This window comes from Corvus kubaryi, unplaced genomic scaffold (assembly GCF_017639235.1).
Source record: "Corvus kubaryi isolate FWS band 111438036 unplaced genomic scaffold, C.kubaryi_AGA036_p1.0 71, whole genome shotgun sequence".
In the NCBI taxonomy this organism is placed as follows: domain Eukaryota; kingdom Metazoa; phylum Chordata; class Aves; order Passeriformes; family Corvidae; genus Corvus; species Corvus kubaryi.
The window spans coordinates 7,365,908-7,437,358 of NW_024582059.1; the positions used below are offsets into that span (position 1 = coordinate 7,365,908).

A 71,451-nucleotide genomic window follows, 5' to 3' on the forward strand; every position below is an offset into this window, starting at 1 on the left:
AGCTGCCTGTTATTCCAACAAACTGATGCAGATTTGAAGCAATCTCTTTAGGATGGCAAAGGGTTCACCCTTACAGGCCAGGAATAAACACACAAGAGCTTCCCACTACAAGGGTTGCATTCTACATAAAGCTGGCCTTTGCCATCTGCTTGCCACTGCTGAATCCAGACCTTAGTGGTCTCTCTAAAATCTGAAGGGGAGTTCCAGAAAGCTTGATAAAATACATCCCAGGCTGGATTTAATACTCCTTGGATATAATATCTCCCTTGACTACTATATTGAATTTTCACATAAAATGTATGAGATTATCTACATTATCAACATTTCTCACACAATAATAGATCACAACCTGCAATCAGATCCAGTAGTCAAATTCTATGTGTGTAGAAGAGCGAAGGGAAAAAAGACACAGGTGCGAGAAAACAAAATGGGACCAAATCCTGTTATCTGATGTGTTTGTCTGAACTGCAGATGATACTGAAAGTATGCAATGACCAAACACATTTGCAGGAGCTCCAAATCCAGATAATCTTCATCTGGATGTAGTCTCTTAAATCAGGGATGTGAGTGCAGTATTATACAAGTTATTCTGTATCTATAGGATATGATATCCTAGCACTTACTATGCTTACCAATCAATCTCTCTCTAAGCTTTGAAGCTCTGAAAAGAAAGAACTGGCTGCGAGCAAGCAAAACAAAACCATTACAACCATATCTTAAAACACAGAAGTCTCCAAGCAGAGGATTGCTCTGAATTAGCTCTTCCCAGATTTCCCTTCAGTGACGTCAGTTAGCTGATGTTAACATTGGCCAGCACTGTGCACAGCACTAGTGGTGCCAGCGAGCCAAAATACAGTAGTTGAACATTAAAAGTCTGTTAACAGAATTCAAGCTGCAAACAAGATGCAAATAGCAAGAATGATTGCAATGGCATGCCATGGGATAGGATGCATTTTCTGTCACTTGCAGTCTTTAAATCAAGGTTAGACAGCTAACAGACATGTTCTATTTCAGCCACAAATGACAGGGCTTTAGGCAGGAATTACCAAGTAAAATGAAGTCAGGCTAAACGATTAGGCTGTTCCTTTCTGGCTTTCACATCTATGAAAATCCAGCTTCCCAGGGCAGCTGCCCTGATCGCAGAAGAGCAGCCCACACAGTGTGCTTGAGACTGGAAGCCTGCTGCTATCACTTCATCAGCTGAAGTCCCTGCTGAGGACTCAAGCTTGTGGCACTCAGAGGAGGGAGGGTCTACACATAAAGCTGTATCTTAATATGCTAAGCCACTCTGCCAGCTGATTCCCTTGCTGCATTGAGCTAAGTAATTATTTTAAATAGCTGTAAATCAGAAAAGAGCTTTGCTTGTAAAAGTGAAATATACCATAATCCACATGTGAATTAATGCCCCGGCTATTTTCTCTCTCTCACGTGCACAAACACTAAAAGCAATGAATTCACCAGCAATTTTTGAGCCTTTGTATTCCTTTTCCAGATGATAATTTCATAAAGAGTTTTGATGCCTGAGTTTTGGCTGCTGTGCTACAACTGACACTACTACAATTACAGTCCTAAAAGGTTCATGTGTTTTCTTAAACAGTCTATTAAGCAAAGCTATAAATACACAAGAACAAAGCAATCCTCCTTCTCCCAGTGTAAGTGCCCTGACCTGCTGATTTTCAGGGCACACAGTGTTATGCAGAACTACGTATTTCTTTGGGGAGGTGACAGCTGGAGCTGTGTCTGCATGGGGTGAAGACCCCCCAGCAGCCATAGGGGAGCAGATGTTTGTGTTCCCTCCTGTAGCAGGTTTGTTTTTATTGGCAGCTGTCAGTAAACTGTTGCTGGGTAATTCTGCTCATGTCATTTTGGTCCATGGTAGTGGAGCACCTAGTACCTTCTCGACAGGCACCCATTTTTACTAGATGTGAAAACACATTTGTACAAATCCTAATTAATGGATCTTATTTGATTGAAAGTAAGCCAAACTGAGTGCTGGAGGCAGAAGTTGATTGCCTATTTTAATTTAGGTCATATAAGCTGCATCTAAAAGCAGTTCTGACAGCTTCCTCCAGCCTCTTCATGTCAGCAGGGGGAAATCCTACTTTTATGGTGCTGTCACTGAATTATCCAAGATCTCATCTTTTTTTATATAGAGTTTATCACTACAGAACCTTTACAGAGCTGAGAAGGCTCATAATCACCATTCCACAGAGGACTGCAGACAGATACTAAGTTATGTCTCCGTAGGACACATTCACCCTGCAATGGACAGAGAGCCCTAAGGTAAAATTGACCCTACTCTTCAGCTGGAGGTGTCATAGCACCACCCTCAGGGGCCCCAGCCTGAAATAACAGACCCAAGGCGGGGTTATTTGCCAGAAAAGCCCCAGCTATCTCACCATCACAGTTTCTAGTGCCAAACAGTCTTTGCAGTGTGCAAAGACAGCGTTCACACACAGTGAGTGCATTGGGGTGGGGAGCTCCCTGTGCAGCACTCGCTGCAGGTGCGCAGTCACAGAGGGCATCAGCAATGCAATCTACACTTCCTGCATCCCAAGGCAGTGGCTTTGGGCTTGTTCTTCCTCGCTTGCTTTTCCCAGCCTGTTGTATTTCACTGCTGACCTTTTTTTTTTGTGTGTGTGTCTATGTTCAAGAATAAAATATCACAGGCTTTTACCAATTTTAGCTATGTATCTTCTCCTCTGGTGGCTGGAACGTCAGCTATGAGATGCTTGAGATCACAGCATCACAGCAGTGGTTTTAAAGTTTCAAACATGGACATCAAACTGTTCCCCAGCACAAAATAGTCAACAAAAACACCTTTCTAAATGTTTTTTTTCATCACTCCCAGTACATTTATGAATAGTCACATCTTTGACTATGTTACCTTTAACATAACCCTGGCTATGGTTTGCAATGCTTGCATGTATCATACTGCAGTAAATACAGAAATCAGTGTGTTTCAGAGTGAACTCAGCCAACAAGGATAGAATGGAGAAGCTTCTTAAGCCTTTAAGTAAGGCATAAAATAAACTTCTGTAATGTATTTAGAGGAAAAATAAAAACTGCTAGACATCTGTAAAAGGAATGCAGGACTTCTAAACCCATGTACATTCATGCACTAGAATATGACTACAGGAACAAGAAGATATCATAGGAATACTAAATTCCTACAGCTAATTTTAGGCAAGAACTGTCTGTAGGCCTAGCTTACTATTTCAATTACACTTGGCATGTGCTCATGCCTGACTTGACCACATGGTTTCTGAATTCCTGCATCAAAGCGTTTATGACTGCTTCTTTCAAAATAACACAAAATGCATCCCCTTCTCTGAACTGCACTAAAAAATGCCATCAGGAAAATGAAGCGGGATTCCTAAACATGTTCATCAGAGTAGGTGCCTTGGGTACAGCACAGCTGGGGTGGCCTCTCCCAGTGCCACCAGCCTCAGTCATACTCTAAAACTGGGTGCCAGCACTTTGGGGATTAGAAGAGTGCATCTATTTTCAAATACATTTTTTTCCTAACAAGAGTTACTAGCCTTTTTTTAGGTGACCAAGGAAAAGAATTAATGCTATGCTTTTCAGACTTTACCAAGAAGAAAGATAAGATGCTCTTAAAAGGAATTGTGAAGTAATTAGGTCTAGAATAGGATGTGCAACAGGTAACACTCTGCTGGAAGTAGACCTCAGGCAGAGGGAGGTGTAACTCCCTGGAAGGGGCAGTTTAGACCAGAAATCTCAGTGTTGCTCACATCTAGCAGAAACAAACCAGCACTGAGAAGAGCATAAAATATCCTAGTGAATTCAAATGACATCGTTCCTCTACTGCACAATAGTTACTTGGCTGAAAATTCAGAGAACAGAGAAACTGAGTGCTCTGCTGACTTTAGGCTGTGCCTAGAGCATCATTTTCCTTTCTCACAACCCAGAGATGGACCATATCTGCAGCCAGCCTCTAGGCTGGTCTCTAGGAGAGGACCTCCCTCAGGGCTGCCAGAGCTGCCCCACAGGCCCCACTCTGCATGGGAAGAGCTGCTGCTGGGATGATACAGATGGGCTCCCCACTGCCACACAGGGGCAGGGACACCAGGCTCCACACCATGCCTGCCTGACACGGGGACTCACTCTGCCTTTCAGCTTCCCAGCCCTGACCACCATGTCCTTGCCTCTGCCCACCACAAACCTACATCTGCCTACCACCTCTGAAATGAAAACAGGCAAAACTCTCAGACCACCACACAAACCCAAGTAATCATGCAGAGCAAAATGACATTGTCCCTTCAGTAAAACCTGCATGCTTTCTCTCTGACTCCATGTTCACTTTATGGCTGCGTGGTGGGGAGGGAAGGGGAGGAGACCATCGAACTCTCTGTGGCTGTAGGTATTTTTCTAGGTCTGGGAGCAGTTCACAAGTTCCTTGCTTATTCTAAAGAAAACAACATGCACGAAAGTGCTCCTGCAGGGCTGAATATGGAGTCTCTCTCAGGCTCAAATCTCAGTTTACACCCATAGAAAAAAACATATTGCCAGCATGAGCTCATGACAGGGTGAGCTCTCTCTGAATGCTCATTTTGGCTTATGCGCTTGGAACAGCTTGCTGTTTTCTCTGTAGCTCAGTCGTGCGATATTTCACCTCACTCTTCATCAAGAACCAGGAGGGGTCCCTAGTGCGATGGAATGAAAAAATAGCAGCAGTTTTAATTTAATGTGCATTTCTTTTATGAGAGGGCCTTTTGAAATGACAGACAAAATTTTTATTTTCATACACAAAGCCATTCTCTGCTAGGAGAAGAGTTCAGGTCTGCATTTTCTCTTTCTTTTTTCGTTCTGTCATGAATGAGCTGCTTTCAGTTGTTGACACAGGCTGTCAGAATTTCATTGCACTAAACAGATTGTTGGCAGCTGGTGGGAAGGTAAAATAAATTCATCTACATTGAAATAATAGTTTGTTCTTTAGAAAGTGGCATTCATTTACAAGCCCTCAAGCTCTCTACAGATGTGAATGAATGAAGCTTTATAGTGATCCTGTAGGAGGGGTAAGCAGAGCATGCACTTTTCAGTCCCAAGCACAGAAGGCACCTGACTTGTCCAAGGTCAGACTAAATGCACCTGAACCAAGATCTACTGAAATTAATAAAACATTTCCTTCAACTTCAAGGCATGCTGAGCTGAGACCTAAGCTAGTGACAGAAATAGAAAATAATTCATAACCCTCAAATATCTCTTCTAATTGCTATTTTAGGCTACTTTTCTTCCTTCTGTTTTAGAGCAAGCTTAAACCACAACATCAGCCAAACCACAAAAATTTATTACAAGACAATATCATACAAGAGAATTTGTGTTAAAGCTTTCCAGAAAAAAATCATATTGCAAGGACAAATAATAGTATTTTGTGGCCAAGATAATATCTAAAGGAAATCAGAATGAGTTGAAATATTCCCATAGGATTCTTTGCTCGAACGCTAAAGCACTTATCTGAAATTTTTATTTACTGCAACAACTTCATGTCATTATTGCCTAAGTTAATGGGACAGGGCTATAGCAGAAGTACCAGCTAGAATTCAGGACTCAGTAGTGCACCAGGGAAATGAAAAATCTGAACCACTCTGGACTGTGCACTTTTAGGCTGCTAAACAGATGCAAGTCTTTAGCAATGAGCACTTAAATAATCTTTTAATTTAAACCACACCTTTTTAATTGCACTAACAGCCATGTAGTCATAACTGTAGGATCCACTTGGAAATACAGACGTCTCTCAACTACATGGAAGCAAATTATCATGGCTGGGATTTAGTCATACCACAGCAACAGGGAGACACCCAAGTTGCTCTGAAAAAACAAGCTTATTTACTTGCACACAATACCATCTGAACCGCTCTACTTCTTTCACACCTGAACTGGGCAAAACCCATCCATCAATAAAGGTTTGGGACTTCTCTACTCTGCAGTCATCAGCATCACCAATATTTTTATCTTACCAATTCTTTGTAATATCTTCTCATGCTCTGATTTACATGTGCTTTATATTAGCTATGGTTTTATTTTCTCTACGTGGCCACTTCACTGCATATTTAAGCTAAATGCAGTTACAATAATGGAGGATTCCCCCAATTACCTGCTAACCACAGTCCTGCAACAGAAAATATCATGGCATTAACTTCATCCTCTTTCTCTCCTTCCCTAAGTTCCAAACCACTTATTCATGCCCTGGAGATGTTCTGACCAGGACAAGAAAGCAAGTTTCCAAGTCAAAGATTCGAACAGAAAATGGCTCTCCAGCTACCCCTTTTCTCTCTTACATTAGCAGCCTTCCAGGACAAGGGCCAGCACTAACTGGTGACTGAGCCAGGAAAGGACAAGCTCCTTCGGATTGCTGGAACTTCCCAGGCCAAAACTAACATATTCAAATCAAGGCAAGAGGTGGCCAAAGCAGACTGTGGAGCACAGGCATCATGCAATCACAGGGGATAAAACCAGCTCATAATGTCCATGGGTATCAGTTTCTTATTGGGTAGAAGATGCATCTTCATAAGGAGCGTGCTGAAGGAACCTGATGTGGGGAGGCAGAAGCCTGGCTGAAATGACAAGGTCTGTCTCCACAAGGATTCCTCACAATCTCCCCATGCCAGGTAACAAACAAACCTAAAAAAGTTGTCCTGGCTACTAATGATGTCTTGAGCATTTAGAAATCCAGCCAGAATGAAGTTGGAAGCCCAACTAGGCCTTTGGATCATAGACTTGGAACAACATAAGACAGACACCCTCAAAGGGCAAGATACTCTGCTTTCTCTGCTGATTACTACCCCCATCCAGACAACATCACCTCAGCCTCCTTCAGATCTGGTTTCAAACATTTCCTTCCCATCTGTGCTTCTTTCTCAGCTAACTCTGCGCAATGCTGCAGTTGATGGATTACGCAAAAGAGAGATACAAGATAAAGTATGTATTGTTAATGTAGGAAAGACTCTCCCATCCATATGTCTTTCCAAGGATCCCAATATAAATGAAGACTGCTCCCCCTAAGTCAGAGAAGAACAATCCTCATATATTCTCTACAGGACTATTTTAGTTCATTCACGAATTATCATAACATATAAAAACGTATGTAAAAAGTATCGGGTGAAACGCCTGCCTGACTGGAGTCCATGGCAAATCTCCCATTTACTCTAGAGGGACAAAATTTCATCCACTAAGTTCCAAAATGAACATTTTCTGCCTACATTTTCTTGGATATGTGTATTACGCAGATGCTCTGTGTTTGCTCAACAGCTAAAGAAAGTTATTTTTTTCATGCAAAATGCTGTCTTGTCTCCCCACTAGAAAATAGACTTTGAATAATTTCTTCAGAATATAATACCAAATTGTCAGGGTTTGTACCGTCTAATCTGGGTTTGGCATAACCAAGTGAGCTCGCTGGCTGCTAGCCCTGCCATTAATAGTAACAGCACAGTTTGGGACTTCTCCTTTGGTTTTCCACTCGTACATGTCTCTGTGTCCAATTTCAAACACAGTTAATCATGAAGCAGGGAATAAACGGCAAAGGGGAAAGGTTGAGGATGGGGAAATGCATTGAAACTCCTCTCAGAGAGTAAAAGGGCAACAACCTGAGCCCCAGGAAGATTAAACTGGGGCAGAAAAACATGTTCAGAGAGGATGCCTAGCCATCCTGGCAGCAGTGCACAACTTGCCTCTCACAGCTTTCTGCTGCTCCTCCCCATGGGTTGCTGCCCTGCAGCCACAGGACAAGATGCAGGCCAGCATTTCATCTGCTCCAGTTCACACTTCCATTAGTTAACCTCAATTGCCTCAATTTGCACCAATAAACTGGGCAGGGAATCACAACAGGTTAGGACATAGGCAGGCTCCTGCTAAGAGCTGCCTCTGGCCAGGGCATGGAGGCCAGGGGCGATTATCCAGGGATTGCAGCCAGTTCTCCCATGCGCTCAAGTCACGGACAGCAACATGCGATATGCAAGGACATCAAACTGCTGCAGATAACAGGTAAACAACTCCCCAAGAGGTGAAGATAATTGGGAAAGTAAGTATCTTTTGGGGGAGGACAAAGAATGTTAAAATTCTCTCTTGGGAGACTTTGATTTCCCACTAAACTGCTCCTCTGTGAACTCATGCCTGGCTTTCCCTCTGCCCATAAATTAATGTATTAAAAAGCCTCACCACAGTGCTGGGATATAAAATTCCCTCTTCAAAACCTACATCTAAAGCAGCCATTCAATGCAGGGAGTTTTTGTATGCCCAGGTTTAGAAGCCACTTCACATTTTTTGACCTCTCTGTTAGAGAGACAAAACTCTTAGGCTAATATCTCAGCCTGGGGATCTTTTCCCCTCTTTGAAAAAACCCAGAGAAAAGGCAAAGGCACATAATTGAGAAAATGGTTCAAACTGGAGTTTTAAACAGGTGTTTAGACAGAACAAATATTGATCCCTTGGTTCATCACTTTCTGAGGTGGGAAAGGACATGAAAGATAGAAGCAGTACATTAATGCAGTTAGAACACTTCCGAATTCATTTAAAAAACCCATCCCAGCATGCCCAGCTTACTCTCTCTTGACTGTCTCACCCCAATAAATATTTACTGATTGTAACTGATTATACTTTGAAATACAAAGCCCCTCAGTATGGTAGAAATCACCTCCCCTGTTACAACTAGTACAGATTCAAGGCACAAATGTAACTGCAGAATTTGCTGCAGAGGGCTTATGACCAAAAGTACTGGCAGAGAAAAGACATTTTAGAAAATGCAGCCATGAGGACAATGAAACTTTTAAATTTCTCTGCCAGTAGATGCTGGGTGGATTTATTTACCTTTGGTCTATGAGGCAAGACTTATCTGTTGGCTTAAATCTTTACTAAGGGAAAAGAGGAAAAATTAGGGGTTGATAGAGGAAGCTTTATAGTATGAAGTTTGGGAGGTTTGATCCTATGGCCCTACTTCTGTGGTGGGTTTATAGGACACAAAAGCACATGAAAAATCTTACATCAGTGTTACTTCCCAATATTTTTATTCTCTTGTGTACTTTTTATTTCTACTTCCTTCTATCAAAGGAGAAAAAGCCCAGAACAGATGTGGAAAATGTAGATAGATGGAAAGTGAGTCAACCAACCCGCCAAGACAGGTATTTAGAAAAACGTTAGTGCTTCTTAACCACACCTTGCTCTTTTCACCATCTTGTCCCTGGTAGCTCCAGTGTCCTGCTCCCAGCACACAGGTGAACTGGGCAGAGTCCATGGCAGACTTGGGCTTACACTGGGAAGTTCCATGTGCAGTACCACATACATGAAAACACATTAAACGATGTATGCATGAGCAAAGCTGGCTCAAAGAAACGAATCAAAGAGAAGAAGAAGGAAAATGAGTGAAAAGAAGATGAGGCAAAGACAGCAAATAACACCAGTTTATCAGACCACTGAACCAGTGCATTTTTTCATCTAAAATGCAGTATTTAAAAATAATAATAAAGAAACTCATCATATTAACTGAGGCAACTAATGGAAAACAAATGCATGGCTTCAGTGAGCCATATATGGAAAAAATGCCAAAGAAGAAATTTTGGCAAGACAAAGAAGACTTCAGAGCAGAGCAAATACAAGCAACACTTCCTCTCCCTCCTCCTGTTAGGGGATGCAACAGCAAGGATCACCACACAGAGTGCATATCACAACGTTCATGTCTTGATTTAAAAGGAGAAAAGAATGTGAAACAGGAACTGCAAATTTAGCTTCCCAAAATTTATTTCCTCAGGAATGTGCATATACTTTATTTTCCCCAGCTTGATATCCAGCATGAAAAGTAGATGCTTGTGTGGAGTTTGCATGGCCAGGTTGTGGTAGTGTGTGTTGGGGGAGATGGATGACCAGCCAGCAAACAGCCCAAAGAGCTGGGCATATTTCCAAATAGTTGACACTGCCCTGCTAAAGCTGCTGTCACTGCCACTAGTTCCTAGGAAAGGGTGGCAAGAAGTGGAACATGTATGGAGCAGCACAGGCTGGATCCACCTCAGTACCTGTGAGAAAACCTCCAAACTGGGCCATGGGCCCCAGGGCTGGTAGACTTACACCATCTTGAGCCCTGTAGGAAACATTTTGTTTTTTAGCAGCAAAAATGCTTCAATACTAACATCTTGGACCAATGGCCTGGATGCAAAACCATGCTAGCAACCACCAGAGATTTGAAAGAAACAAGCTTTGCAATTAACTACAGTCATCCAGCCCCTGAAAAGGAACTAAGCATAGAACCATGGGGCAGGATCCATTTCTCTGCTATGCTTCATTACTGCTCAGGCTGTGTATTTGTCAGGCACAATGATCATTGAAGGGAGGCAGTAAGCAAAGCAGCTACATTTTATATTGAGCTGTAGAATTTCTGTTCCCTAAACTGCATTGATCTTGCCAAACAAAATTTAGAAATCCAATGGAGTGAATCAATGATGCTTCTCAGGCCCACTTCAAATACAAAAAAACCCCAAAAAATAGATATAGATAGACAAAACTATTTGGAGGAAAATGTGAAGAATGCAACTCCATGCTCAGTGCTCATTGTGGTAAATTATAGATTACAACCATTATTTTTATCATTGCAATGCTTTCAGACAGGAGAAACAACAAAGTTGTCAGCAAAACAGCTTTAGACTCTACAAATTCCACAGTGAACTTTAGAAGACATGACCCTATAAACACAACTCCCGTGTTTCCAGCAGGTGATCCCTTTCTAATCTCTGTGCATCAAGGGGGAAAAAAAAAAAATTCTTCTTCCCCTGTAATACACTCGCTTCTCTGATGGTCGCTGGTGCACAGGAGGAAATCAACAGATTATTATTTTATTCTGCTCATGAGCCAACAGGAGATAAAGAGGCTTTTGGTAGGACTGGAAGAAGGGGCAGAGCTCTGGGTTGGCAGGACAGTGTTGGGGCTGTTCTGCCCACCACCTCCCTCCATTCTGGAAGGGGCAGCCTGGGAATGAGGCAGGACGTGGTGTGCACAGGAAGGAGAAAAGCAGCATCTCACTATGATGACCATTGTCCTAATCAGCCTCAGCACATGGGGAAATTACAGCAGCCTAAGGAAAACTAAGAACACTGAAAATGAATTAAAAAAACTGAGAATCAAATGCATTTTTGCAAGAGGCTTAGCTGACTGTAACTACTTATCAAAATGTGAGGCTAAGACTTTTTAATTTTTTCCAAGGTAAGGTTCTCAGGGAACATTACCTTTACTATCTCTTGCATAATATAAATTATGTTCCCCTTCTGCTGAGGGAGAGAAGTGACTTTACATGAACTGCATGTGAGAACATAAAGGAAAACCTTTCAACAAAAAACATGGGAGAGAGAAAATGAAGCAGGATGAGCAAAGTGTATTCTTTATACAGGAACATTTCTAAATTCAACCACATACTACTTTGGTCCTGTCTACACTAGAGAAAAGCACCATCTTAAAAAAAGTGAGAACTGACATGTCTTAAAGCAAGGAAAACTGTGTGAAAACAAAGTATTGCCCTGAGGTACAAGTGACAACAGATGTGTTATTTTAAAACATGCTGGCTCCTCGTGGTTAACTGTGAGGTGTGTCCTGCAGAAAATCACCAGTTTTGTTTTTCACATCCAACATGCCTCTCCACACAGATATCAGTTATCAGTTATCATTGAGTTGTTTCAAATGAACTGCCTTGGTATAAGCAGGGTGTAAGGCATTACAGAATAGCACACAGACACACCTCACCATCCCTTCAGTCTTCCCTTTGACCAGAGCAACAACATTTAGGTTTTTCTCTTCTTTTTGGAAGACGTATGGAGATACGATATTCTTCGGAGTAGAAAGTTCTCCCATTTCCTAATTGGGACCGTTATTGGTAATGGCTCTTTGTCTGTGATTCTTTCTTTTATTTCTCTATAGGTACCATGTTAACATGAGACTTATATACTCATGGAATATTCCTGAGTCCAAAATTTTAAGACAATTTAGAAGTTTGACCACAATTTAAAGGTCTGTATTACCTGCAATACTAGATCTGTTTACCACACTATTCACAGTAGCAACTATTTATGGAGTTTAAGAAATTAAGAAATTGTGAAACAGAAAAAAGCTAGACATTTTCTTACCACAAGGACAGCTTTTTACTCAGAGATTTTGGCATTCCTCCACCAGAATATCCCCTGTTCAGCTTTGTCAATACAGCATTTGCCAGGACAGTCAGGTGGGTTGGCCTGAATGTTTCCTATTGGAATGCTGAGGCTTACCAACTGTTTGTTACTGGGCACAGTGCTGAGCTGAACACGTTAAAAAAGAGAAAAAACCCAGAGACATGATTACTTGAAATCTTCCTCACTTTGGTTTAGGTATCCTTTGTGCGTGTCTCATTCAATCTCAGGCTTTACTGCTTGCCTATTTTCTGCCAACAATGTGAAAACTGTTGTCAGATTTTGCTATTAAAACCAGTGTGGAGCGTTGTTAACAACCACTGGTGCGTTTTATACACAGTAATACTATGAGTTCTCAAGAAAAATCAAGTAGGGTGAGATGAACTGGGAGGATGGAGGCAGAACAGTTATCTATCAACATCAGGTTGAGTATCAGGTTATCCAGTCAGTAATTTCTGTCTCCAAGAACAACTTCCCACCACAAAACCCTTCCACTGCGTAGTTCTGTCAGTGTTTGATGCAGTGAGGTTGAACCACACAGGGACCTGAAAGAGCAATTGATAGCACTGCACACTGCACCTGGACAACACAAAGCTCTCCAGAACAGCTGAGAATCTCACAGGCTCCTCAGGGATGTTGTTGATGGAAGAAGGCCAGGACAAGTTTGGGGAAAGAGAAAAAAAGAAAGGAGTTACCAGATCATAATTAATCAGGCTGGAGCTACAAGCTAGATATAGCTTCCAATTTCTTAGGAAACTTTAATAGTGAAAACACTGCTAAGAATGAAAACTGAGAAATTGAAACCTGTGAGAGAATACAAAACTAAAATTGCACTGCCACAGGGTTATGTTATGGAAAGCGTGTGGACCTTTTCTTCAGTGTGTGAATCTTTGAAACACACTGTGCCATTTTAAGCACAGTTCTTCTATTTCAATTACTACAGAAAAACAGCATCACTGGCTGGCAACTGCTTGGCAACTAAAACTGCAGAAACACCAGGAACAGTTTCTTCCTCTTACATAATTAAAAACCATTTACCACCTCACCTACAAATCAAAAAACAAACAACAAAATCTAACAAACAAACAAAAAAAAAATCACAAACCCAAAAATTATCAATCAGTTTTGCCCAGGAAGACAAATAAACTGCACTTCAGTACATTAATTTATGTCACCAGCAAGAAATTTTATCTATGCTTTCATTTAGCTACTGTGATTGATTACCAGTTACTTTTGAATTTCCTGTAAAAGTTTGATTTAGAGCAACACAAAACTCCTTCGTTGGAATTTTCAGTTCCAAATAGAACAAAGTCATTAAAGAATTAATAGATTCTGGTCAGTTTCCATTGCCAAGCTTTCTTTAAAAGAAACATGCTCATTAGCATGTTGCATGGGAAGAAAAGAAATTGAATGAGCAGGAAAGAATTAATATACTTACAGGACATGAGATTTGGCTCATCTGGCAGCTGAAGCCATGCTCAATTTTTTGTATGGAATTTTTATATTCATAATCTATACCGTTGCTTTATTGAGAGCAGATCTCTAGTTGTCAATGCAGGAAGTTTGCTTGTCAAGGGGATTTACTTGGAAATAGTTAAGTCATGTTATGATTCGTAGTGTCTTTTCCCAGTTAAAAAAAAAAAAAAAGGCACTTTTGGATGCAGCACAGAAGTTTTTCCAACTACACAAGCTACACTCTTTCTTATCACAGTAGTCTCCCAGCAGCAATGCATCCTGTCAGTATGATATTCTATGGCTATAAACTCACTTCTCATTCCTCAGCTCACCATTTACCTGTCAGAAAAAAACCAAACTCAGGGTTGTAAGGTAATCCCTACATTCAATCAGCTGTAAAAAAATTCACCTCACTATTTTTTTAAGATCGTCACCATGCAGACTTTGGCTTCAGTCTTCACACTTTACTTTTAAGCCTTGTTTAGAATTGTGCTTGCAAGCACTTCCTCTGTGAAAATCCCAGTTCAGCTGAAATCCTCTCCGGACTTACATTCTGCAGTGGTCCACAATTCTTCACTTGCCACTGAATTTTCCGTGGTATACTGAGTTATAACTTGGAGCATGAGGGCACTGGAATATGCAGATACATATGCAACGCCTGCACTTTTCAGAAATGCATTTATAGCTTGCTGTCAAGAGATCTATTTGCATCAAGGTGCCCACATTTTCATTTTCACCACTGGCTGCACCCACATTAACACACTATTGCTCCTCCATTCTTCTATTTATACTCATCTAATCCAGAAATGCCTCCTCTACTCCAGCCTGCCAGGTAAATCTAGCAAGTTTTCAAATATTTCCTTTCAGACATCATAGCTCTAGTCTCCTTTAGTCTTAATTCTTGTACTATCCTTTTCACCTCCCTGAGAGGTTTCGGTTAATTACAGTTTTCTTATCTGGTCTCTGGGAAGTCTTATTTTTCTCTATGTGTAGCCCTTGGTACTCGTCATTCATACTGATGCTGCATTGACTCTCCCTTGCTCTGAAGGACTTAACCCTTCATCCCTTCTCTTAGCGATGCATCAGCTGGAAAAAAAGACATTTGCAGCATCCAAAAACTCAAGAATTGTTATTGGAGCAGAAAGAGTAAAGGTGATGTTTTTGCAAAGACATGCTCTCCCTAAAAAATAAAGCAGAGGTTGCAAAAAAATGTCGGCAGAAATGAGCATTTCACACAATACCTGCACTTCTCAAACACAAGGGTAAGGCGGGCAGGTTTTTTGGGGGAAGAAAAAAACCCCAGCACAATACAAATTTATCAAGCATTTTCAACTACAGTTTTCTTGTCAGTGATTTCAACCTTCCCTGCAAGGAGAGAGACATTTAGCTCAATTATTTTACTGCTGAGGTCTAATTTGCAGCTGAGTGCCTCCAATTAATCCATGCTTTAGATAGAACTTTGGGGCTTCTGTACTCATTATATTCAAACAAAAACCCTAAAGAAAGGTTAACAAAACACTGGTGCTAACATACAGCTGAAAGAAGCTAACATGTGACTGACCTAAGTACACAGCTAAACATTACAAAGCCTATCCTACAAAGATTCAATACACGCAGCAATAGGAAGACAGTAACACCCAAGGGTAGATCCTGCAAATCCCTCAAGAAAAAAAAAATATTTTAAAGAGTTTCTAAACAACATTTGGAAAAAAACCCAAACAAGTCCACATCTAGAAACTCCACAGTTCCCATCTATAGCAAGTACTTAACAGAGTTTTAAATCTTTAAAACTACCTGGGCACTGCCTTACAGCACTTGGTAGACAGAATACATAAAGACAGCTTAAAGACAAATTAAAGACAAAATTCTCTTGGTTGGATTTGGTTATTTTGCTGGAAAACCTCTCAAGGTAATTTTGCAACATCAATATTTATGAATACTTATGCTGATATTTTTCAAGTTTCTGATGTATACTAGATGAGATTACAATACTGCATGACTGCTGATGAACTTTATTTTTCAAGATAAGCAAGCCTAGGAAAAAATCATGTGAAAAAAAGTGTTCACAGACGCAATTACATTCTGCTAGCCCTGCAGTTGGAGCTTACTTACAGATCCTTACTCAATATCAAAACAAGAAATGCAGATTCCCCTCTGTGCTTCAAAATTTTTGGATCATCTTCAGACAGGAATGGTCATTCATTTTTCATCCAACTTATTTTTGTCAGTTTTCAACCCATTTCAGTCCTAGTAAGCACAGAACTAAATTCACAAGACTTCAAGATATAAAAGCCAGTGAAGTGTTTCTTAGCTGCTGCCATTAAAGAAACCTCAGATGGGAATCTCCCAAAGTTACAAGCTCTGCCTAAATGACCACCAGTGAAATCTGCAGTTACTTGCCTGCCAAGTTGCAAAGGACCAAGTGAATCACCAACTCCATACTATGCTTATGCAACAGGTAGTTTCAAGTCCTGTTAATGCAGTGTTCACTTCATAGATCAAGAATGCAGGTTGACCCTTCTTTAGCTGATCAGGCTTACTGACACAGATTAATTTCCTAATATGTAATGTTTTCTTAGGTATGCTAATAAAAGTTTAGAAGGCTCATCTAAAAATGAATGATGCATCTTGAGTACAAAAAAGCACACCCTGTGCAGATATTTACATACATGACATGGCAGACTGATACTTCTTCCAACTCACTGGAAGGAAAGAAAACCACCAACCCCTTCTCCCCTGCCCCCAAAAACCATGACCAACCAACCAACAAAATCACACCCCACCAAGTGGAATCACCACTTCAAAATTTAGTGATAAACCCCCCATTGACTTCATTGTGACCAGATTTTCAGTAGCATGCCATGTAGAGAAACATCCCTTTAATTTGCTCCCATTAAGATATACCAAAATTAGTTTAAGCTTTCTTTCACCCACAAAGCTGTCATCCAGAACTTGTCCTAGAACTCATACTTAAACTCCAGAGGTGTTTGCATGTTTTTATAAAACACACTAGAGAAAATGCATGAACAAATCTGCATCTGTTTTGCTAATCCCTTCATGCAGACAGGAAGCTCTCCATAAAACAGCAATCAATAGTTTCTCTCTTCCCATTACAGCTGATGGCCCAAAAAGACTTGTGCTATGGGAAACAGCCCACTTCAATCCTAAATTACTTTCATTTTCAATACAGTGGTTTTTTTTCTTCTTACTATAAATCCATAATGGAAAAAAGACATGAATTCATATTGTATGGAAGGTTTTATTGATTGCTAAATTGCTGTCACTTACATCAGGTATAGCACTTCAATTCCAATCCAACAAAACTAAAAAGAAGCTGCTACTAAAGACTTGTTCCTGTAAGCCTTTCAGTTCCAAATACACACTGCTCTGCACATCTTTCACACTGCCAGCAAACAACAGTGTTTTAGCTGCACAGCTTACACTGTATGCTTCAGTATACAGCAAAGAGTAATCTGAAAATTCATCACTTTTACCAGTTACACTTTTTTATGTTACAAACAAAACCCATTTTCTTACTCCTCTGCAATTATATATACAGTATAAAACAAATCTCAGGATTTGTGGTAGAAATTATTTGATCCTATACAGAAGACAACATCAAATTTTATGAAATTGAGAACAATAATTATTCTCTGAAATTAGACTATTAAACTGGCATTGCAGTGTGACCCTTTCCAGAACCATGTAAAACACATCCAGTAGACCAGACCCTCCTCTTTTGCTTCACCTTATGACTCACATGGACAAATTTAATGTCACTGTGTATCCTACACAATCAGGCCTGTGTGTGTCACAACTGAGTATCCAGGCTTACTCTGCACTAGAGGAGCACTTTGATGCAATCTGATAATCTTGATGCATCATAAATAATACTTACAGAAGAACATGTGATGATTACTGTCAAGTGGAAGAAAAAACTGCTGGGAAGGAAATGAACAAGTAAATCAAATGCTCAAGAATATACTTTAAAAAAAAAAATCACACTTAGAACTGGGGCAGCCTATCCTAGAGCCAAAAAGGAAACATATTATCCCAAATAATAGTGCACGGCCTTTAATTTATAGACAAAATCTTTACCGAGGGCACAAAAAAGAAATGTTCTGACAACCACTGCCCCAAGACAGCAGATTCCTCCAGAAGTCCAGAGAAGAAACACAGGTTCTTACGGAGACTTTGTGATCTGTCTTCAAAACGATGAAGAGTGGAATAAATGCAGTTTCTAAAGTGAAGTGCCAGTACAGAAAAGACGTGCTAGAACTGTGGGCCATAGCTAGAGCTGTAATTTCTCCTTCCTCATTCCAAACTATCAAAAGAAACAGACACTTCTTAAAAAAAAAAGAAAACAAAACAAAACAAAAAAATTCTCAACAATCCCACCTCTTTTCAAGTAAGGTGTTTCTCTCTACTCTGGTTTCCTAAAGAGGATTTCACTGTGAGCAACAAAATTTTGTGTAACACCAATAATTCATTGATTTCTGGAATGAAGCATTAGTAGCAACATACAACATGCATAAGCCATAACCTGTATTTTTAATTGTTATATTAGTTAACATGGAAAGAACTGTAATCAAGATCCACAAAAATTCAAATTACCAGTGAAATAAAAGATGCTTAATCCAACTCCTAAATACGAAATATTCCCCTTCCTATTTTGTGAAGTTACTTCTGACAGTAGCTGTGAACTAAAATTCAGTTATTTATGCAGCATGGACTCCCTTGAAATGACATTGTCAAACATTCATATTATAAATACAAGACCTCCTATGCATCATAAAAAAGACAAAAATTGTCATAATATAAACAAGTCTTAGTTTTACTAGCTTTTTGTAAATTACATTGCAAATAACTCATTTGTCTAACATAAACCCTAGATTTGAAAGAAGTCAAACTGGTAGAGAATAGAAATAATTATTGTGAACTGCTTGATATCAATGCTTGATATCAGTGAGGCCACAGATTTATTCCAGCATCTAGCCAGCGTGACACTTGCCAATGCAACTATTAACACCGCTAGCAAAGTTGTCAGTAAGTGAATGGCCAGATGACAATGGTTTTCTCCACTGCCCTGTGAAGAGAAAGTGCTTTAGAGCAGCACGGACATCACAGATAAGCAGTAGCAAGGAGGCTTACATGTTTACTGCTTGTTACCTGACTATTTGTAGAGCCAATGAAAGATTTGTCCCTTCAGACGTACAAATCATCTTTCAGTAACAGTTTATTTTAAATTCCTTCCTAAGATCATGGGAAGACGCAATGTGTAGAATTAAGGCTTAAATGACTTAAGAGCTTTTCCTCGAGCTCAGCTGTGAAAGTTCACTGCACTCTACTGTGATATATGCTTTAGATAAATGGAAAAAACCAACAGTTCATCTACAAAGAAAGTCAACTGGTCCTAACCCTGCAGTGACTGTGAACAATATGATTTGACAGTGGTTCCTGCTACAGAAGGCCCACTCTGAAATAACATAAATGAAGATGAGTGCTTCCATATGAAAGCTTTCCTGGGGAAAGATACACTTTGAAAATCCATTTCATTCAATAACAGCACCAGCAATGCTCAGAGGCCATGTTTTTAAAGCAAACTACCTTATTGTGTCGTCTTGCTTGTTTCTAAATTACTCTGAAATTCTAATTTAGTATAGACTTAGCCTATGTATTGTAAACAGTATTGGTCTAAAATCTGAAAGCGTCCCCAAGGAATTTCCAGAAGATGACTTCTATGCATGAATTTGTAATTAACTTTTGAGGTCAAGCAAGGGTGTTTCAGACAACCTAGCTCATCAAAATATTTTTATAAGAATCTATCGAGCGTAAGTCTAAAAAAATAACCACCTGCACACCTATCTTTTTCATGAACCCTGCATGCTCCACAAAGTTAACAGATTCAACTGGTTTGCTGGAATCACAACAAAAAAAGACAAAAGGAAAGAGAAACAAAATTTATTATAAAACATGTTGAAATAGCAATGACTTAACTGACTTCTTGCTCTGCTGTTCTAGGCAGAACAAAATGCGACTGAAAGCTCTCAGGAAAGCCAAAACAAAACTACAGAAGTAGTATGTTGTTGCACTAAAATCGCTTTCTCTTGATAATTTCTGGTTTCCAGCTGACAGGATGGGTTTCTTCAGTCTAAAGGAAAAAAAAAAATCTCGTAAGGATTATTTTAAACTTGAAACTCACCTATAATTAAGGTTTAGTTTAAAATATTACTTATGAAGTATTCTGTACTCTATTTCATACCTAGCATTATTAATACCTAATCTACAAGGTAATTAACTTATCCAAATTAAATTTTCTATCATCTCACTGTCTGAAGTACATAGCAGTACTTGTTCTGTTCTTATCACTCTTTTTTTTTCCAACAAGGAAAAAGATCAGGTTGCCAATGGCATTTCCAAAACAACACTGTATCAAAGCACAGGAACACGAGTAGCCACCGACAGTCCTTCCAGAGGTATCAGTATTGGTAGATGTCATTGAGTGTATTTTGCCCAACTTCAAAACCGATTCTTTATATCTGAGAGTTGCTCCAAGTCTAATTCAGTGCAAAATTCCAATGCTTAATAAAAATTCTTTTATTCTTTATATTTAAGACATACACTGATAAATGACACAATAATCTACTGTCTTCTCCACTAGTAAATGAGTTCAGATTTTAGAGTTAACAGTGTGAAAATAAGCTATTTATTCTAAATTCTAAAAGTTGTCAAGGCCAATAACCAATCCAGATCATATAACTAAGTGCAATAAACCTTTGAAGTGCAATCCTTTTGCTGATCCCCATGTTTTTATCAATACAACCCCACAGTTCCCCACTGGGTTCAAAACCCAAAATACGTTATTGTATTCAGGTTTCTCCAAACTTCACCACAAAGGCCTTTTGCAAAAGAGTTCACAGACCTGACACTTGTACTACAGCATATAGTAAGAATTAGGAATGCAGAAATTAGCTACTGTCCTATTAATGCTAATGCAGAGGTCTTTCAACAAAACAGATTACGTAAGTCTGAACATGTCCCCTACTGACATGTGTTATATTTGTCTGATTTTTTTTGATTTGATGAAAATACTTTAAAAAGACACTTTCACATACCGCAGTATCATCTTCTTTGTATACTTTTATGGTTTTATCAGCTTCAGCAGTTAGCAATCTGCTTTCTGACTGGTCAAAAACACAAGCAAATATTCCTGATTCGCTGTCCAAAGAACCCGGCTGTACAGCTGCATGTACTCTCTGGAAATTGTATCCAGTTCTCCAGTCCCAAAGATGCATAGTACCATTATCAGCTACAACAAACAAACAAACAAACTTAGTATTTTGACCAGTTAATTTCTATCTGTTTTCTAGAAAGAGTATCATGAACAACTAGTATATACATCAGGAATACATCTCACGACATTCATGCAGAACAGTTCAGCACACCCCGTAAGTTTTCCTATTTTCTGCTTTTTTTCTTCTTCAGAATCTCATCCAGATTTTTATCAGATAACCCTGAGAGATGATAAACTACATCACAAGGCAATTGCAGCAAGTTGCTTTGGAAGCACAGTAAGGACTGGCATTCTGAATTTCAAGCTCCCTGAACAGTAGCTCCACTAAAGTTGAATGAAGAGGCATCATCCTACCAAAGAGATTAAGGACAGTAAGGACTTCTACATCATGCAAAGTAGGTTTGATGTTTGCACAGGTTTTATTCCAAATTTGGTTTAAACCTGCCAGTATTGCTGCTGCTGGCATCAGCTACAGGGCATTCACAGCAATCTGAACTCTCTATTCAGAAGGATGTTCTCAAGATAATTTTTCAGTTACAAAACCCAATATCCTTCAAAAGCATTTTCTAGCCAAAACAGATCTATTAAAATTTAAATTTCTCCACAGCTGCCAGCTAGACAGGAAATCCAGATGTTTCAAGAAGGGTGTTTCTACAGTAGAAAACTCCAAGGTAAAATCAACTTCTTTTAATTCGGCATCACCTCCTCTGAAGGTGCTGTAGATAGCATGAAGATGTAAAGGGGAGAATTGATACTCAAATTTTAATTTTAAAAAGTCACAACTAATATTATTAAAATGACAGGGGGTTTTTTATGTGGAAAAGGAGAAGGTATTTTCTAAGACTCAGCTACTACTAACAATAAAAGTCTTACAAAGATGTTCTGAAAGTGTCTTCAAATAATAATAAGGAAATGTAAGTCTATTCCAGTATTCTGTGAAGTTCTTGCTCCTACTGTGAATGAGCCGAATGTCAAACACAGCTTTATCCAAATTTTAAAATCAAGGGCCCGTTTTACACACACATACTTGGAAACATAACCAGAGTAAGGTGACAATGTAATTGGCTGTTTTCCAGCTCCTGCTTAGCACAGTCCCATCTTACTCCACATCCTTAGCCTACAGGACATACAATATCCAAGGGGACCAAATGGGACCAAGTGCCCTATTCCCCATCAGCTTCAGCAAGATGTTTCTATATCCTCTATCCAGTCTCACTACATCAATGTGCAGCTAACTCTAGAGGAGGCACTGATGATTAGCAGATCATAAAGGATGGACTCTGGAGCCTTGCAGCAGCAGCCAGATGAGAAGAGGAAACCTCTTCCATGCAGCACATTAGAAGTCCTTCAAATTTATTTTATTTGCATGCAGCTCAGAAACATCCAAGAAGATGAAAGTGGCCCTATTCATTATGAAATGAAATGGTGTCCTGCAGCAGGCTTACAGGCCTAGGTAAAGCAGAGCTCTGTGAGCATCTCTGCCGAAGGACCTCCAGCCACATGGGCATGGGGGAAAGGAGGGGAATGTGTATTTCTGACTTTTACCTCCTGAGACCAGAACACCATCAGAATTTACAGCCAGGGTGTTTATAATAGCATTGTGACCAGAGAGGTTCTGAATGAAGTTTCCATCTGGGAATTTCCACTGCTTAATATTATCTGGAGAACCAGATGCAAATGTGTAACTGAAAGAAAATAAACACAGTATATTAAAGTTCAAAATCGCTGTAGTGAGAGCAAATGTCCTTCATTAAAACTACTGCTAAATGCTAGTTGCAAAATTACTTAATATTAGAACTGCTTTTCTGACATGTTTACTTTACATGAAATTAAGCAATTTTATGAAGTCATGAATTAGCTATTCCTACTATTTTCTTTTCGTTTCATAGACTAAACTTTATAATATCCTATACGGCACAGGATTTAATATGCAAGTACTTAAAATGCACATTAAGTTCTCTTCAGTTGTTATTCTGGCAAATTTTCAGGTATAAGGGCATCATCAGCAAAGGTAACAGGAAAAAAAAGACAACAAACCCCAAGCATAGGCTAACAGCTAGTCTTCCAAAATTACATAAGCAAGGAGAAGGCCCCGCAAAAATGTAATTAAGAAAGATCATCTCTTCCACTGAGATACCCTGAAATAAAAATTTCCTTCATTTTAAGATGTGCAAGCAGTTTCTTGGTTATTTGGGTAGCACACATAAAAGTCTGTAGGAATACTTTCACTACCACACTGTCCAGGCAATTTGCTGTCTATTTAAAAGATACTACAAATAAAAAAGTGAGTCTTATGAGAAAATGCCAGAACATTTAAAAAAATAGAAACACTGAAATACAGGCTCACAGCTGCTACTGTTTGACAAGAACACTTCAAGTTTACTTTCAAAAAGGTGTAATTGATGAAGCTGAATCTAGAATTACTTTTTTTTTTTCAGAATGTAAGTAGAACTAGAGGTTTTTTCTATAGCTACAGATAACAGGCTATACAAGATTTCAGGCACACATTGGAACAGAGTTTATTCATATCAAAGATTCTGAATTTCTGATAGAAATGATAGAATGTAATTTTAAAATATGAAAGGCACAGAAGTATTGAAGTTCTATGTGAATTCCTTTTCTCCATTGTTTTAAAGGGCATCCAAACAGGCAACTGCTGTGCATCAAAATATAGCATCCAAATTCAGAGCATTTCCAAGACCATCTGCTTCAAAGTTTCAATTCTCACAGTAAGTTTTCTTTTAGGGCCAGTTAAGATTGAAATGTCTTGTGCAGTGAACCACATATTCAAAACAAAGGCCGTTCTATTAATCAGTCTCCTTTAGCATTAATCACACATGTGCAATGGCCCATTACAAAACTACTGCACTTTCTGCTCACAACTATTCAGTTACATATTTATTATTAGCCTTACAAGCCCTGTATCACTGATTTTTAAGGACTGAATGAAAGGCACACACATAAGTAACTCTGTGGGATATAAGACATTCTCAGGATTGCTCAAGTACACCAATGCCAATACTAGAGAAGCACAATCAATGCAGTAAAACGTATCTGACAATTGATATGTACATTTTTGCATCATCCTAAGTGCATTACTTTCTCACATTATTATACTCTACCATTCTAGATCTTCACTCACATTGGCTCTCTTCAGCTCTCAAAAGTACTGTGAAAGTGTAACAGAATGAGGAAAACTTACTGTCTCGGATGTAGCACTACTGCTCTTACAGATTTCTTGTGATTTGTTAAAGTAACACGAGTTTTTCCTGCCACCAAGTCCCAGAGCCGTATGGTAGTATCATGACTGCCTACAATGAAAGGAAAATTTAAAAAAAAAAAAAAAAAGTAGAAACCATTGCCTTGACTTTATCATAATCATTACTTTGCTAAGGCAGCCAAAATGATGCGAGACAATAATATTGTGCTAATGCCACCTCAAATGAAGAATATGCTGGATTGCAATAGTCTTTTTACTCAGTTTGAAATCTAAGAACTAAGTTACACTGCAAAGCTGGATTTTGACATAATGGAAAAGAAGATGAACACTTAACCACGGTACTGGATGCTCCTTAAATGAAATGGGGAGGGCTAAAATATCACAGAAAATCCAAGTCTCAATACATATTACAACACAAATGTTAACACCAGAAAAAAAAGAAGAGCAGAAAAGCATTTGAACAATGCACAGCCATATTTGCTTAAACATACCATTAATAGTATGCGTAACCACTGCATGGCCCAATTTCAACAGAAACTAGTAAGAGATATTGAGCAAATTCTCCAAGGTAACATTATGAACATCACACAATTACTGAACAAACACATTCATCATTAGGTTTTTCCATCATGTTACTCATGAAACCACGCCTACTATACCTGTAATAATTTGTGGTTCTGCAGCTTGGCACTTCACAGTTGCTACTGCATTTGTGTGTCCTGACAGTGTGTGCACACTGGCTTTTGTCCTCACATCCCAAATCTATGAATTCACAACAAATATGTGAGAGGTCAGTAACAGGTGCATATTCAATGTATTTTAGGCACTGTCAATAGTCTACAGATTAAAAAATGGTATTTAGGTGGTATTTTTCAACCAAACATTCATCACAGAACTGCCTCAGCTGGCAAATTTCAAAGAGAGCAGGAACCTGCCAGTGAACTTCTATGCATATGAATAATTTAAGTCACCATAGTCCCATACCACCTTCTAAATACTAAGCAATCGTACATATATTATGTAATCTACCTACTAAATTAAGAAATAAAACATCCTGAAGTGACATGACATGTTTGTATTTGGGCTTCAATTTTACCAACAATGTAAGACCAAGCTAACACAAATCATCTTAGTATTTCATCTAGATTGATGTTAACTTTTGCTAAGTGCTCTTTTTTACAAATGTAAGATGTTGAAATACACATATCAGGGTGTTTAAACACAACAGTGCTATACTTACTCGTGCTGTTGAATCTCTGCTACATGTCACCAACACATCTATTGTTGGATGCAAGTCTAAGCCATAGACAGCACTTAGATGACCATGGTAATGTCTGATAACCTAAATGAACAAAAACCACACAAACTAATAATTGAAAGAATATTCTAAATGCTTTGATTTCTGTATTTGCTACCACCAATTCCTTCAATTAAAGAAACCATAGCTTACCTTATTGTATTCAAGATCCCAGCATTTCACTTGTTTGTCTTCTCCACAAGAAAAGAGGTATGGACTTCTTGCACTTACTATCACCCCTCGTACAGTACTGATGTGTCCCGTCAAAGACAATTTCAATTTGCCACTAGCAAGGTCCCAAATCTGCACCAAAAGAGGTATTTTAAGGTAGACAGGAGAAAGCTACACAGTAAGCCTGGGTAAACAGCCCAGATGTAACTGATCCTGTTGCACTGTAAGTTAAAAATAGAATCACAAATATTTCGTCTCCAGATATGACCATGTAATAAATGAAATCTCAAGAAAAGAATTAGTGCTATGACAAGGTAATAAAAGAAAAAATGTTCTGCAGTTCATTATTCCACCAACAGTAAACAAGAAATTGTTTCCAAGGGGCTGGAGACATTTTTAAATAAAAAGGGAAAAAACCCCCACCCACTACAAACTTTGTCAGTCATTTCTTCCCAGCCTCTTACCTTTATGGTTCTGTCAGCAGAGCCAGTAACAAACCACTGATTTCCTGGTTCTACTGCAATACATCTCACCCAGCCCAGGTGACCACTGATAACCTTGAGAAAGAACCAAAAAATTTTATACATCAGAAATAATACACGTACATCTTTTGATGTAATTTTCCTTCTCCAACACTGAAATTTGCTAGTATTTATCAAGAAAAGTCAAATGTGAAATCAGATCTGAAGACAACTTGATTTCTACTTCAGTTAAAGAAAGAGAAAACTAGAAATTTATGTACACCAGACTTGGGGAGCTTGCAATAAGTAAACATCCTATTCCTATAAGCAACTTTTTCACACCCTTTCAGAGTCCAAAACACTGTGGCTCAACACTTGAAGCTTTGAAGAGAAAGAGTCTATTTGAACACCGATTCCTTATGCTGCTGTATAGTGCTTATACAAAGAACAATTCTAAAAATACTGGCTATTAAATTACATTTCTATGTAATAACCTCTTCAAGCACACCATCACCTTCTTTTCCCCAAAAGAGGGGTAATATGAGAGTTGGACACTTTCCAGCAATAAAATAATGGAGACTGATCTCACAAGAAACACTCCGCCAACGCATGCTTTGCTTTCAGCAGCCTTTCTGTTTCTCTAAATTCTCCAAAGTCAGACAGCTAAAATCAAAACCTGTAACTGGTTTCACTGGATGTCATGTTTCATGTACTGTCATACAGCTCATTTCAAAAGATTTAAAACACAACAAAGCTTCTTAGGCAGAAATACTTTGGAAAGCTAAAGTGGACTTTTCTGATCACATGAGACCACAGACACAAGATTTTAAGATAACTGTCAAAATCTCTTAATATAGGAATAGAAATGGGCTTTTCTGGGGAGAAATCTAAGAAATAATTCATTTGACCTATTTTGAGTTCACATCTTTCACAACTTCAAACCAAGCTTAGGAAAACCAGTTAAAATGTAGATCTAAAGCAACAGATAGATGAAACCCACATTTGGTGTTCCAGCTATGCTTTTATTTCCAAGCTGTCTGTACAAGCTTTTGCCTTGTTGAGCAAGGATTTTGACAACAAACCTTCACTAAAACTGTTTACATGTACAAATACTCTAGTGACTTGAATTGTTATTCAGAGTATTTCTCTGAAAAGAAAGTGCTCCTAACAAGTAGGCATTTTTCAATTTTTCATCTGTTTACCATAAATCTCTTATGGATTTATTTTGGTGCCATTTCCTTCAAATGGCATTTATCTTAATTTCTACAAAAAACACATTCAAATACTGCTGTATTTAGAAAACCTATACACTCCTTGGAGTTCAAGTGGTTTTCAAAAAACTCTTTTAAAGATTAGCCTTCAGATTTCTAACTAATACAGCAAACCTAACAAATTTAGCGTAACACAGCTACAAGAGCAAAAAAAAGGTTCAAAGAGAGTGTGTGTATACAACTTAGTTGCGATCGCTTTTTGATCACATTTTTGAATCATATTTGATTACATTTTTGAGAATGAGAACAAAAATTATGATTTAAGCTCTTACATAAAATATGTTTACTTTTTATGCGTGCTCGTGTCATGTAATTTCTAACTTACTCTGTACAGTTTCCAAGGTGGATGCCACTGAGGTTTGGGCATGGTTGGAGCCTTCTTTGGCATTAACGCAGAATTTTTGTTTCCACCAGCTTCCACCATAGCCTGTAAGTTAAAAGAAGGGTTACTCTTCTGGTTCGTAGCTCACCTCTTTGCCCAAAGGCTAAAACCTTTTTATTCTGCCTTCTCAACACTGATTAAATTTAGTCAATCAGGAGATCTCCACACAACACACACAGCTCCAGAAGCAATCTGGTCAATACCATGTACTTTTCACATTAGATGTGCAACAGACTCACCACAGACATCCCAGGAGGTTGTGAACGCTCAGATATCCCAGCATGCCTGTAAATGTCACCCACGCCAGCAGCTGTCCGATTTGCATCCAGCCTAGGGTGAATGAAAATGGTTGATGAATTGCAACCAACTTTCTCCTGCTAAGTGATAAGGCATCACAGGGCTGCATACAGCTGAGTGTTGTACACCTCTCAGGATGGAGAATCCACAACCTCTCTTAGCACCCTGTCCAGAGCTTGACCACCCCAAGGTACAGATACCCACAAAGCTTCACCTCTTTCCTGCCTAAACAAAATTTCCCTTGTCCCAACGTCCACCCACTGCCTCTATGACAATACAAAAAAAAAAGCATACAGAAAATGATGCCTGTCCACACTAAAAGCAGTTTTTTAAAGAATATTTTAATTACTCCAGGTAGCTCCTATCCCAGCCTTTGTGATTTGCCTTGAAACTCCCATAGATAACAGTGTCAATGAGGTAACACAGCAGTACCTGGACTGGGAAGCAGGAAGTGCTACAGCTAAGGACTGTGCTGCAGATTCACTTGGCATCCTCTGGACCTTAGTATCTGCTGTCAAAGCCACGCCTTGGAAAAAATAACACAGCACAAACAAAGACAACTCTTTTAAACAGGAACTCAAAAGTGTATTATACTAACATGTATATACACGTGTACCTGCAAACAAGGGCCTGACACACCTGTAATATTAAGCGTCATCCTTCAATAACATTTTCACATCCAATTCAAATCTACTGAAATCTTTGTTTTGACCCAATCCTTTTCATCTTGATCTACTACATATGTGAATACAAAATTTCTAGAGTATAAAACTGTGTGTTTATATCAGTGGAAATGAGAAAAAAAAAAGTCTAATTAGGAGCAGCATCCATCTTTTTATCCAGCTTCAAATTCTATGGAAATTCAAACATTACAGAAATAAACATGGTGTTGTGAAGCATTTGCTAACCTAGGCCCTTTAGTACAAATTATAATCCAACCCTGTGTGGGGCTACGCATCACACAGTGGTGCCAGAACTACAAAAGGCTTAGTTCCACTGAAGTGAGAATTTCAGGCTATATCTTCAGATTTTTAACATTATCTCAAGAATAGCAGATCTTTTCTTTAAAAAAATTTAAAAACTCTTTGTAAAGTATAGTTTTGGAGCAGACTAACTAATTGCTTTATTTCTCTTCCTAACCAAACTTCTGTCAGTTGACAACAAACTCAGTAGTTGGGCAAAATATTCAGGTTAAAACAAGAAACAGCAAAGAAAGAAATCTGATTTTTAACCCTGATATACATGATTCTATTAAAAGAACATTAAACTTGTCGAAACCACTGTGAGAAATTCTCAACCGCACAGTTACAAGAAACTATGCCTGGTATTTTAAAGATTGAGGGTCCACTGAACACTCATATTTGTTAATTTATAAGCCAAAACAACAGATTTTCCACTATACTCATAATAAGCTTAAGTACAATGAAAGATTAACAGCTAAAACTACGCTCTTACAAGAATAGAGCAGGATTCATCAGCAACAGTGGCAATTAGCAATGGCCAATGTAACAATACAGAAACATAACCCTTACAAGCATGGACAAAACCAAATGACACTAAAACTATTAAACCTTTAAGTCTCTTCCCCAGAGCAAGGTGGTGAAACCTGCACCTTTCTACTCTGGTGACGAAAAGCAGGCTACATTCCATTACTATCAAGTATAGATTCACAACAAGAGGAAGCCTGCTCCTGCTAGGATGAACAATGCCTTGTTCATACAGGAAACCAAAAAGTTCATGCAAACACTTGCAAAATTTTACTTACCAGGCCCAGATGGGTATGGGTGTGTACCAGTCACCACATACTCAAGTTCTTGTCCTAAAGAGCAAGAAAATGTTATATTAATAATTACATTTTATACTGCACTGTAAATAATGCACTCAAACAGCAAACAGAGGAAAACAGAGCAGGTCACACATGGCAGAAACCAGTAACCACTTCCAGTGTACTTAGACATTTCTCATTTTCATTAATTTAATTTGTTCTGTGTGCAGCACACACTAATGTTACCAAAAATTACTCTTTTTACCAATTAATCACTATAAAAAAAATCCACAGCACCCAATAACTCCTTTGCTATAAACAAGCTTTCCCCTTGCTCTGAATCACGTACCTCCTGTGGACCCTAGCAAGAAAAATACCAATCAAAAAAGGTTTCTTTTATTTCTGTATTTATTTCCAGTGGATTAACACTGGACTGCATTCTTTAGATTCTACATCAGTGAGACTGTTGCAAAAGAAAGGACAAATATACCACTAAGAGCATACTAACCTTGATTTCCAGAATACTGCTTGTGTCCATAGGGATCCCCAGTGTTGGGGCCTCCTTTCTCCCTCAGGTTCTCTTTGAGAGTGGGCATGTGTAGCACTGAGCCGTACTCTGTGCGCAGCTTGACTGCCATTTTCACCTTGTGACTGTGGGAAGAGTAAAGCATAATCCTCATTAAACCCCAGTTTCTGAACTGTTACTAAGTTTTGAAATATTTTAGAGAGGATGTCATAAAACTTACTTTACAACTCTAATATTTCTCTCCTCTCAAAATTACACTGTTAACAGCACAGAAACATCTGAATTTCTGACTTGGGTGGAGCAATCATTAACAGAGTTTAAAACTTCACCGAGTGCAGCAGCACTTACCTTTCTTCATCCAATGGGATAGGCTTGGCATTATCAGCTACAAACATGTCATGGGTTCTCTTCAAAGACCTGAACACAAGTGTGTGCACAGAATGTTTTTGGACTTCCTAAAATAAAGAAAAAAGCATTTAAATATGCTTGAACAGATTTAAATGAAAAACTGTAAACTGAAACATAAATTGAACTGAGTAGCAATTTCAAATCTCAGTTCTATCATATGCAACCATTCAGTTCACAGAAGACACTAATCCTTTTGGAAACTAAAAAATTAAGTTTATCTGTTAATTGTTTTACAGTGTTTATTCAAAACTATATACTATTCCTTGTAAACTTACAAGACTTTGAAAAGCAAGCCAAAAACTCTGATCAAACTTTCTGCACTGGTATTTACATGACAAATCCATGAATATAAAAGCTTTTATCTCACATCCTTTCCAGTTCTGTTTTTATATGCAGGCAATAAAGTAACCAATTCTGAAAAAAAAACCCCTGTAAATTTTCCTTCACTACCACCATAAAAAGAACATGGGCAATCGTGAATTTGTGTACCACTTCACGTTAGCATGGCTAATCACCACTCAACAACAGCAGCTGTTGACACAACAAACGGAGGAGTAGGTAAGACCACGTCTCCCCAGCAGGGAAGAAGCTTCTGCAAGTAATTTTCGACAAAAACTTTTCTGTAAAAAACCAGTTCATAGTGTTGCATGGGGCAGCAGTCGTTCCACCTTCTTCTATAATCCTGACAACCCCACATGCTTTTAGAAGGGCATGACATTCACGCCACAGTAACGATTCTACAGCCTATAAAACCAGGGGCCTTCTCCACAGCGGTACTCCCAAGCCCTCATAAAGACCCCTGAGGATGCCACTATGGGCTAACAGAGTCAGTAGCTCTCTGGTGGTCGAGCATGACAGCATCATTTCCCCATAATCACAGAACATGCTGAGTTGAAAGGGACCCACAAGGACCATCAAGTTCAACTTCTGGTCCTGCACAGGACACCCCAAAAATCACACCATCTGCCTGGGAGCATTGTCCAAATGCTTCCTGAACTCTTGTCAGGCTGGTGCTGTGACCCCTTCCCTGGGGAGCCTGTTTCCCTGTCCAACCACCCTCTGGGTGAAAAATCCCTTCCTAATATCCAACCTAAACCTCCCCTGACACAGCCTCAGGCCATTCCCTCGGGTCCTGTCACTGGGCACCACAGCGATCAGATCCGATCAGCGCCTGCTCCTCTGCTTCCCCCTCACGAGGAAACTGTAAACTGAAGTGAGGTTTCCCCTCACTCTCTTCTCCAGGCTGAACATGGCAAGCGACCTCAGCCACTCTTCATAAAGCTTCCCCTCCACACCATTCATACTCATTTCATTTAGACCTTTATTTTACATTGTGGTACCGAAAACTGCCCCCCAGCACTCGAGGTGAGGCTGCCCCAGAGCAGAGCAGAGCGGGACAATCCGCTCCCCTGCCCGGCTGGCGATGCTGTGCCTGATGCCCCGCAGCACCAATTCCGCAGACGGCACAAGTCTGGCAAAGCAAGCCCGCTGCCCGCTGCTCACTCCCTCCCCAGACAGGCACAGGCCGATGACCCGCACCCTCTGCGTCCTGCGCGCACCTCGCTGTCCCCGGGCCGGACCTGGCGGGGTCTGCGCAGACGGAAAGGGCGCCAAGGTCCATCCCCACAGCGGCCCTTCCCACCCAGGGGACAGTGAGGGTGGCGGGTGCGGGGCGGCACTTCTCTCGCCCGGCCCCAACCCGCCCCAGTGACTCGGCCCCACTCCCTGGTCTCGCCCGAGGAGCCTCTGGGGCGCGACAGAGTGGACATGCGGGGCCGCTCCCCCCGTCCCTCACCTCCGCCATTGCGCCACCGAACTCCCCCCGCCGCAGCCGCTATGGAGCCACTTCCGGCGCCTTCCTGCGCCGCACCGGAAGTGACACGTGGAAGAGGGAAATGAGGGGACAATAAAAGAGGGGCGGGGCTTATGGCACCCCCTCCCCTCGGTGTACTGGGGATCGCGGGTTCGAGCCCCGCCGGCGCTGCCGGAGCAGGCGGTGCGAGTCACTTCATCAGCGTGTATAAATATCTAAAGGGGGGTGACAAGAGAACGGAGCCAGGCTCTGCTCGGTGGTGCCGAGCAATAGGACACGAGGCAGAAACTGGTGCACAGAAGTTCCTCCTGAACATGAGGAAGAACTTCACTGTGCCGATGATCGTGCACCAGCACAGGTTGCCCAGAAAGATTGCGGAGTCTCCCTCGCTGGAGATACTCAAGAGCCCTCTGCACACAACCGTGTGCCGCGTGTTTTGGGATGGCCCTGGCATAGCCGGAGGTGGGCCCCGCTGGCCCCGCTGCGGGGCCGTGTCTCAGGTGTGCGCTGCGGGCAGCGGCCGCCAGAGGGCGGTGTCGCGCTGCGGGCGAGGCGCCGGCGCTGCCCCGTCACGCTGCGGGCCTGGCCGCGCTCTGCTCCGTCCCGTCTTGGGGCCGGGATTCTCGGCCTTTGCGACCGCTTTGGGTCGTGCAGCTACAGGTTTCAAGTATTGCTTCCCTCGCGAGTTCTCGAGGATAAAGCCACACAGTTTGGAACCACGGTGATATTGGACCATTATAGCTGGTCTTTTGGGAAGAGTGTCTTGAGTTTGGGTTCACGGGTCCTCATTTGGATGGAGAGTGAAGCATGTAAACGAGCTGTAACCCCTGCACCCCGTGGCAAAGTGTTGGTTGTGAAAGCGCAGAGGTTGTAATCGTCTTCCAAATGTACCCTGGTACTCCACCTGATATTTCGCTTTCCTTCATAAGCAGAATAACCAAATGCATCTGTGCAAATTTCACATACGCACCTAATTTCTCCAGATACACTCATCTGCTCTTAATTCCAGGAAGTCTTGTCCTCCTGGGCAGTAGCTGGGATTTGGTAAGCTCATCTTTTGCAGCCACTCCATCATGATGTTCTTCTTTATCACTGGACCAGCCAATTACTCTGCCTGCATGCCTGAGCTGTGAACATTTTACAAACTTGATCTGGGCTAGAAGTAATTCAGTGCAGCATAGGTGGTTCAAACCTGTCATCTTTATTAGCTACAGGACTGTGTTAGCCTGGGATTATTTCTGGTACACGACTTGCCTGCTTGACATCAAGGTCGTGTCTTTTCTGCAGTTGGTGGGTCATTTCTTGTGGCTGCACTGATGATTTATGTTTAGTAATTTAGGTTACAGTGATGGTAATGTGCTCCACGTGGCTTTGACCTCCAGCTCCCGGTCTAGGTAGAGGTGGGGAAGAGATGCCAATTGTCACTAACGGTGGAGAACTATTGCCAGCTCCATTTCAAGCCAAGGCAGCCAGGTTTCATATTTAACATGTCAGCCTATTTTGGTAGTCCTTCTGGTGAGGCTGGCAATAATCCCTCTGGATTTCAGCGCTTCCTGTAAAGGCCAGCATAGCACCTCGAGGAGGGGGAGCATTGTCTGTCCTTGCTTAAAGTGCAACCTAGAGTGCAAACTCCACAGGGCAGTGTGTCAAAATGGGGCAAGTCTTTCATGTCCTCTTGGGCTAATGACGTTAGATTGAGGATACACAACATTTGAAAGGAAATTTGGGGAGAGCTAGGGATTTCAAACAGGTTTGCCTTTCTTTTTTAAGGTTACAGACAGAGTAGCATAACCCTGCTTGATTGCTCAGTTGACTGGTAGATTTGATGTGTGGAAATGGTTTAAAGGCTGGTCTCTGGCAGTGTACAGAGTTGTTTCCTTCCTATTGTCTGTCGAAAGAAATCAAACTTATTTCCACCGCCTTTTAAAGGGAAACCAAATTTGAAATACGTGATCTGGTAGCAAAATTTTTTTTAAAAATCCATTTATATTTAGCAAGAAAACTTGTCTGTGCTTTTTATTACTATTATTAGTAGTATTCACATGGCCCTGTAGTTGCTATAGTTGTTCTCATTTTTTTTACAAGTAAACATTCCCCTCAGAAATTTATATCCGAACTTGTTTCCTGGTTTCCTTGTAATGCTTTAGAAACTCAGAGAACAAATTAATCTTTTCGGAGATTTCAGAATCCAGTTAGAGGACAAATTTAATATTTTTGTTTTTCTAGAAGGTTTAGTCTAAGGTGAAATTTAGTCCTGGAACGTCAATAAATCATGTCAGTAATTTTAACAAGAATATGCATTTCATTAATTTTCTTTGTTATATGTGGTTTCTTGATGTGTTCTTGCATGTCAGCTACAGCTGCAATTCTGGAAAAAGCAAACTATGTATTTTTTAATAGGCACTGTTCCATGGAGGGTGACTGGTAAGTTGGATGGACTTCTAGTGTTGTGTTAAAGGCAAAGTGAATAGGCACACTCATTAATGTTTTAGAATTTGCTTGCTCCCAGAACACGGAGATACCATTAATTATCATTTACAAGAAACCTTTGAAGTAATATTTGCTACCAGTAAAAGCAGATAAGAAAAAAGGATGTTTGTCTCAGCAGAGATGAACATTTAAGTTTACAATATTCTTTTCATAGGATGACACTATTACAACACTAGTTGTTTAAAAGGACATTTCTAAATCAACAGCTATTTTTAAATTTAAACACTGTAGCTCAGTGTAAGCCAAGAAGGTTCTGTCCCCCAAGACCTCTTCGGGGGGTACATCCAGCTCTGAAGGGCCATGATCTGGTGACCACGACTCACCTGGGGGCAGGGGGGGTTGTGTAAAGAGGGTTGCATCACTGGCTGGCACAACAAACACCAAGGCAGCGAGCAAATAGTCATTCCTCAAATCACACATACGCCTCTGCCAGTAAGTGCCTTTTTAGCACAAAAATACTGTACAGAGGGGTTTCCTGGAACACCAACAGGTCCATGGTGTATTATTGCAGTTTCTAGCAGGTGGGTTGTGGTATCACTACCACGTTAACTCTGGAAACATCTTCTCATTAACCACATGAGTTGGAGGAGGCAGTATGAAGGAAAAAAGATAGGTTGTTCTGTTTTGAAGAGAAAGCTTTGATATCATTTTTAGAAGAAATTTAAGTCATAGTTCTGGTTCTTCATAAGGCTTTATTCAATCCTTATAAAGTGTCAGCCTGACTGTAATGGTTGCAATCATGAGAGTAAAACCACATCTCATAACCAAGATGCTAATGGAGGTTAACTTCTGCTGCCAAAATGCTTTTCTGTATGTGTGTATGTTTGCCAGGATAGAACCCTCTGTATGCCATTCCAAATTTGGACCGTTTTTGCTGGTAAAAGTCTCCAGGCACAACCTCTGCAGTGCAGACAAGGCCCTTGCTTACCAGATGGACAGTCACACGATCCTTTCCCTGGGGCATCTGGTCATTTGGCACGTAGCCACCAACCTGCTGTGGTGTGACATGCACGTGTTGCTCATGGAGAATCCTGAGGGAGACACAACCACCCAACTCTCCTGGGGAAGCCAATGAAAAGTACTGGAGCTGGGAGGGTCAGAGGCTGAGTTTCAAAGGGGAAATCCCATCTGAAGGCAGAATAAGCCTGGGGGTTTCCCATGCTGGGCCTCTGCAGCTGGCTTGGGAGCTCCTGCACCAACCCTTGTCAACCAGTCTCTAACAGCCTCTGCACAGACACAACCAGGGCTTTTCATCAGGATCTAAAGAGGGCTTAATGCCTGAAGGAGGACACCATAAGTTACTGTGGAACATGCTGATGGTTTCAAAACAGATTTAGCACAAATATCATATATTTAATTAAGATTTGTGTGAGCTGATCCAGGATAATTTGAGTTTCTGGCTTGGGACTAGTGAGACCTGGTTTTAGTTCCACTGTATCACAAGCTGCTCATAAGCCGTGGGCAAAGGTTCAAGATGACCATGTCCCTTCCATATATGTAAGATGAGGGTGGCTGAACTTCCCTTAGAGGTACATGGAGGGAAAACAGTATTAAAAGTTTGGAGATTCCCAGAATCAATGATAAAATCTTGGATAGCATCCATAAGTGGAAATAACTTGTTAATGATGTCAGTTTTGGCCTTAGAAAGATTTCTTTAACATTTGTAGGGAGAAGTTTGTGTTCTTTCAAACTAATAGTGTTGATGATGTCCTCATGCAGGAGATCAAATTCAGTGGAGTTTTAGCTCCTTGAGCCATGGCTGATTTTGGTCCAAACTGTTTAATAATTAAACCAGTCAGGTTAAATATTTTTCATATTTTGTGAATCTACATAGCTTACTAGAATTCTGACAACAGCACAAATACAGGAAAAGGCCTAAACCAAGCAATTTTAGCTGTTCTTGTCTTTGCTTCCCATAAAATCCCCCCTCCATCAAGTTAGTCTTTGAAATGGAAGCTCAGACCACAGTTTGCATCCCTTTCTGGGTTCAGATATCTGTATGAATGACTTCAGAAAAGTGTTCTGGTTCTCACTTGGCACACTTAATTTAATTCAGTACATTTTGGTCATTTATAATTCCTGAGAAAATCACAGGATATAAACATACTGAAATGTTAAAACTCTGCTAATATGAGAGCAGTGATATGCAACCTCTTTTAAAACATTAGAAAGCATGTTTGAGTATTCCACTATGATTTCAAGTAACTTCATGCTGTATTCTCTTAAAAGATTATTAAAAATATTTAAATAATATTTGAAAGATGTACGTTTTGTATTAAAAAAGGAAACCAGCAAATTAATATGTAAAATTGAATTATTTTAGTTCATTTACAATACCACAAGGATATATTAATAGAATAATGTTGGCTTATGCTTACAGTATTCATCTGATCTTTAATAAATCAGCATGTTGGTTTTATTCAAAATTATTATTCAAAAAAGTATATTAAAATATACTTTTTTTTCTTTTATATAAAAAGACCCAAAGATTTGCATACCTATCAGGCACCATCGAACTATTTAGAAAAATGCAGCAATCTGTATGTTGTGAGTTGTCTTCACATTTAATACAATATTTCTGAAACATTCACATTTTCAGCACAGAAAAAAAAAGGAGCCATCACAGCGTGACATCTAATGACTTTTTTTCCTTTGGCTATTCAAATTTCCAGCTGTTTTAAAATACTTGTGATTTTTGAGACAATGGTAACCTTGTGTAATCTGAGCAGGAGGTACTTTTAAGGATCTGAGCATGTATTTGATGCCAGCATCAACAGAGGTCTCTGGGACATACAGATAAGAGTTGTCCAGAGGAATTGCTCAACAGATGTATTCAGGCACAGAGCGAAGAGAAAGGTTGAATATTAACAGAGAAACTCTGATTGCTCGGAAGGGTTGATCCTATCACTGTGAAGCTGGAAATTAGTGCTGCTGCCTATATATAAAGGGACAGAGGAGATCTCTTCCTGTCAGAGCTGATGGTGAGAGAAGATCACAGAGCTGCTCCAGCAAGCCGGCACCATGAAACTGCTCCTGGTGTTCCTGCTCTGTGTTTCCTCTGTTCAGTCCCAGGACGCTGTTGACTATGATGAAGAGGTTGTAACACTGATCTTGATTAATAATTAGTCATTAATAATTAATTTAATTTAATTGCATGCATGGCTTACTCAGCTCATGTGAGTTAGCTAAATTAGAAGTTGTGGGAAAAGATATTCCAGTGCATGTTCTTTTTCTGCCTGAATTGTTCAAAAAATTAACTTTTTATAGGTAAGTCCACAATGGTTATTTTCTGAGTTTGGAGATATTTTCTTCCTATTTCTTTTTCTGTAGGGAATTAAGAATGTTTGATGGTAAGATTAGTTATTTAGATGAATTTATTTAAGGATACTAATTTAGCAATGTTGACATATGATATTACAGACAATATAGGAGTAGAAATGTGTAATTAATCATGTCCTGTCTCAAAGACAGTAAAAACTTTTCTGCAGAGTCAGTAGATATTAAAAAAAAACCCAAAACCAAACGAACTACAAGTTCAAACAGCTTAACATTGGAAATTAAGAGATAATAATTGCTAAACAAAAGGAAAAGCAATGAGAATCAATATAAAATAATGGTTTAATCTCTATTTATTTTTATTTAAATAAAATATTTTACTGGGAAACAATTTAGAATTTTGGTACACTTTTTTATAGTTTGAAAATTTCTGTAAAAATTAAATAGGTCTGGATAATCAGACTTTCTGACAATCTAAGCACTTGTGTCTGCACATTGACTACAGATAACACTAACGTATTAAATCATTTTCAGCAATTCTGTGTTTTGCACGCTGCTTTTTTTTTGGAGCTACTTGAAGCCTCTGATGCTGGATCCTTACAAGTGTTTGTTATTTGTAGCTGAGTGGGATTGGAAATGGCTGTAGGTTTTGATTCAGTAGCTCAACTATTAATTCGAAGGGTTTTGTTTGAAAAAGTGCTTAGGGACCAGGCCTGTTTTCCTTGCCCAGCCTCTTATACTTTGCTGTTTCTGGCAGATATGGGGAATGTATACATCAAAAAGAGCTCTAAAAATCTACTCTGAGAGATATTACTAAATGCTTTTCCTAATTTCACCAGTTAACAGCTGGTATGTGGCCTGAGACCTGATGATGTATTTGATTATGGCCTGATTTTCTGAGACCTTACAAATACTTCTGTAGCCCAATAAAAAACTGGGACACTGAAAATGTGCTGCTGAATACACTTCTTAGCCCCAAGGATGTCTATTTTTTTTTTTTTTTTTGTAGCCTACCACTTCAAGTTTCATGGTGCTTAGTGGCTCTGAACTATGTAAGATTTGTTCCTTGGTCAAAATCGGCTATTGAAATATTGGTTTACTTTGGTTTGAAGACTTTTTAGTTTATCTACATCTAGGTATGGAGAGTGTGATTAGTCTTACAAGGGAGGGGATGGCAATGACTTTTACATAATGTCAGTATAGTATTTCCATTATGGCTTTTTTCCATTCCATTCCATTCCATTCCATTCCATTCCATTCCATTCCATGGTTTTCCTTGCTGTTTAAAACACTAAAGAGCGCTGAATGGGTGCCTCCACTGTGTGCACCCCATTTTGCAATAGCAGTCCCAGGTTCAGAGAGTTTTGTCTCCCCTTGGCTATGCAGGATGAGAGCCCTGCGGTTAATGTTCGCGGCCACCGACCTGTGGACAAAAGGCGCGAAATGGCGCCCACACGCCGACCTGTGGCACCTCCCATCAGCGGGCCTGGGTACCAGCCCCGGCCCCCGAAGCGGGGCAAGACAGGGGACAAGAAAGAACGGATCGTCTATCCTGATGCTGGAGGCTGCACGCACGCGCTGGAGGAGCTGGTAGGTGTCTGGCTGTTGAGACAGCTGGTGACATACTGTCCTTTTCTTCCAGTACACCCAACACAAGGGTTTTCCTTGCCAAATAAAGGATGGTTGTTCATTTAAAGCAGTCCAGCTTTTCTTCTTGTTGCTTGGGTTTGCTAGGACTGCATTCAGAAAGGTAATGTGTCCGAGTCTGTGGGATTAGTGGCAGAGTCGGCCTGCAGCAAAGATGGGGAGATGAGAGTTGAACCGTGAACCAGGAAAGGAGGTATCTGTGGGTTAGCCTGTGCGTTCCGCCTGGCTTTGCACAGGTCACTATTGAGGACAGGAAAAACCTCTGCAGAAGTGCTGGATTCCAATTCAGATAATCTTAAGGAACCCTAGGGACCAAAAAAATCCCAACCACCCATGTCTTTCTTAAAATTAGTTTCCAAATGTAATTGTAGTCTACTCTCAGTCGCTGCTGCAGCTCTTATGGGAGAGTGTACAAGCATGCTGACATCCAGCACACCCTTGCTGCCTTGCAGCAGTCTATCACACTGTCCCTGCCATGATCTCTGCTGGAAAATGCAAGCTGTAATAGCGCTGAGAGGCATCTTAGTGCATGAGCACAAGCTTGAGTGTGGAAGTTGCCAACAAATGAAATCTGTTAAAGCTTAATGAATACATGGTTTTGGGAGAGCCCCCTGCTGCCTGAGAATTTGGGTTCTCACCGGATGTCAGAATTTCCCATCTCTTTTTAAAACTGTCCCTGATGGTGCAGCACTTGTAGAAGCAACGGTCCTCAACTTCTTGAGGTGATAATTTTTAAATGAATCATATGGTGATCTCATGAGATATACATGCAGCAGTGTGAAGAGAATGTGGATGATTCTGTTCAGACTGAGGAAAGAGGGTAGGTATAAACATGCACAGGCACCAGGTAGTCCCTGACAGGCTTTAATCATAGTTCAAGTTGCTTAACACAGTGAATATTTAACAGTGCAGAAAAATGAAAATCAGATAGGGGACCAAAAAAGTGTGAAGAGAAATGGCTTTTCCCAAAAGCTTAATTCAAAAAAGTTCCTGAGGGACTCAGGTTCCTTCCCAACCTTCAGAGTACAGCTTCTTTGTAGAAATGAAATGTCTTGATTGCTTATCTAGATGCTTAAATATCTGTTCTCACATTACAAACCCTTCCCTGTGTTCAAAGGTATGGTCGTTCACTGATGGGACTAGAACTTCTTTACTTTTATTCACAGCCCTTTTTGCTTCTTTTAAGAGAGTGCTGTGTCCAACTGGATGTGAGCTGAGAACGACACTGTTAAAACAGGAAAAAACTGTGAAAGCAGTTGTTCATGATCTAAAAGATAAAGTGAAAACACTGTCGGAGAGCTCCTCAACCTTCCATGAATATGTGACTGTTCTAGAAGATAAATTGGTAAAGAGGCAAAAACAAAGAAAAGGTTTGCTATTTCTATGAATTACTAGTGTAAATGGTATTGAAGTTTTATTGGCATTCCTACAGTTACTTTTTAGTGGGACTTCTTAAAAAAAAATTTAAATACCGTGGAATATCTATCAAAGCAGGTTCCATAACTGTGTCTTCTTAAATCTTAAAAAAATCCTTTGAGAGAGGCAAAGGAATGGATCTCATACTAGGGCAAGATTCGTATGAGGGCTCTAAGTCACCATCATTCATGTGTTCCCCTTACCTGTTTCCCTAAGTCCATCCAATGCATTTATGACCAGCCTCTGGATTGGCACCATGGCTCCCCAGAAAGAAGGGAATTACTGCTCTTTGCAGAGTATAGCACTAGTGATAAATCTATTAGCTAGCAAAGAAACAGCAGTACACATGTACCACTTCCCTGAGAGCATCTGCATAGTTTTTGCACCCTGTAGAAAAGTAAGCAAAAGAAATGCCCTTCCCTCCTTCCCTCCTTCCCTCCTTCCCTCCTTCCCTCCTTCCCTCCTTCCCTCCTTCCCTCCTTCCCTCCTTCCCTCCTTCCCTCCTTCCCTCCTTCCCTCCCTGATAGTACTTACAAATTGATCTCCTTGACTAGAAAACATGTTGAAAACTAATCTGCTTTTCATCTCTTTGCTTTTCTAGACAATGATGATTTAGTTTCTCAGTACAACACGGAAGTGGAATTGCAGTATAATTATATAAAGGATAATCTGGACAATAACATCCCATCCAGCCTCAGGGTCCTTCGTGCAGTTGTGGATTCTTTACATAAAAAGATACAAAAACTGGAAAATGCCATCGCAACCCAGGTGGACTACTGCCGTTCTCCATGTGTTGTTTCCTGTAATATTCCTGTGGTTTCAGGCAAAGGTACTCATTCAACTATAATGACATCTCTTCTCCCATTTATATCACTGTGCAAACTGATGGATGCATCATTCAATTGGTATGAATGTGAAGCCTGTACAATTGATTAGGGTATCAGGAAAGATGGAAAGTGATCCTAGATAAAAAACTTTTCTGGATCACTATACTGGTCAGACCAAAGATCCTGTCATCCAGTATCAGTCTTGTAAGTGGCCAGTAGCATTTTAAAGAAACGTGCTTCAGGGTCTCTGTAAGGTGGAGATGGCACATTTCTGACTATCATAGCTGCACTCTTGATCTTTTTCAGTCAAGAAAGGTTCTTCTTTCAGAAGCTTGTCTAATTCAAGAAGTCATTGTAAGGCATACAGTCTTGCATCACTTAGTTTGAAGTTTCAGAAATTCCTGTTTGGAAAAGCTGAACAGTGCAGTATTCTTTCTTCTCTGATTCTTTCACTTGATTCATTACAGAAATTAAAATGAAAGTAAAATACTGTCTATGTATTTAAAACTGTTCCCAAGTAACAGCAAACCAAAGGATAAGAAGACTGTTGAAGAAATTCACAGATCTTTCAGTAATAGTCTCTGTTTTATTCTTGCAGAATGTGAGGATATCATCAGAAAGGGAGGTGAGACATCTGAAATGTACCTCATCCAGCCAGATCCTTTCATGAAGCCATACAGAGTATACTGTGACATGGAAACAGATAATGGAGGTTAGTGTGAAATAACTATGTTCTTACAATACTATCAATTCTACCAAAAAATAACATTAGTAATTTGTATTTTATACAAAGAAATATGAAATTATGCTTTTATAATTATTTGATAATTAAATCTGATTGACTCATTCAGGAAAGTCTTATTGAGGTCATCTGCTGATGCAGAATAGGATACTTCTGTAATGAAACAAAATAAGTTGTGTAGGTACCTTACTATGACCAACATGGATGATGTAGAGGTGGGCAGACAAGGACAGCCTGGCTCATTTCTTACCCTGCAACAATGCACTAGACAAAAGACCAGGGCCGTCCTTCAAGTTCTGCTTTTTCCACCTTTCCTTATGACCAAGGTACTACTTAAGCATGAGCAAAAGTGGCAAAGCTGAGCTCAAAAGCAGTGAAAGACTTGCTGCAAGGAAGCCATATGCTCCTCTGGTCCTGAGGTGAAGTAAAAGGGCTGTATCTTAATGTTTAATGCTCCTTTTCTACTTGTAATTTAATCTTAATACTCTTGCTCCTGCAGGCTGGACTTTGATTCAGAACCGCCAGGATGGCAGTGTTAATTTTGGAAGAAGATGGGATCAATATAGAAAAGGATTTGGAAATGTTGCAAAGAGTGGAGGGAAGAACTACTGTGATACACCAGGTAAAACACCAAGCATGAAATGCAAAAAGCTATTCTTACTGAAAATATTTTCTTCTATTGTTTGAAGCTCTTAGATTTTTTTTTTAAGTTACCTAATCCACTTCAGCAGACCTATAGGCAAATAATAAAGCTGCCTTGAAGTATATTGCAAAGTCTGTTTCACAGAGCTCTCACTTGTTGCTTCTCAGGTGAATATTGGCTTGGAAATGACAGAATCAGCCAGCTTACCAAAATAGGGCCCACTGAGGTTTTAATTGAAATGGAGGACTGGAACGGCGATAAAGTATCAGCTCATTATGGAGGTTTCACCATACAGAATGAAGGGAACAAGTACCAACTTTCAGTTAGTAACTACAAAGGAACTGCAGGCAACGCGCTGATGGAAGGAGCTTCCCAACTGCATGGAGAAAACAGGACAATGACAATTCACAATGGCATGTACTTCAGTACATATGACAGAGACAATGATGGATGGTATGTACTTGCACTAGACATTTAAAATAAAAATAGAGCTGAAGATAGAATATTTCTGTGATTTGCCATTAGTTTTCACAGCATTTTGTATTATGTCAAAATATGTTATATCCCTGCAAATTGCCAGCTAGATGTCTATGCAGTTCTCTTGGCACAGCCAAGGAGAGGTGAAACTATAAATTAGGTCAGTGACACTCCACAACTAAGTAAGAAGCAAGCATGCTGAACTTTATTGATTCCATGAATGAATTGCCACAGACAAAGCAGCAAATCTGGATGCAATATATTCATAGTCAGAGACTGACAGCAGCAGTGCTGAGGACACTAAGTAGGAGTACTGGTACTCACTCCAGAAACATATAATGAGTCCTGAAGAAGGAGGCAGGTAGCACGTCCATTTAAAAAACAATGTTCTGCCTACTCAGAAGACAGGAGCTCTGTTGTAAAGTACATAATAGAGCACTGTATCTCTAAACTGTGCTTAATACCTGATTACATATTCATGAATAAAGGAATTGTTTAGGTTGGGGAAGACTTTCTATCTTTAAATTTCATTGATATTGTAATTATCATTATAAACTGCAAATAACTGTAGTTACCAATCAGTAAACTAAAATGACATTCCCAAAGAGGTGCAACTATTATTTGACTTTTTTTCCTTAGCTGCTTTACCTTCTGAATGCACTGTGTAGCACACACTTGTGATGGTCCATTTTTATAGAAAGTTCAGAGAGGACTTAAAATGTTTATTATGGTTTGAAAATTGCAGTACATGGCAGGTATATGTACTCTGTTGATCTGTTTGCCTATATTACAGATGTCCCTCTCAACACCTTTTTTTCCCTTCATCAGGTTAACTTCAGATCCAAGAAAACAGTGCTCCAAAGAAGATGGTGGTGGATGGTGGTACAACCGCTGCCACTCAGCCAACCCCAATGGCAGATACTACTGGGGAGGGACCTACAGCTGGGACATGGCAAAACATGGGACAGATGATGGTGTTGTGTGGATGAACTGGAAAGGGTCGTGGTATTCAATGAAGAAGATGAGCATGAAAATCCGGCCATACTTTCCACAATAACCATTACCAAAATGTACCAAATCAGGGATTTTCTTTTAGTATTTGTACATGGTTATCTTTTTAGTATGGTACTAAGACTTATCTTTACATATGAGAACCAAATATGTATGTACAACCATATTGTGACCTAAAGTGAAAAGCTGTGTCAAATGAAAATCAAAATCTGTCTGATGAAAATAACTCATGAGTGTATTTTTTCCATTTTTCATTTGTGCACAAGACAGAATTAACTAGTGTAGAATAACATTGATAAAATAAAAACAATTTGTTTCACTCTTTTACAAAGGTCTTTTGTATCTTTTTTAAAGAGGGAGAGGATTATTTTTAAGTGTTTTCTAAAAATTAATGAAGTCTTAAAACTAAAGTATTCTTCATATTATTCCTAAGTATTTATGCATAATCTGGGGAGAAGCAAATGCCTTCCACTAAATAAGAGACAGTTATTTTCTTTTATATTATAAAACTAACAGTAACTACTTGTGTAACAAGTTCAGAAGGAATAAAGGTTAAGAGAGTATTGAACAAATGAGTAGGTCAATGGTCCCTTAGCTCAAATCCTATTGCTGGGTAAAATATGCCCTTTTCTGGGACCTGGTTCACATATGTGCTTTCATACATAAGTGTTTTTCACACAATCCCTATCATGGAACTAGAGTAATTAATGTCTCCAGTCATAGAGTAGGTGGAGGTTAAGTATTTCATCAAACCTAGTGGTCTGTGCTCCCTTGAACAGAAAAAGACAGGACTTCCCAACCCTGGCAGACAGGATGAACATCTCTCAAAGCGTCTGCCTTCCTCCACAAAGGAAGGGACCCAGATCACTAGGGGTGGATGGATCCCACCTGAAACCTTTAGTGTTTATTTAACCTCTGAAGCCCAGGAGGACAAGAAGGAGACATAATGGCAGCTTCTCACTAAAGGAGCACAAATGTTCAGCATCCACACAGGCAGGCTTCCACTGAGGCTAAGGAACAAAAATATAATGTGCAAGTGGGAACCCATTTTTGAAAAGTACAGACGCTTCCTCACACATGACTGTAAAGATGTCTTTGCTCTTCAGCCATCTTTCTGAAAATGTTGGACAGTGGCTGTATTTGAGAAGCACTGAAAAAACACTAAAAGTGAGCTGCTTTGCCAGTATTTGATGATCTTGTTAAATGGAATGCAACATGTCAGTGAGATTAGAGGTAAGGAAGTTTGCTCACACTTGCTTCTAGAAGCACAGAAATATTAAACAGTGTAAATACTTGTGTAATTTTATGCCATAAGGTATAAAGGGAAATACAATGTGGTCTTCTGCAATTGTGTGACCGATATAACTGGTATTCCCTGCAGCCAGCTTTTTTCTAAATGATCCTTACCACACACTGTCAGCAAGCGGATTTAAACCTCTTATCCATAGAAGAATCCTTCCTTGGCATATGTGCTAAAAAACATTCAGGTGGCTCCTCATCTTGCTTGTTCTGGTTAGAGTCATAACCTTTTAGTGGTTGGTAGAAAATAACAGCCTGTTTTGGGAGTTGCATTTTGATGAGTTATCATGGAATTGTCTTATTTTGAAATGACAAGAATGCATGGTGAGCTATCTAGGATTCATCAATGGGATGGAAGGTCTATGTCCATATTTATAAAATCAAAGCTTAGGAGATCCTTAAAAGCCAGCCCTAAAATGCATGCACTCTTTATCAAAGTGTTCTCCATGTGTGTGTGGCAAAAGCGAGACCCCACACCACACTTGGTTCTGTCTGAGAACTGACTCCCACTGCTGTTGTGCTCCCCTTGAAATGGAAATGAGAGTGTGAATGTTGAACTTGGTTAGACTTTCACAGTCCGTGTCATTGGAGCCAGAATTTCATTATGAACATACTTCTAAATATTTTTACTTCTTTAGCACTCCTAAACAAAGTAAATAATTCAAATTAAAAATTTTTATCTCAAGTCAAGGTTTGAGCTGCCGAAGACATAGACATAGACAAAGTTCATATCAAAAGGGTTTTTAAATCAATATTTCTTTGTCAGTTAAAAATAAGATCCAAAAAGTCTTGTTGATAATTAATCACTGTTTATTGTTTCTAATCTGCAAATGTGTCCAGTTGCCTTCAAATTCACGGGGTAAAGGTACATCATACATACATGTATAAAAAATCTTTTCAACTTGTAGTCATAACACATGTTAAAGGCCTGTCTTTCTACAGGGTTTCTATGGGCCTGATTTTCATTCTAACAGTTTTGAGGGAATAGTCAGAGGCTTTAAATGGCAGCCAGACTACACCATTTTCGATCTCGTAGGGGACATTGTACCTGGGGTCGTAGTGGCCCCCCAGGTAGTAAATGCCATTGAGGTTGGCGGCCTGGCAGCTGTTGTACCACCAGCCGCCCCCGTACATCTCCGCACAGTTCTCCTCCCAATGGTCCTGGTCCCAGTCGAAGGTGCTGAACTTCATCTGGGCGTGGGACGTGTACTCGGTGCCCTCTTCCACCCAGCCAGTGATCAGGGCATCCCCGGCGGTGCCCTCATAGGAGGACACGGCCAGGGCGTACCCTTCAGCTTCAGACCCTACCTGTATGAGATACTCTGCAAACACAGCATTTCCATCCCAGTCCTCTAACTCAACCCGAAGGAGAGTATCATTCTGAGTCAGCAAGTGTATGTTCTCATTGCCCAGCCAAAACTCTCCTCGCCCTCTGCCATCCACGCTGCCGAAACCTTTCTTGTAGTCTTGCCAGGTCCGGTTAAAATTCACTGATCCATCCATTCTCTGTTGGATCAATAGCCATCCTCCCAAAGTGGTCTCTTGGTCGCAATAAACTGACAAAACCTTATTGGATCCCGCTGGCTTGATTTTGTAAATGCCACTTTTGGCACCAGAAGTGTGTTTCTGGCGGATATCATCACAGTCTAAAAAAAAAAGTTGATCTGGTTTGACAGAAGTTACCAGCAAAGTTTAATAAAAGGTTCAGAGGAATCCAAACACCAATAGCTCAGGAAAATCATTAAACATGTCTTGGACTATGCTAGGTATAGTGACAGGAAACATTAAAAAGAATTAAGGAAAGAAAACTTTACACTTCTTAAATCGTGAATTGTCTATGTAATACCCGAGTATTAATGAAATATTTTCCCTTTTGTTTCCGAGGTGGTAACAACAGACACAGTGCTTGCACTTTATCATCACACTGTAGTACTACAGTATCTAAAATCATTGTGTCAGTTTGGTTATGGATGGAGTTCGGCTCCATTACCTCAATAACTACCTTTCCCAGTGCTGGGTGTCCTTCGCCTCCCTTCTGACGGTCTGATGCTGCGTGCCTGAAAGTCTGGGGTATCCTCTGCACTCTGATCATGTTCCAACCCACCTAGCTGCTCATTTATTTCACGGGTCTTTAGTGATTTGGTTTCAAAAGTGGAGCCTCCCTTGTTGAAACTAGAAGAGCTGGTCACTACAGTCTTGGAGCGACTTGCACTGCCAGATGGGAATCCAGATGGCTGAAGGTGAAGTCCTCCAAAGTCATCTTCCTCCTCCTCTCCTAAGTCTGCAAATCTGTCTTTTCCCCCGTAAGTCCCTGAATGACTGGATGCTGCTGTACCTGTGTAGCTACTGCCTGTGCTGGTTGTGTGTCTGCTGGTTGAGAAGCTGCTAGATCCACTAACGTGCTTAGTAGCAGTGGATGGGGAGTCAGGGGTAAAAAATGACTCTAGCTCAGGGAATACAGTCTCTAGCTTGTGCAAGGCATCTGAACCACTAAAATGGTATGTGCTCCCTTCCCCTCCAACATTTCCAGCTAAATAGGAGCAGTCTGAGCCATCAGAAGAAACTGTTTTCTCAACTACTTCTTCTCTAGGGCCATCAGGCCCAGAGACAATTTTTTTGGTGGTAGTTTTGGTGCATCTACGAACAGTGGAGGAGGTTTTGTCTCCCAGACCAAGGGTTTCTCTCCCATGAGTAGGAATAACTAATTTGCTGGCGTGTGAAGGTCCATCCCCCCTTGATTCTGCCATGTGATACGAGCTGTCGCCTCGGGAGGGTTTTGCATCTGCTTCTGGTCTTTCTAATACCACTTCCATCTGCTTGATATTATTAATTATGTTCAGAGCTTGCATTTCTGGCAGAGGCTTGTGCTTAAAATGATCAGGAACATTAGAGTCCTTAAGTGGCCTCATTTTCAGTGTACTCAAGGTGGTTGCTTGAAGCTCTGGGTGCAAGTTGATGGAGTTGGCTTGGGCAAGCTGCTTCTGGATGTTGTCGTAGCCTTCTTTGTCCACCTTGTAATCAAAACTTCTAGCACAGGTTCCTTTGCAAGCTCGTATCTTAATATCAATGTCCACCTACATAACCAGAGAGAAGTAATTTGGTTAGGGAACTTTCCTGACTTTCTCAAACAAGGATATCTTATACTGAACAGGGGAAAGATGAGAACTGCCCTAGTACCTCCCACCCACAGCTGAGGTTTTCCAATTTTTGGTTTTGATATCATCATAGGTTTATTTCCATTGTAAATACAACATGTGCAATAGCACAGTGCACATGAGTTCCATCAAAAAGAATATTGTAGGAGGTTCCCAACCTCTGCTCCCTTTATTTTTGGGGTGTAGGGGTGTCTTCCTGGTTTTGGAAGGAGTGCTGCAGAGTTGGACATGCTCCGTGGGGACTAGGGCAGAAATGGGCCTTCCAAAGAGAGGGGAAGACACTGGACCTGTCCCAGAGTCTGTCACGGCCCTGCTGTGAGGTCCAGCATCTTGGGGTTACCATTGCTTTCTCAAATGATCCAGATGGTGGATTTCTTATCTGGGAATCAAAATGAGCCTTTGAGCAAAACCACTGTGCCAGGACTTTTCCTTGCATTGTTATCAGAAGAACTGGCTGCAACCTGGAAACACAGGTTCTAATGCCAACCCTGGCAGCAGTGGCAGCACTGGAGATGGACAGAGTGCATCTCCCTTCTAACTGCTCAGCAACTCCTTACAGGAGGGGAAACACCTCCTACAGAAGCAGTTATCAGCAGATGGAGCATCCTTGCTGCCTGTCTGAGAGCAGAAGCAGCAGATGGGACTAGGAACTCACAGAATTCATGCTGGTTCCTAGAGAGCAGAAGTAGAAAACCAGGATGGACAGAAAGCAACTCCTTTGGGGATTTGTCTCAGCAAGTCAGATCTTTTGAGAATTGTACCATGTTTCCTCCCAGCTGGAGCACTGCTCACCATAACAGATAGATCCCCTTTCTGTAGCTAAGCCCTGGAAAGAATGGGAAGTGCTTAGCAGAGACCTACCTCTAAGCGCTTCATCTCCACCACTTGTTCCTGGATGCTGCTCTGCAGAGCTTTAATTCTGTTTACTTGAGTGACGACTCTCTGCTTTAATGTCACAATTCTCCGTCTCAGTTCTCCTGACAGGCGACCATACGTCTCATCAAGCTCTGAAACAGAAATGCCTCACAGTCAGCTATGCACATCTGCTTTTCTTTCTTTTTAAAATCTGTATCATATTTTAAAATATGTGATTAAACACATAATTGAGAACATATTTCTCATAGTACTGAGCAGATTAAAATTACATTAATTTTTACTAACTAGTTAAGAGTCTATTATTATGACTGTTCTGTTTCTTGATAATAATGTCCAGTGCAGCCCGTATTTTGACTACATACGGCTTATTCACAAAAAAGTAATAATTCAGTAATGGATAATAAAACTGGGTGCAAGACACTCACGCTGAGCACTGTCCAGGTTTGGTTTTAGTACATTCACAGTTTCCACAATTATCTGATTGGACTTCTTATAGTTGTTTTGATTATCTGAGAGCAGCTTCTTGATTTTTTCTATTCTTTGACTAAAATCCTGGTCCTTTTCATCAATCAGTCCTTGCATTCTGCATCCTGATGGACATTTGCTACCCTAGAATGTAAAGAGGGAAAAAATTGTGCTAAAATCCTCAAGAGTAAACATCTTGTATAATGGAATCAATGAAGCACATCCTCAGAAACCTGCCATAACTGTGGGATAAGGAACAAGTAAACCTTTAATTTTTCCTCTCCTCTGTTCTTCATGGGTGAGATTTTATATACATATATATATTTCCTAAAGGTCTGCTGTTAGAAGTCTGTCATCCAGTTTGAGCAAGGATGTTAGAGGCCAGCGTTTTTAAGCAAAGTTTTCTTCAGAAAAGCTTAATGTTCTTACAGACTTAAGCTCTTTGCCAAGAGGTCATCAAATAAATGTAGCATAGCAATGTACTGAGATGCAAGAGGCAAGACTGACACAAATTAACAGTTTATATACAAAGATATCTAGTCAACTATTATGAAACTTTTGCCGAGCATCTTGTAATCTGACTTCCTGAAAATTAACTAGTGAGTGTATGGGATTCCTAGCTACTTCTTTTCTTTTTCTCACAACTTTCATTCTGGTTCCTTTCTTTTATGGCCTCCAAAAGTGGCAATATCAAAATTCTGAAAAGAAACACTTCTTATGTTTTTCTAGGATTAACCTTTGTTTCTTTAATCCTTCTTTTCCAGACTTAGTTTCTCTTCTCATTCTGCACCGCTGCAAACTTCTCCCTCTTTCTTTTGTCTTCATTTTTTCCTTTCTTCCTTTCTTTCTTTCTCTCCCACAGAAGATCTCCCCAGGCTGCCCCGACCTGAAGTGTTATCTCGGCCCTAACCCTGAATCCCGTGCTGGTCTGTGGCACCTGTTGGAGTGATCCAGCGGCTGATGCAGCTGAGGCCCATGGGTGCCCTGCAGATGGCCCCACTTTCACCCCAGTGTTAATCGCTCACCCAGTCGTCATCCGCACAGATGGGCCAGCTCTTCTCAGACTGGCAGCTGGACGGGGACTTGTGCTCCACAATCCTGGGACCACGCACTCCTGCACCCACCTGTTCAAAGGTGCTCCCTCCGTCTTGTGCCTGCCAGGAGGAAAAAGGGGAAAAGCAAAACCAAGATTAAGTGAACAGCTGCCAAGGGAGCAGACACTTAGTGCCGATGTCCTCAAACACTCAGCTGATGGGAGGCAATCACAGCCATCTGGTAAGCATCACACCCAACAGTGCAAGGATTTTATGCCAACATTTCTTGTGAGATACGGTTTTGTTTGTTTTGTCAGAATAAAGCTTTACATCTTTTAAAATTAATGCTTCTATGTCAAGAGCTAATGATGCTCAGGATATGTTATGATCGTATCATTCCACAGAAATATTTTGTCCTGTGTGTAAATATAAAATTAACTTGAAATTAGATTTAAACTGGTTAAATTAAAGGAAATAATAATAAAATCCTATGTTCCATTTCCATTTGCTGCAATACTCTAAAATTCTTATTGTCACTTTACCACCTTCAATCTACACAAAAGTGACTTACAGATATATAAGAAGAGTTTTCCCTTTAGTGTTTCTGATTTTAATCACAGTTGCTAACTGTAAGCTTGTAGCACCGTTTTGCCTGACAAAAAGAGCAAGAAAGCTACTAACACAATTAAAATAACTATTTCAGTGCTGGATGCATTTCACTGTGGTAATGGAAAGAAGAGAAATAAATATGCTGAGGTTTTCTTCAAACCTGAGAAAAAAAGTGATATATACAAGCTAATTCCAGGCCAAAACATGATAAGGATTCCTACAGTGTTATCACTTAGTAAAAACCATATTTTTTTTTCTTTCTTTCATTAAGAAAGTTGTGCTTTAGGGCTTAAGATATAATTAGGTCTGACTGAAATCCTCTGTGCACCTTTTGTGCTTTTCAAACATTATAATTAATGCTTGAAAATATTAATGACCACTTCTTAATATGTTTGATGATTAATTCTGAAGCTGAGAAAGGGATCCTAATTCTAGCCTCCAGGGTCAGAACCACTCTAGGGAACTGGACTGTCTTTATAAAAATCAGCAGATTCAAATTCAGTAGTTTGATTAATTAATGATTTGATCTGGCCCAAGTGCCTCCTAAAAGCAGCACATATATCCAGAAATGCCCTTTAGACATTGACAACTCCAACACGACTCCTTCTGAGAGAAATGTAAAGAATCTAACATAAGGTTATGGACTGGGTCCTCAATGAGAAAAAAAAGAAAGGTTATATTAACACAGTTGAAAATCAAGTTTATCTCCTTCCTTATGAAAAATTTGATTCTTACTTAGTTGTAGTTTAAGCTGATGTTGCTGCTACAAGAACCCTTGTTTTCAAATGTATCTTTCATAATAAAGGTTATTGTGTGTCATTTGTAGGTAGAAAATCCTGCTGAAATGCTGTCCAAAGGAAAGTAGAATTCATCCTAGTAAATACGTAAATTCCTGAATGGCTGGAGCCACTAGCATCCAGCAAGTTATGTTTAAGACTGAGAGAATCACCTATGAATGTTTGAATTCATGGTAATGGATATGCTTTGCTGCTCTTGAAGCCAGGCAGATTCAGCAAAACCAAGTTAAGCAAAATTATAGAGAGCTGGATACTCAAGAATACTGATGAAACTTCATCAGTGAAGTGGTTACACTAAGATGCTGCATATATGTGTGCATTGAATTTTACAAGCTAGGTGACAGACAAAATTTATCTAGCTCATGAATGAACATTAAATAAATGCTTACTATTCAAAACAGAAAGATACAAAAAGAATCAAACTCATACCCAGGCTATGCTGAGGCATAGGAACACACAGAGGATCCTCACAGGTATCATCTTCAGGAGAAGAGCAAGAACTCTGACTGAAAGGATGCTCTTTGCCAGTCTTTTGGTGCAATTTAAACCTGGATGCAAACCTGAGATTAATCATTATGCTCTCCTCTGTTTGTAGAAAAAACATGCCAAATGCCCCCCTCCCCCTTTGGTGATTACTTAAGGCCTCTTGCGCAAGTTTCTGGTGTTATTTGCTCCAGATAAGTTTCTACAACACCAACATGCAGGAAACATCAAGAATTCCAGGAAAAAAATTGTCTAAAACTGTTTCTTGTAACTGGACATTCAGCAAAGATGTATGTCAGCACTGGTAGGATCCAGCAGTGCTTACCTGCCAGAAAACACACACTCAATGGGATGGGCATTTAGCTGCATAATCAAAGAGCTGATATTTGAAAAAGGGGGTCATTGCTTTGCCCTTTCTGTGTGACTGTGTTCTGCTGCTGTGAAATACACTGGATGTTCCAAAATAAGTGCTAGTCTAAGAAAGATTGATACAGTCTACCTGTGACCATGTGGCCATCAACCAGAATTAATTCCTGAGGAGGGCAGAGCCCAGTTTGCATCAGTTTATACAACTGGATCTTACTGGTATTTGTGTAATACATGATGTGTTTAACACCATACTGTCTCTTACACAAATGGTATATTATACTTTTTCCCAAGTCAGATTTGTTTAAAATATGAATTTATGAAGAGCACAGCAGAGTACTTGAAAATGTCCCAGAACAGACTTTATGCATAATTAAATCTGCCTAAGGAGTCTTTTTTCCTTGATTGGTTCTATATTGGGCATAGTCTGTGTATGGCAACTTATGATAATGTCCTGGTGCTGTGAGCTCTGTAACAAGCCTTACTATTACTGAGGAGGGCATACGTGGCTGTCAGCCACTTGAAAGATGCTGCCCATCTCAAAGGCTTCCACTGCAGTGAGCAGGAATGAGAAAAAAACTTTGCTAGAGTAAATGTGGGTATAGTCAGTTGAAAAAACTACAACTCTCTTGGCATTTTAAAACTGAATGACATTCACAAGACTCTCCATCATCTACAGAGTGCATATTCTGCTTTAGAGGGACAGGTTTAAGCTTAGCTAGGACACTGTAAAACACATTAAACTCAAAATTTTAGCTTTGGATGCATTTCAACCGCCTCACAGGTTTTGTCTTGACTTCCTTTCCTCTGCTTTTCCTCATGTTTTTTGTCTTCAGGAGGCTTGCACCCTCTCCACCTGAAGCTCACTGCAGTTGAACTGGACCCTTTGTTTCCTCCCATTTCTGGCCTTGAATTTCATGCTTCTCTTGTCTAGGAAAACCCTCTTGAACCTAACTTAACTCATACTAACATCACTAATAGCAAGTCATATCCTCAGGTAGCAGAAGGGCTCAGTACAATGGTATTACATTGATTAACACCTACACCTCCAGGATCGAGCTTTGCATGACAAAGGGTTTCTGTTATATTTAATGCTTAATCTTATTTTACGTGTGTGCATTCTGAAACAAGATGCTTTGTTTAATTAAATTTCCTGCAAGAGCTTTGTAGATGTCTTCTGTTGAACCTCCTGCAACAAACTTCTGATTTCAGCAACAAGAGAGCCCAACTAACTTCATCAACAAATGTCCAAACACATCACATATTATCTTTGCTCAGTTTGAAGGTCAGGCAGCCATGGAAGTATTGTTTGGTTGATAAAGGCACATAAGGCAGCTCCTGGACTCAAAGCAGATAATCAACCAGATAATAATATACCAACATCCGCTAACTTCAGAGGATTAGTGGTGCTTCCCTACTACAAGTCCTACACAGTTTTTTCCTCTCTGTTACAGCAGTTCTGTAAAAGAACTATAAAACCCCTGGAGGGCAATTAAATGCTTAAAGGAGGGAAGCAACACAATAGGAGGAAATCTTGCAGGATTAGGATTAATTATTTCACAGAACAGAGTAAAATGGGCTTCATCAAAAATATACTGTGGTCCGTGAAGAATGTCCCACTCAAACTCAAAAAAGCTCAATTTTTGCCTCTAAAATAAAAACAGAAGTCTGATCACACAATCTTGTGATCTTCATGCTCAGGAACACAAGAATTGCCGGTGCAACTTTGTGGGTTCTCCTTGTGCATACCCTCATGGACCCTGCTTTACCACAGGATCACATATGATATTTCTTCCACTGAACCCCTTCTGCCTCACACTGAGCATGGGGATGGTGCTCCACAGGCAAGCATTTGCCCAGAACTGTACACTCTTTTCATTGTAGGATGATGCTCTGCAGACTGCTCAAAGCTTCAAGGATTTTCCTATGGTACATTGCAAACATTCATTCCCCGGCCATGACTTTCCCCTTTTCACAGTTGCAGAAACCAGGTGAGAAGGTTAAGTCAAAAAGTAGTTATTAATTTTTGGGATCCGTTTTGATAGTCTGAAGTCTTCAGAGCACACCCCATGTGCAGATCCCACTGCTGGCAGCTGCCTCTCTGTGCCTGCACTGCAGCTCAGGGGGAACAGCTAGCAGCCAGCTCTAAGACACGTGAGTGTCTCGCCTCTGGCCCCACAGGAGCTGGGTGATCAGGGCAGGAATAGCACCTAATTCTGCAGGGTATCAGCTGTAAGAGACCACTGTGCCCCACCCTGTCTTGCTAACTATATGCATTAAAATCTATGCAACAACTAAAGCATCCTTCATTATTCAGGTGTGAAATGTCACTTTGGTTCTAACTTTTCCCAGTTTGTAGGAGCTTGATTTTGTGATCATCAATAATACCTTAATATTATATTTGTAATTTAAAAGGCCTTAAAAATCAATAGTAGTAAGAACACAAAAAGCAAAAGAATTTCTGCCTTTTCAACCATGCTGACAGAGGATGTGACAATTTGCTAGGTGGTGTTCCAGGCACTGGTCACCAGGCTAACAGGGGCCACAGCAAGTAGCATGTTCCAGACCTCCTCTGACCCTGAGGGATGGCACAGCTCTCTGGTGACACTCAAACACAGTGAACTTAACTCTGGTCCAAGTAAAACTCAGCCACCAAGGCTAGAGGGACTGGAAAAAAGTTGATATCTGATCATAAACATCAGGTAAGCTAAGAGGGGTTTCCTGCTTGCTGCGAAGGGAACTGCTGGGGGAAGCTGGGGTGAAGGAGGAGCTTCTCAGGCTTTACAGTTAAGGGCTGAATCCGTGCCTGACCTTCAGCCTGTACCTCTGCTTTCATGCTGCAATCATTCAGTCACTTCTGCTGGTGTTTGCTTGAAAGGCTGGAAGCCAAGAGCTAGATAAACTTTGGATTTTACTTTAATTCAGGGTCAAAGGACAGAAGTGCAGTTCACTACTTCATCTGCCCTGCTCTTGGCTGAATGCCACAGTAATAGTCGGGGAGTCTGGGTTTTAGCTGTGGTTTGTGTGCCCTAGATGTGAGCCTCACCTTGTTTGCCCAGCACTGTCTGTGTCCCCTGCCCTACCACCAGTTTCCAAGTAGTGCCTTCTGCTCCTCTTACCTGCTCATTCATGACCCTTCTCTGGATGCTTTGTCTTAGGCTCCATTCTCCTTCAGACTCAGCTCTCATGTTCACTTTCTCTTCATATGTTCCTCAGACTACCTAACTCTTTTGGAGTCATTACTAGTCAATCCCAGCACTTTGTCCCACATTTTCCCTATGCCATGTCCCAGAACTGAGGAAACCAGAAGTCCTCCAGTCTGTCCACTTTATTTGATTCTTTCTACCTCTATCTCTTCCTCATTCACTTTTTTTTTTTTGCCTTTGGGGTGAGATTCCTCTGTTTTGTGCTACAGTGGTCTTTGGAAGCGTCACTGCAAGCTCAAGGTGTGAAAGAAAGGCCACCAAATCCTTTAATAAACTTCTATAAACTGACAGGTACAGACTTTTCTAAATACAGGTAACTTTTACTATAGGCTATGGTCTGACAGTCACGTATGATAAAAAATTATTTAGAAAAGAGAAATATACTGAGCTCTCAGTATACAAAATAGGGGCATTAAGTTCAATTGCAATGTACTTGCTTGCCAAAATTAATACTGAGAGTATTATTCTATTTTTAAGAGTTAGAAGAAATAGGAGGTCTTTTCAGGCCTCTTTCTGGTAGACAGGGGATTGGACACCATAGGAAGGAGCTTCCAGAGGCATGAGTCTTGCCAGATCTCTTTCAGGGCCCAGAGAACACAACTGTGGGCTGGGATGCTGCAGACTCTCTGATTAACTCTGGCATAGGACTTCATTTAAAGATCAGGCTTCTTGGATTTACTGACTCTGACCCTTCTGACCACTGCAGCAAATGCTCCTCTCCAGAGATTTAAATAATTTGTGAAAACTTGAAGACACCAATCAGCAAACCAACTGGAAGAATAAGCCGATTTTAGTTATGGTGAGCAATCCATAAAATACTAGCTCATATCCATGAAATGTGTGTAATTACAGATTACAATTGTAATTGTAATTGTAAATTGCAGCCAAAATCTAAACCAGGAGAGGCAATAACAATTCTGACCTAGCAGAGTGTGAATACAGGTATCAAAGTGACAGAGGTGAAAGGAATATATTTTTTAAACCATGTTGCAAATATATAAATAATATCAACTTAAAGTAATGTCATAGGTGGTATAAACTGAACACAGGAAGTGGAAGGGACTCAACCAATGCTACTCAAGTGGCTGTTTGCAGAACAGGGAGGAGAGCGGGCTTGCCAATCCTTCCCTTGCATCCTTCTCTCCAGCCTCTCGACACATACTGCTTCAGCTACATGGAGCCATGGGAGAGGTCTTGCAGCACAAAATGTTCGGGAAAACTGCTTTGCTTGGTGAGAAATTGAGTGTCAAGGCTGGCAGTGAGCTGTGCAGCATGGCTGGTTGCACGGGTGCAACAGTTTTGCGAATACACCAGTTCAGTGGTGTGGAGGGGCCATCCCTCGTCTCAAGCTGTTGTTAACCCCACCTGACCCTAGTGAATGATGCCTTCTTCTCACCTACTCCTGAGAAATCTGCCTTCCTCTTAGATTTTGGCCCAAGAGTAAAAATTCAACTACGTGAAAATCTTAATAAAAATGAGGTGTAGGCAGTTTATCATGCTGTGGAGACTCAGATCCAGGGAAGATGCTCAGCACCAGCCTCACCAGACATCTGGGCATCAAAACTGGAAAACTGTTGAGGCAGCATGAACTGACTGTAAGGTCTCTTTTATCAGTGCAATGTCCTTCTGATGTCCTTCTGATGTCCTCTATGATAAAGCACTTGAATGTGCTATTTAGAAATACCAGGCAAACTTCTGTTCTTCCATAAGTAGCTAAAAATAAAGACCAGGATACACTTCCTATTTCACTTCTTAATGCATCAACTTGAAATAGTGATAGTTTCTAGCTCTGAGTGTATTTCTTTTGTTGAATGATTTATCCACAAACCTAATTTGGTTTGCTGATACACCCCTCAAATGCACTCATCAGATTTTGAGCAGGTACTTTCAGACGGCATCGCAAACTCTTTGCTGGTCATGATCTGTGCTGTGAATTTGCTTATGTGGATCACATGGCAAATTATTACCAGATCCAGAGAAAGAAAAAGCAAGTAAAATGCAATCAATTTCTGCTGCAAATATTAACATTTTTTGGTTGCATGGCACTGAATATATTAGAGTAATTTTTAAATATTTATGAAAAAAAAGAGGGGTATGTGGGAATAATGGCTGTACAGTGTACTGCGATGTGTCATATAGCAAATGAAACTTATTCTGAGTAAAATTTGAGAAACTAGTTAATATGCATGATCTGGAGTAAAATACCTGTTCTTGGTCATTGACACTACCTAGCACATCCCAATAGAAAATATATTCATTACTTTGTGGTAAGCTAAGTTAAATAGTCTTCAGCAGTAAAATAGGCCACTTTCAAGTTGCCATGTACTTTGATCTATGTCACCAAACAACTTTATTAGAAAACTTGAAAACCTATGGAAACAAGTCACATTTATGGGGAAATAGGTCCAACACATGCCTTTAAACAAAGAGCAGAAACTACCGGTGTGAAATTCAGGAATGACTGAATCAAGTATGTTTGATCCAACCATCAAAAGTTTTCTTTGTCTTGTTTGGCCATCTGTAGAGCACAGGTAATAAGCTCAGACTTTTTTTGTAATAATCAAAAATTTATTGAGAACAGATACAGAAAAAATAACCATCCACAGAGATAAGCACTGCTTAGGGAAGACGTTTGGGCATCTCACAATGTTGTTTTACAGTCAAAACTGCACTGTGTAATGTTTGGTAAGTTCAGTGTCTAAGACAGAAAAGATTTGCTTTTCCTGTTCAGGCTGGTCTTTGTCAAATCGTCCTTTACGCGTCTCCAACCTAAAACAGAAAGAAATGAGTATTTTAATGTTCTTCTAATGGAAGAAGCCTATGATGACATGTTGATAGTGGTATTCATACATAGTTATATTAGTTGGGAATTAAAAATGTAGCATTTAAAATACACAAAGGCAAGGGATTATTTCGGATCATGACACTATCCATTTATCCATCCATTAAAAGAAACAGTAAAGCAGAAGGTATACTAAAATCAAAGTAGAAATACTTCTGTGTCAAAATGGTAAACAAAGCCAACTTCTCTAAGATGCAATGGGCTTAACTTCAGCTGTCCATGCTCAGTGTTTGAAATGATTACAATATTCTGTGTTCATTTTAAATATCTCCTCGGCCCTGTGGTCGAACCTGTTTGACATTGCCTAAGTTGTGCTGCTGTCCATCTACTGACAGTCTGTTGAATGGGATGATTTTCATTGCAGTTTTCTTCATGGAGTACCACCGGTCACGCCAGGTTGCCCAGATAATGCCATTGTCAAATCCCGATGGACCAGCATCTTCTGATGTGTACACACCACCTAAAAAACATCAGTTGGAGCAAAACAGTTGGTTGCTTTCTAAAATAGTTACTGTGCCCATACATTTTTCTGGTCCTGACACCTCCATGGCATCCCTGGGTGTGCTAACAGACCCTGTTCAATGCCTTTCTCCCCATTTTGCTTCTCTCAGGATTGATTCTCCCACTTTGGAATGGAGAGCAGTCATAAATTCCTACTACTGGTGTTAACAATTATTGCAAAGAATGGGCTATGCCAGCTTTGGAAAATCCAGAAGGCAAAGTGTACTCTACAAACGTGACTCGTTTTCCTTTGTCACTGAAATGTGGTGTCCTGGATTATAAGCACTTAGAAGACACTTTACCTATATAATATTTGCCATTGAGGTGGCCAGCATGACATCTATTCATCCACCATCCAGACCCATCTTGCTCAGCACAGTTGCCTTCATAGTTATCATTGTCATTATCATAGGTACTGAACCGCATGCCATTGTGGTAGGTGTAGGATTTATCACTTTTGTCATCTCCAAAATCATATCCATCCAAGGCATCCCCGGCTTCACCACCGATGAAGTAGGCGTAAGTCAGTCGATACTTGTCTTCTTCACTTCCCACTCTGAATACAGCATAGTCAGCAGTGCTGTGAACAAAGGGCAAAAATGCTGAGTGTGAGCATGCTGCATTCCCAGCACATGCACAAATGAAAAATACATCAGTGTTAAAACTGCAGAAAAGGCATTTATTGCACCCTAGAATTTTAAAAGGAATTGTTTTCATGTGACTGTGGGGCTCAGTTCAGTGACACACATCCAATCAACTTTTGTGCTCCAGTATCAGACATGTTTTCTGACTACTAGCCTTCAGTGATGTATGAAATATCTACATTACCAGTACACACACACACACACACACACATATATATTTATACATGTATATAATCTCCCAGGTTCACAATAGAAATTAAAAAAAAGAATAGAACAGAATAGTTCAGTTGGAAGGGACTTAAAATGATCATGTGGTCCATAAGATATGTAAGACAAAGAAAATTGAAGAGAAGAAACAAATTCTTTCAGCCTAATAAATGAGTGCTGACAGCATGCAGCCTTCTGACAGGCAGGTGTACCTGGCAACAAGTCACACCCAGTGACTGCTGTCACAGACACAAGCTCAGGAGACAAAGCAGTTCCATGCACACATTAGTTGGTCTGAGAGTTCATAATTTTTTAGGAGCAAACTTTTATCAGTACAAACTGATGCAGCAGTGGGAGCAGTAGGTTTTAAGCTGTCATTTTCAGAAGCATCATGAACAAATACCTTTTTTTGCCACTCCAGTCCTCCAGCTCTATTCGTAAGGTGTATGGCAGAGTGGACTGTGTAGTTATTAAATGCATCTTTTCATTGCCCAGCCAGAACTCAGTGGTGTCATCTGGAGACAGATGTCCAAATCCTTCCTTGTACTGAACCCAATTTTTATTGAAGTCTTCACTCCCATCCAGTCTCTGGGGAAAAAAACCAAGAACAACAGAAGCAAAAATAAAAATCTCAGTCAAAAGGATATGTATAGGATGTAGGTAAATAAAAACAGTGCCCATGCAGTAAGTTGGTTTATAGAATTAATACATAAGTGGCATACCCTCTGTAGTACTGTCCAGCCGTTGCCATAGGAGTCAATCTCACAGTAGACCAGGAATGACTGCTTGGCTCTTTGAGGCTTGATAAAGTATAGACCACTTTTCCTTGCACCTTTATTTGCAATGTCTTGACAATCTGAAGTAAAGATATTCAAAAGATCATTTTCAATCTAGCTACAATTCTATCCTCACATTTATTTATATTGTAACTTTCTTAGTGCAAGAAATGAAACGAATCTAAATACCGTTCGTGCAAAGTTAGCTGCTTAGTCCACATACTTCAATGTCATTGTCGTAAAAAGTCCTACCGAGGGTCACAGGACTTGTGTAAGATGAAGATGAATTTAGTTTCATGTAGAGTTTAAGCAGTGTAAAACACAGTCATTGCATTGATTTCTACAGCAGCAAAGAAAGACACTTTCAGACCTAATGGAATAATTTTTTTTTTCCCACATGGCTTAGTAGAAATGTGATAGTGAGTTATCTTCTGTTTGTCCCAGGTCTGTGGAAACTCTACTCATGTCCCTCATGTTTAGCGCACATTTTGGGATAATGTATTTTGGCCAAAAAGGCCAAGCAAGAACTGTGTTCCACTTGAACACCTTGTCTGCAAAACATCTAACTTTTACTGACAGTATTTATAATTTGCAATTTTATATCTCTTTACAGAAGTCTATGACCCATAAGATTACAATAAATCATTGCTGTGATGCCAAGCAGCAGCACTTGTAGCTGAATTAACCCTCCACCACACAAGAATCATTTTGCACACCTCTTCCAGTTGTCTCCTGAATTTCAGCCCTGTCTTTGCACGGCTCCTGACAGAGTAATTCCAGCTGGGCAATCTTCTCTTTCAGCTCTGTGATCCTGTTGCTGTTCATTATATGTGTATCTGTCAACTGTCTGGACAGAGACACATAAAAATGGGTTGTTGTATCTGCCGTTTGTGAGTGTGTAATACACATTTATTTCCCTGGACACACGGCTCATGTATCTAACGTGCTGCTACATGCACCCCTGTAAAATGGGGTGCCTTTATTAGCACTGATATTTAAAGTTAAGGACAGGCAAAATAGGAAAGCACATGCTTAAGCTCATGCAAAACTTAACCACATGCAAAACTTGACTCTAATCAGCAAAACTCTAACCAGTAATTACTGTACGAGTATAACTCTATGGAAAATTTTACTTTGCTCTCCTGAAGTAAATGATAAACTGTTCCTCTTCAGTTATGGATGTATTTGTAAAACATAACTGCTGCAAATAAACTGCTGTAAGTGTCAGAATGCCTAAATAATCTTTGGCAAACGTCACTGAAGTGCAGATCTTTCTACACTCGGGTCAAAAAACATATCCTTAAGATTTAGAGACATTAATGATGTTTTTCAATTTTATTTTCAATGTCATCTTATAAAAGACTACCACTGAGTTTATAGTTACTTATGATTTATAACTATGTAACTGAGCTAATTTTCATGGATATATGCAGCAAAATTGGCCAGAGTGAATGAGTGCACAAACATGCCACATACTCTGCTTGATAGCAAAAACACATGACCTCCAAAGGTCATGAAAAAGATTTTAGGGATAGCTGGCACAGCAGGAGAAACATAAATAAAAATATTGCCAGGCTTCATGACATTCTTATCTTGCACTTCTTGCACAATTAATGGTTTATCCAGGTGAGCAGAGAATTCAGTATCAGATCCTCGTGATCCTTTTGTGTCTTGCTAGGCAGCTACTAATCGCAGTGTGGGCAGAACTGTCCACATGAGCACAAAAAACCTTTCTGAGAGAGCCTTTTTGGCACTTGATAAAAGAACAGAAAGAAAACAATTTGTATTGTCACTAATAAAAGAAGTGGAAGATACCTACTGGATAGTAGTTTCATGAGACAGTATAGTGTTTTCATATCTCATAATTTCTTCCATTATTTTCCTGGACTTTTGAGTAAAATCATCAATTGAATCTGTAAAACAGACAAAAGTACAAAATAATTGCAGTTAGGCAAATTTTTAAAAGAAAACTAGATAAATAATATTTTTCAGTTGTGTACTTATTTTTTATATGCTCACTTGGTAAAGTCTGCTTTTCTGAAGGATAGAGGCCTTGGATGTGTTGAATCAGATGTTCTGTTGTTACTGAGGAGTTAGAAATTCGCTGCAAAGTTCTCTCCATTTCCTGCAGGTCATTATCCACAGCAGGATGGTATTTATTAAGGAAATCTGCAATGCCACAAGTTGTTGGGCAGAAGCTACCCTAAGGAGTAAAGAGAAATAGTTGGCAATGTTTCAGGGGAAAAGAAAGCAGAGCGGAATATTTGGGCAGAGGAACTTTCAGACACTGCTGACACAAACGATAAGGGATAAAAAAGGGCAGGCATTTGCAGCAGACTTTTTTAGAGACAGTTTACTTTCACAGTAAGTGCACACATAGCAAGAAAACAGTGCACGCTGCTATTGTAGCATCTGCTGGATATGTGCTTTCATCCACAGCACAGCCTCCCGTACACCTTCATCAAGCATATACCGCTATCAATAAATAACAGGTTTAAACAAAGCACACCTAATAGGTACTGAAACCAATGATGAAGTTCAAGTGATAATGGTAGTTAATAATCAGCACAGGAAAGCTTTAGTTACATTCTTAAGATAAAAGGAAATTGCTCAGGTACTTACAAATCTGTCATCCAATATGCAGCAGTTTTCTCTGGTAGCAATATACTGAAGAGAAGAAAGAGGGCCATTTTTAGTGGATTTTTCTCCAACACCACTTTCTGTGCTAACACATTTCCTAAACATCCTTCACTTACCGCCACACTGGTAGAAAAGAGCAGGGAGAGGAGAGACCCCAGGGAAGCCCAGCTGCACAACCTCAGCCCCATCATGACTGTCCCACTGGGTTGTGCAGTCAGCAGCCGAGAATGTTCAACCTAGCACAGGGAGGCAGCAGTTTAAGGCAGCAGGCTGAAGCTGGGGGCGGGCACTGGGAGGTGGTGGGAAGAGGTGGGGTAGGGATTTGAGGTACATTCCCGGAATTTGCACATACACTCCTCCCATTTTCAGAAGCTGGTTCCCACTATAGTCGCCTCTCTCTGCTCCAACCAGGTCTCGGGGGAGGCAGGAAGGTGAGACAAGGCATGGGGATGCTAAACCCAGTCACAAGTGTAATGAAACTCACACATCGCTTTGTGATGGGGCCTGGCAGAAGTTTCACTTTAATAGCACAGGGAAAACCCACAGTAGTATCTGAATTATGTGTTACAACTATCAATAACCTAACAATAAATTGTATTTTGCAATTACATAGGCCTTTCCTCATGCAGATCTCTATGTGTTTTGCAAAGAGACTCAACATCATTTTCCCTATTCTATGGATGACAAAACTGAGGCAGAGAAAGGTATGAAGCGGCATATCTGGGAAATAAGTCTGTGGTATTTCTCATGGGCAATGGAAGTGTGAATGTTCCCTGTCCTTCAACACAGTGAGTTCATTCCAGGGACTTTGGTCAATGCTTCCTTGCTGGGGAACTAAAGTTGTTGGTATCTGCCTTATTCAATACAGCTACAAGAGTGCTGACAAGCCCTGTCTTCTACTATGGGCTTTGTTCCAGGCAAATTATTTTAGTATGTCCTTTTGCATGCTATCTGCACTGGGAGCATTAACACCTTTCCACTCATGACCTAGACCTGGTCTCTAAACTATGGCTTCTGCAGAGAAAGCCTGATTTTGTGCCTGTACAGCACAATGTGTGATAAGACAATGTTGAATGAGGCTTTTGACTCACTTACATGTTTGACCACATGATGAGAAGAATGGTGAGACTGGGGCTCATTGATAGATCTGTTGTTACTGGAGTCAGCTTCGTGATTTCAGGCAAATTACTTCATCTCTGTACAGCAGGATCAATGTTTCAACTTGGCTTAATAGGTACTTAAAACATGGAAATAAAAGCATTCTATAGGACCCAGGTTATTAGAAAATTAGATATAATTACGGCCTGAAACATGGAGAGTTCCTGACCTGTATATCCTCTTTTCATCTGGTCAAATCGGGTCAAATAGTAGGTTCCCATCATGTTCAGAGATCCACCCACATATTGCCAGAAGGAAATGTGAGCATTTAAGATGCTAGAAATCAAACTGATAGGACAGTTATGTGAGGTTGAAGCATTGTTCCTCCGAGAGTCAGCTTTCCAGTAACTCTGCCGATGACCGTGAGTTAGCTGCCAGGCTGCCAGAAGTCTTTTCCAAAGGATGACCGATGCTAAAGGTTTGTCTTTTCAAATCTGGTATCAATTAACTTCGAGAGCCATGCGCAGAATGTGCTCTTGTTGACCTTACTGATAGAAATAGGACATGGCTCCACCTTTTACAGGGTTACTTCTGTTTCCTAAAGAGTGAAAATAAAGTAAATAGAACTGGGTAGAAGTCTGTCTGTTGTTGTGTTTTTTATTGTTGCTTCACTGGTGCTGTTAAGATGGACTGAGGAAACTACTGCTGAACCTCCTTGTCACTGCTGCTCATACACTGAGCTTGCTTTGCTGCTTCTTTGCCGTTCCTGACACAAGGGTCCACAGTGTCCCAGAGGCTGTGCACCAGCAAGATTCCCTTGGATATGACAAGGTAGCACAAGTAGGTTCCTGGTAGGAACTTTGTAAAGTAACTGGCCCAGCTTCAATGCAGATGTACACTGCAGAGTACAGATGGGCACGTACTGTTCATGATGCAATAGGTGAGCCACGGAGCACAATTCAGGTCTCCCTTGTCCTCCAACAGAATAAAGAACACATCTTTCCCTTTTGTCACTTGGCTTGAAACTCTGTCAGAAGACTATGTGGTAGCAGAAAATGAAAAAATTTGTCCTGTGCTCCTAGGCAAGAATTTCAGGAATCAGAGAGGATGACTACAGTAAAAGCCTAGTTAATCTTGAGTTAAAAACCCCAAGATTTTATAATTAAACAATGAGAACGTCTGTAATGACATAATAACAGTGTATAAATAGAGTTTCAATGTTCAAGATAAATGGATAATTGGTCGGCAAAACAAAAGGATCATTATCCCTACAAAAGGGTTAGGAATAGGAAACCTGAATTTTCAGTCAGGTGCTTAAGTTACACAAAATTATCACTTTATAGATTTACATTCATGAAGGAGTCAATTTTCAACATTGCCTTAATGATTACCAAATATTTGCACACTGCAATTATAAGTGTTACTTAGCTGTATTTGTGGTCACAACTGTGGTACTTCTTAGCAGAAGATGTAAATATTTAAACCTCGGGAAATTTTTGTTTGCTTTACTGATTACATGGTCATGATTTAGCCTTGAATAATTAATCATTTCATATATTTGCTTCTTTTTTCTTTTTGTCTCTGATTTCACATTTCCTTACTCAGAAATATCTGATTCCTACTTTTAAGTTGAAAGCAACACGTATTCATAGTGGAATGACTACGTGGTATTTTTCCTCCCTTGCATACCATTTTGTCTTGGTGGGTCCTGGTTGCAAAACAGCTGACCCACTTACCAAACAAGTGTGCTAGAGACCTGATTGTACCCTGAGACGTGTCCAGCCTGATTTAGCCATGTTGATTTTCTGGCCAGTGTTTTCTTTCTGGTAAGTCTGTTTGCTGGTTTGTTAACAGACGAGGAACAATTCGTGTAGCACAGGTGGAAGGAAGAGTTCTCAAACTCAGTGTACTCTTTTTCTGCAATTTATTTTTGAGGAGAGAGTAAAGGTGATTCATTATTTGTTTAAAAGAGCTTTCTTCAACTCAATATTGATTAGTATTTTTTGTCAGCCACTGGGACACTATCCAACACTTTCCCATTATTCATAGAAAACATTTTCTTAGAAAACCAAACTGGAAGAAACATGTTTGTGTCTGTAAATTAGTTCCTGAATATCAGAATATCCTTATGGCTGTCTTGGAAAAACATCTGGTTTTAAGCTCATACTTACTTGCCTTAAGAATCTAACCTGAAAAATCAGTCTACATTTTAGAAATGCTTTAGTGACACATTTTAAGATTTCCAGTGGGCTCTTATTATGGTTTAACTGAAAGTGTTCAGTAGACTTGACTTGAAATTGCATTTTTTTAGATGCTCTGGAAGATAATTTTCCTATTTAAGAATAAATATTGAAAAATACAAAATGGACAATGCTGAAAAAAATACCTACTGTCCTTTGTTATCCATCACCAATATGTATCACCCTGCTTGTATTACTAAACAGATTAGTGGGCAAAACCCCCTTTGCTAGGTCGATCAATGAGTGAGTGATAATTAGGATGAGAGATAGAGACAATTAAAAAGCTGTCTAGTAGTGAAGTTATGCCAATGGTGTGCACCAAAGTGAAAATGAAAAAAAAAGTTTTGTAACTTATCCTTCTCTTTCAATTTTCAAAATGTGGGCAAAAGGTAAATCACAACTTTTTTTTCCAGTTGGATAGTCCACTCTGTGCAGCACACTTCTTCCTCATCCTTCCTGAAGTGAAATGAGTCAACAAAAATCAGTGGCTCTGCAAGGGAGAGCCTTTAATTTCTTCACAGTTGTGACACCAGTACAGGTACTTGCTATGCTTCAGCTCAAATACTGGCTGGAAATAGTTGTTTCTTTGAAAACTGAGTGAAGATCAGTAAGAAATATGTGTACTTCATGTCAGCCAGAACCTTTCATTTTTGGAAAGAAATTATGGGATATTTTGCCTCCACACTGTGAATACACACTTTAGAGTGTATTCTTTAATAGTTATAGGATAATGTATTTTCTTAAATCAAAACATGGAAGTTACATTGATTCATGACTGTTCATGTCAGCACTTTTAATAACTTAAAAGACCCTTTGATTTCTGAAAAGAACAAGCAAGGGTTATTGCTTTAATATATAGTTCTTATTTTGACTTAAACTATTATTACAAACAAATTAAAAAAAAATAGTTAACAATTAAAGGGCCAAAAATCAAGGCACTTCATCATCATAGTACTTCTGAAGGCACCTCATATCCATAAGCCAGATATTTGATGGTTTGAATGAGTTATTATCTTACTTTTGAAAAATCCTATAGTGTTTCAGTTTAGTTAGTACTGCTTACTTAATTTCATACATTAAATATTTTAAGCTTGTTTCAAATCTTAAGGTATTAAGAGTGAACTTATATCTAAAAAAGGGAATGTGATATAAAGGAATGAAAATATAATTCAGAAGATAACCCATTTGTTTTGTCATGGGTGAGGTTTTTCTGAATCCTAGAACATAGGATGTTACACCTCAAAATTCTAAAAATCTACTAAAATACTACAAAACCCCAAACCATGTTCAGTGAAACATAATTATTGAGCTTTGAGTTGTTTGTGCCTTACATTTGGGTACTTGATGCAACATAGCAAATTCTCTGCCTTTACTGATTTACAGAGACCATTTTCTACTGTTGATTCACTTAGAAAATGTTGGTATTCAGGCTGTCTGCAGAAGAGAGATTGCAGTGTATACTTTACCTTGAGGGCAAGAACAGTGAACTCTATTTGTTAAACAAAGAGATCCACTAATTTGTGGGAATGAGATAAGTAATAAATTCAAATATTTGCTGAGTATTTTGTAATTAGTTGAGAGGACAGAGCCTCAATAAACTAAACAGAGCCTACTTCAATAATCAAACGTATAGGCTGATATTATTAGTTTGGACAGGAACTTATTGACAATAACATTAAAGGAAATACAGCAAAAATGTAATGTATTTCTCAATAAACCCCTGGCCTGTGAAATAATTTGCTTGTACTTTTTAAAGCAATCAGAGGAAGCCTGACTGTCAGAAAAATCCTAGAAATATAGTGGAAAGTGTATTTGTTTTGGAAAAATATATTCTGTGTTGTCCTCCCCGACTTCCAGGATTAGGCTTGAATGCCATTAATTCACGATGGTGGAAGTAGAAGAATGAATTCCACAGTTCTTTTACACATTATCTGTGCTCTGTGCTGGTGCACAAATCTGTTTACAGGGAGAGAAGCACAGGCTTAAGTTTGAAATATTAATAGCACTAGCCTATTAAATGTAAATGTAAGTATTTAGGGTCACTGAAGGAAAGTGAAGCTCAGATTTATCCACATGTAAACCATAAGCAGAAAAAAAAAGAGTCTTCCATATATATATATATATTTTTTTTTTTTTTCAATCTGCAGTCTTTTTCTTTCTCTGGCACAAAAATTAAAGCCAGAAGACTTTTCTTTCCCCCACTTTCTTCTCATAAATTATGAGAGGATTTCTGGCTTATTCATAACTTACATTATGCAATGGGTTCCTATCACGTGAGTGAGTTGTGACAGCTTTTATTGTTGACCCATATCCCCTACATAGGTCACAAATACGGTCAAGTCTTTTACTAGCATCTCCTGTGTATGAATTTCACGTAGCTAGTTACTGATTGTAGTTTCTTTCGGGCTTCACTTGCAACCACACAGTGCCATCTGATGTCCTCGAAGAGCAATGAACTGTTCCTAAAATCTGTTAAATCATCTCAAAAAAATCTCAAAATTAAGACTTGACCATCACAGAGCATTGCTTTCCAAGCCCACCTTGAAGAGAACCTCTATATAATTTGCCTCTGTTTTCATTAAAACAATCCTAAGATCATGTATGAAATAATGGGCTCTGAGCTAATTATTACTGCTCAGGATGGAATGATGATGGTAATGAAAGCTCAGTCTATTTTAAGAAAATAATTTGTGAAATGGAGGGGATAGAGGTAGTGAATAAATTACCTTTTCAGAAAAATGGATGATTTTGTTGGAACCTCAACAAGGTTATTAAATAATCTACTTATTTATGGACAAGTATAAATTGAGTAAGAAACAAATTCGCTGTGGGAACCAACAGAATACAGGCTTTGATCCCTTTATCACTTCACTGCATCATTGCAAATAATGGAAGCAATCCTAAATCCTTTCCTCGTGTTTTTGGGAGATCAACTAATAGGTATGTTTTAGTATTTAACACATGTTGGACATTAATTCTCTCACAAAGACGTCAACATCCATATGCATATTTGCTAAAATTGTATTTAAGGTTCCGTAAGGACCTTGAAATGGTTTCTGACAAAGCAAGATCCCGTCCTTCACAGAACCATGAGCACTGGCTGTCAAAATCCATGCTACGAAATTACTTGAAAGAAGTTAAAAGAATAAAGCACCTTCTAGATTCC

General features: G+C 39.8%; 4 protein-coding genes across 4 annotated transcripts; 1 reads left to right on the forward strand and 3 right to left on the reverse strand.

Annotated features, from left to right (window-relative positions):
* Positions 1 to 16,852: 16,852 nt before the first annotated feature.
* PLRG1 (pleiotropic regulator 1) lies at positions 16,853 to 32,588 on the reverse strand. The gene is made up of 15 exons (XM_042049721.1): positions 32,501 to 32,588; positions 30,646 to 30,752; positions 30,280 to 30,422; positions 29,772 to 29,825; positions 28,439 to 28,532; positions 27,949 to 28,039; positions 27,653 to 27,754; positions 26,060 to 26,152; positions 25,578 to 25,727; positions 25,368 to 25,469; positions 24,787 to 24,889; positions 24,110 to 24,218; positions 22,453 to 22,592; positions 20,729 to 20,922; positions 16,853 to 19,764 (listed from the first exon to the last, which is right to left on the reverse strand). The coding sequence occupies exons 1-15, from the start codon at positions 32,507 to 32,509 to the stop codon at positions 19,705 to 19,707; spliced, it is 1,551 nt and encodes a 516-aa protein (XP_041905655.1). The 5' UTR covers positions 32,510 to 32,588; the 3' UTR covers positions 16,853 to 19,704.
* A 5,383-nt stretch (positions 32,589 to 37,971) lies between these two features.
* Positions 37,972 to 45,374, forward strand: FGB (fibrinogen beta chain). The gene is made up of 8 exons (XM_042049814.1): positions 37,972 to 38,104; positions 39,671 to 39,874; positions 41,118 to 41,301; positions 41,949 to 42,176; positions 42,773 to 42,886; positions 43,416 to 43,538; positions 43,727 to 44,012; positions 44,865 to 45,374. The coding sequence occupies exons 1-8, from the start codon at positions 38,030 to 38,032 to the stop codon at positions 45,091 to 45,093; spliced, it is 1,443 nt and encodes a 480-aa protein (XP_041905748.1). The 5' UTR covers positions 37,972 to 38,029; the 3' UTR covers positions 45,094 to 45,374.
* Positions 45,375 to 47,133: 1,759 nt separating this feature from the next.
* On the reverse strand, positions 47,134 to 53,818 carry FGA (fibrinogen alpha chain). Its single transcript, XM_042049815.1, has 6 exons — positions 53,712 to 53,818; positions 51,868 to 51,996; positions 50,803 to 50,986; positions 50,363 to 50,508; positions 48,349 to 49,420; positions 47,134 to 47,992 (listed from the first exon to the last, which is right to left on the reverse strand). The coding sequence occupies exons 1-6, from the start codon at positions 53,760 to 53,762 to the stop codon at positions 47,283 to 47,285; spliced, it is 2,292 nt and encodes a 763-aa protein (XP_041905749.1). The 5' UTR covers positions 53,763 to 53,818; the 3' UTR covers positions 47,134 to 47,282.
* Positions 53,819 to 59,660: 5,842 nt separating this feature from the next.
* On the reverse strand, positions 59,661 to 65,183 carry FGG (fibrinogen gamma chain). The gene is made up of 10 exons (XM_042049927.1): positions 65,064 to 65,183; positions 64,930 to 64,974; positions 64,327 to 64,510; positions 64,127 to 64,220; positions 63,024 to 63,154; positions 62,254 to 62,387; positions 61,935 to 62,119; positions 60,983 to 61,260; positions 60,470 to 60,639; positions 59,661 to 60,106 (listed from the first exon to the last, which is right to left on the reverse strand). The coding sequence occupies exons 1-10, from the start codon at positions 65,136 to 65,138 to the stop codon at positions 60,092 to 60,094; spliced, it is 1,311 nt and encodes a 436-aa protein (XP_041905861.1). The 5' UTR covers positions 65,139 to 65,183; the 3' UTR covers positions 59,661 to 60,091.
* Positions 65,184 to 71,451: the final 6,268 nt, after the last annotated feature.

Coding starts and splice junctions, on each gene's coding strand:
- PLRG1 (XM_042049721.1), bottom strand. Junction 25,470..25,577: donor GGGATCTTGAATACAATAAG/GTAAGCTATGGT, acceptor TTGTTCATTTAG/GTTATCAGACATTACCATGG. Junction 24,219..24,786: donor AGAACCACAAATTATTACAG/GTATAGTAGGCG, acceptor CTTTCATTGTAG/GCAGTCATGATACTACCATA.
- FGB (XM_042049814.1), top strand. CDS start 38,030: ATGAAACTGCTCCTGGTGTTCCTGCTCTGTGTTTCCTCTGTTCAGTCC. Junction 41,302..41,948: donor GAGGCAAAAACAAAGAAAAG/GTTTGCTATTTC, acceptor TTGCTTTTCTAG/ACAATGATGATTTAGTTTCT. Junction 42,887..43,415: donor CATGGAAACAGATAATGGAG/GTTAGTGTGAAA, acceptor TTGCTCCTGCAG/GCTGGACTTTGATTCAGAAC.
- FGA (XM_042049815.1), bottom strand. CDS start 53,762: ATGATACCTGTGAGGATCCTCTGTGTGTTCCTATGCCTCAGCATAGCC. Junction 49,421..50,362: donor TGGAGATGAAGCGCTTAGAG/GTAGGTCTCTGC, acceptor CTGGTTATGTAG/GTGGACATTGATATTAAGAT. Junction 47,993..48,348: donor GACACCCAGCACTGGGAAAG/GTAGTTATTGAG, acceptor TTTTTTTTTTAG/ACTGTGATGATATCCGCCAG.
- FGG (XM_042049927.1), bottom strand. CDS start 65,138: ATGATGGGGCTGAGGTTGTGCAGCTGGGCTTCCCTGGGGTCTCTCCTC. Junction 64,975..65,063: donor TCTTTTCTACCAGTGTGGCG/GTAAGTGAAGGA, acceptor TCTTCTCTTCAG/TATATTGCTACCAGAGAAAA. Junction 60,640..60,982: donor CAATGGCAAATATTATATAG/GTAAAGTGTCTT, acceptor GATGTTTTTTAG/GTGGTGTGTACACATCAGAA.